A 71,768-nucleotide genomic window follows, 5' to 3' on the forward strand; every position below is an offset into this window, starting at 1 on the left:
CCGCGCTGAGGGAGAGGCATGCCTTTGTTCCCACCAGGCCAGCCAAAATTCCTGGAAGGATGCCACAAATCCCACATCCTCCAGCAGGCTGTTATTAAAATGCCAATAGGCTGGCCCCGGCCTCTCCGAAGAAAGAGAGGCCGTCACGGCCACCAAATGGTGGTTCGAGAGCGGGGCCGGCCGTACGGTGGAGGAGTGGGCCTGCAAAAGACAGCGAGAGAAATAGATGCGATCCAATCGGGAGTGGCTCGACCGTTGTTCCTCCACCCGGACAAAAGTGAAAGTAGCGTCATCGTCCAGGTGGTGGTCGCGCCAGACGTCCACCAGGGAGTGATGGACTATGATCCCCCTGAGGACATCTGCAGCAGCCGGGCTCAGCTCGATCCCTGTGCGGTCCCACTCCTCGAGGCTGCAGTTGAAGACTCCGCCCAGGACTAGGCATTCGCGAGGATCCAAAGTACCGAGGAAGGCAGACGCCTGCTGAAAGAAGCGCACTCTCACCGGGCTGGACACTGGGGCATAGACATTGACAAGATGCAACGTTTGCCCCTCCATCCGAACCCGGAGGTGCAGCAGGCAACCCAGCATGACCTCGGTAATACCCAGCACCTCGGGCAGTAGGTGCAGGGAGAACAGGGTCGCCACCCCGCCCTGACTGGCCGAAAGGTGGCTAAAGTAGACCCTGTCCCCGCACTCCAGCCGCCAGCTCGCTTCAGCGGCTGGATCCACATGGGTCTCCTGCAGGAAAATAATCGAATACTCCCCCTCCCGAAGGAAGGAGAGCACCTAGCACCTGCGAAGACCCGACCTACAGCCACGGATGTTCAAAGTGGCAAAGATGGACGGTGACATAAGGAGGGCTGGGGATGATCCTTGCGGTCTGGGGCGCTAGCGGCTCCCATCAGACCCCGCAGCAAACCGTGACCAACCCCGAAAGCCAGCAGGGCGTCACGGAAGCCGCGGGCCCGCTGGTAAGCCGCAGCATCCCGCTTCCTGGTACCTTTGCCCTCCCCCATAATGGCCCTCACGGTCTGGAGAACAAGATGGAAATCGCCCCAGTGCTGAAGAGCGAGATGCACTCTGTGGAGCCACGAATGTCCTCCAAGAAAGAACACATCTTGCTCCTCGGCGCGGCAGGGACCGGGGTCACGGACTCTGGGACATCCCTCGATTGGGCCCCCCTGCCAGCCCCGTGGCCCATTGAGACGGGCACGCAGGGATCAGAGCCCCACCGGGGCTCCCGTCCCTCCGGCACCGCACCACCCGATGCAGCACTCAGTCCTAGGAACAATGGCAGAGGGAGAACTGCAGCCCCTGATGGGCCAGAAGAGGGAAAAACAAAAACCGCCTCCTGGGGGCCCCCATAAAAAGAAAATGAGGCAACCCCGGGGACAGCAGCAACAGGAGGGGCGAGGGAAAAGAGATTAAGGGCAGGAACAAGGGCTGGAACTGGGTCAGGGACAGGGACAGAACACAGATCTAGGAGGGGAGCAGGGACAAAATCTAGGGCCTGAGTGGCAGAGCCTCCGGGGCATGGTGCCTTATGACCCGACATGGTAGTGAAAGGGGCAGCAAGGGAATGGGGCCCCTCCACAGCGCTAGGCTCAGGTGCCCCACTAAACGAGGCACCCACCATTACAGCGCTGGGGAGAGATGAAAGCAGCGGCCCCGCCTCATGGGGTAAGGCACCCATGGGCTCAGAGCCCAGCCGCTCGGCGTCGGCTGTCGCCACAATGTGCACGGCGGTGTCAGCCAGATTACCATCGCGGCCGGGCAGATGGACATGGCCCGGGGCGTTGCAGAGGCCAAAACGGGAGTAGCCATCTGAGGCGGAGGGAAGGTGAATGGGGGGGGGGCACCAGAGGGCAATCACCCTTACCAAGGTCTTCTAACAGGGGGGCATCCCCTCAGTGGTTGGGGTCAAGCCCAGGGCCTCGATCTCAGCAAAAATAGAAGCAAAGTCCTCACCCACCTCTACAGGTTCCCCCTCGACAGCAGCCGGGGCAGTAGCCATTGCAGCACCTACAGGGGGCACAGATGGCAACGGAGCAGCAGGGGTGCCATCCATAACCCCCTATTCGTGATGCCTCAGCAACTTCTTATGAGCTTCGTTGTCATGCACCAGAAACTAGGAGAAAGGAGGGAGTTAAAAACAGATGAAGAACAGAAACAGGGAGTGGAGACTGCAAGTTTCCATATGTCCAAACAAACTGTTCCTAGCACTTCTGGTACAAGAATGCGGGCCCACCTCTTATCTCGTTCTCTGCAGCTCAAGCAAGCATGTCCTCAGTTTTCACAGAGAGACAGGAATGGCCCAGCAACTACTGTTAGCCTAACTTTGGCTAAGCTGGCCAAACAATGTTCTATACTCCATATTTTTGGACCTAACACCTGGATGGTTAGATGGGCAGAGCAAACTGCTGGGCCAGGGAGCAGAGAACAGAGCCAGAAGGCAGGTGGAAAGGTGGAGGGGGCAGTGGTGGTGGCAATAGAGGAGCAGGTGGACTAGGGGGAGGGCTCCAGGCCAGTCCCCCAGCTCCCCACAGCAAAGGCACCTGTTACCGGCACAGGGGCCTGAGGACAGCAACAGTGGGGTTCATTGCCCGGTGTGCTTCGCGTCAATAAACATACCGGGGTGGAGAAACAATCAAAGTTTATTTGAGATCTCAAAGTGGTGCAAGGAGACAGGCAAGTCTCAAATCAAGCACACCAGCAAAAACAGTTTCTCTCTTCTTCATACATTTTACAACTAAGCCCCCCCTCTCTCCCCCTCTCTACTACCCTCCCTCTACTCCCCCTCCCCTCTCTACCGAAGGCATGTTTATACATTTAAGCAATTAAATCATTCTAGGGCTATAATCTAGCTTGTTAGTAACACTCCTCTAAACAGTTATTTGGTTCTGTTTACCCTTAGTTTATTACCCCTTCCCCAGCTAGAAACATGAAAACCTCATCATTATCGTTTGGTACCTAGTATGAGCAAGGTCGTAATTGCTAACTGGCTGTTTACACATTCCAATTCCTGTCCTTGGTTGTTAAGGTCGATCAGAGTTAAACATGGAAGGACAGAGTTTAAACATGGAAGAACTCTGGCTCAGGCAGGCCTAGTAACCCCAACAGTTCCCTCCTTTGAGAATACTCAAGCTTTTGGCTGAGTTTTCTCATATTCTGTAGACAAGATACGATTGAGTACCATGGAGCTGGGGTTCTCAATGAGGGAGAATGCTGGGATTTCTGGGGAACGGGGGGCACACAGCTTACGGAGGAGCAATTTAAAACAAGCAATCAGGAGGAGGGTGACCAGGCACAGTACCACACCTGTGAGGAGGAGACGCACAAGGCTATTTCCCAGTCCTCCCAGGTTGGGCAACCAACTCCAAAGGGAATCAAAAACTGTGGGTTCCCTTTCCTGAGCCTTCCACTGCTCAAAAGCCTGTTCGGCTGACAGGACGTGCTTGTTAATGTCCTGTGAGTTTTCTGGGACATAAGTACAACATTCACTCCCAATAAGGACACACACCCCGTCCTGGGAGGCTAAAACATAATCTAAGGCCTGTCTATTTTGCAGGGACAGCAACCGGAGCTGGTAAAGCTCTGAGTTAAGGCTTTTCTCTATGGCCAAGGTCTCATTGGCGAACTTGGTGAGAAACACAGAGAGCCTATGATAAAATTGAGCCAGTTGTCCTACCCCATAGGATGGGAGAAAGATCATACCCAATCTGTCTCCTTCTGTAATGGGCTCTGGGGTGGCATACAAAGATCTACGTTGCCTGGCGCGGCCAGGGGGCAGTTTAGGGAGGACACGAAGGGGCGGGGCAAGATATCCTAGATAGCAGCTTCCATACCACCGATGTGGTAGCCACTTATAGGCAGAGGTACCGCAAATATAAAAGGAGTGGCCACTCCTTACCAAGCCATTATAACCTCTACTCCACCTATTTACTTGTGTGTCATTAAACGATCCAAACCGGGCGGTAGAGTCGGATTTGCCGTTAACATAGACAGGGATGGAAACATCACTGTCAGAGGATAAATAATACTGACAGGTGCTATTCCCAGCAAACCAGGTGTGATTGCTGGACTTAAACTGTCGATAGCACGCCAACCCAGGGGCCACTGGCCGCAACCTAATAGGGGAAGGGATATATGTTGAGTTGGCCTGCGGCTTCCAGGGGTCGTCCCTTAATGCATACTGGACTCAATGGTACAGTTCTGTGACAAGGGGGTACCCGAGGCATTTTTCCCCCTACTGAACCATCCCCAACAGATATCTGACCAATTCTGGGGAACTACCCTCCAGGGTAACCCTGCAGCATGGTGTGGGATTTGGGAGCATACCCAGCAGTTGGAGAGGTTAAACTCTTGGGCAAAGCAAACCTTCAGGGATTCATATGTGTTTGTCTCTAAGTTAGTAGGGATTCCTTTCCATCCCGCATGTGCCTGGGGGGAAACGGGAGTTAACAAGAGGAGTGTCCCTATGGCAAAGAGCACCACTGTGGCAGACCCTGGATCTGAACTCATATAGGACAGGTGACCCTAGGGCCTAACAATCACAATTCCCCAAATACCCACAAAATAACAATTACCAATAGTAAGCAGATTAAAAACAAAAGGGACCAGGACACCAGGTTAGGCCGGTCCTGTGAAAACAAACACAACCAACGCTCAGAGGTCTCGCAGGGAGTGCGCTGTGACTGTCCAAAGAGATCACAGGGCATTCCCAGCAGACACTATTGTCGTCTGAATAACCGCTTAAGTCCCAAATCGTCGCTGGCAGTCTTCTCTGCAGGCTGGACGGTCCACCGTTCAGGAGCAGGCACTGCTTTCAGACAAGAGTGATGAATCCAGTTCTTGTGTCCCTCAACCTTTGCTGCTGTATGGGAGACCAGCAGGATGGTGTGGGGTCCCTTCCACTTCTCTTGGAGAGGCTCGTCCTTCCAGGTCCGGACGAGTACGGAATCGCCTGGCTGCAAGGAGTGGATCGGGGCATCCAGCGGGAGAGGTTGCAAATCTTTGGTATACCTGTGGAGAGAACAGAGAACAGCAGACAGAGAGCACATGTACTGAGATAAGAAGCCACACCCCATTTCCCACTCCCTTGCCAGAACCGGTGTACCATTCATAGGCCATGCCTTTCCAAACAATCTCGAAGGGACTGAGCCCTAACCTGCCCTTAGGGAGAGCGCGAATGCGGAGCAAAAACAGGGGGCAAAGCATCAGGCCACTTAAGGGAAGCCTCTTGGCAACCTTTGAGAGGTGCCGCTTAAGTGTCTGATTTGTACGCTCCACTACCCCACTGGCCTGCGGTCGCCATGGCGTGTGAAGCTTCCAGGGGATCTGTAGGGCATCCGATATCTTCTGAACGACTTGGGATGTGAAGTGTGGTCCGTTGTCAGATTCCATCCACTGGGGGAGCAATCTGAGCCTTACTCTGTGCTACTGGATATCCTCAAAGTCCAACAAAGTTCAGGAGGCTCACAGTGGCTTTAAGGCAAGAGGTTAGACCCACTGCAGCAATTAACAAGTCATCCACATATTGCAAGAGGAGGACTTTGTCCTCGTTGTCCCACTCCTCCAAGTCTCTAGCCAGGGCCTGGCTGAAAAGGGTGGGGGAATTTTAAAATCCCTGAGCCAGCACTGTCCAGCAAAGCTGCTTTCTAACCCTCCTTTTGTCCTCCCACTCGAAGGAGAAAATCTCCTGAGACTGGAGGTCAACCGGAATCGTGAAGAAAGCATCCTTTAAATCCAGGACTGAAAAATGGGTGTACTGCCCCCCTACAGAGGCCAACAATGTACACGGATTTGGAACAAGGGGGTGTAGAGTCTTAACCCGCTCATTAACTGCCCTCAGGTCCTGGACCAGCCAGTATGTGCCATTGGGCTTTTCTACAGGCAAGATAGGAGTGTTCCAAGCTGACTGGCATTCTCGAAGTACCCCGCACTTTAGGAACTGGTCTATAGTTTCCTGCAATCCCTCTCTGGCTTCCCTTTTGATCGGATACTGCTTGATTCGCACTGGACCTTTTCCTGGCAAGAGCTGAACAGTAATAGGAGTATGATGGGCTGCCTTTCCTGGGATCCCTGATCCCCATACCAGAGGAAAAACGAGCTTCTCCCACTGACTCTACTCTGGGGCTTGCATGGCTGAGGGTTCAATTGCAAGAGTCATTATCCAGGCATTCTCTGGAGGTAAGGTAAGGCTTATTTCATCTTGAGTGAAATGCAGGGTGGCACCTAAGCGACAAAGCAGATCCCATCCTAATAGTGGCGTTGGACAATCGGGGAGGTAAACCAGTTTGTGAGATAGAGTTCTGTTTCCCAAAGCACATTCCACTGGGGCATATACTGGGCACTTAGTTCCTTTCCCTGTGGCTCCCACCACAGTGAGGGAATCTGACACAGGCAGCTGAAGGGGTTGGTTTATAGCAGTTCATGCAGCTCCAGAGTGTATTAAAAAGTCTGTGTCTGAATCTCCCACCCGCATTTATACTCAGGGTTCCGGGGGCAGGATAGTCCATCTCCCCTGACACCCCTATTCTTGATCCTCCGCTGCCATCATAGGAGTACCTTCCCTTTCGGGGCACTCATTTTTCCAATGTCCCTCCTTTCGGCATATAGCACACTGGTTGCGACCCAGATGCCTTTCCTGTGAGCCAGGGCGCCCACATCCACGTCCTCTCATTCCCCGGCCCCTTCCACCTTCCTGAAATCTTCCCCTGCCACCAGCCTGTACTGCTGCAACCATCATTTTCACTTGCCTCTTTTCCTTTTCTCCCTCCCTAAGGCTGTAAGCCCTGTTTGCAGTTTCCAAAATCTGTGCCATTGTCATGCCCATCAAATCCTCCTTTTTCTGCAGTTTCCTTTTAATATCAGGGGCGGCACGGCTGGTAAAGATACCCTTTATAATTGCCCCAGTAGCCTGATCATCGGGGTTTGCATTAGTAGTTTGCCTGATGGTATCCCGAATACGCTGCAGAAAAGCAACCCGACTCTCTTTTGGCTCCTGTACTAGCTCATACAGCTTAGCCCAATTGTTATGTCAGACAGCTGAATGTCGGAGACCATGTAATAGGAGTTCCTTGTATACAGTGAGATGGGTGAGATCTGCCGGCACGTTGGGATTCCACCAGGGGTCTGCTGTAGGGACCTGAACTGCAGCAACAGGAACATTTGCTGCGTTGGCCTCATGTCTGAGCTGTGCCTCCTCTCGTGCCTTAGACACAACCTGATTACGCTCCGCCTCAGACAGCAGGGTCAGCATAAGGACATTACAGTCATCCCAGTCAGGCTTATGGCTAGCCAGACACCCTTCAAAGACCGAGATAAACTTGCTTGGATTTGTAGAGAATTCCCCTGCCCATGCCTTAAAAGCTGCTAGGTCCACTGGGTTAAAAGGCACATGCGTATAAACCTGCATTGTAGTGGCTGGGCGATTTTCTGCTCCAGGACGCGCTATCAGAGTCTCAGTAATCAATGGATAGAATCCCACCAAGGGGGCAATCTCTGGGACCTGAGGCACCCTATCTTTATACGGTGGGGGTATTGGAGCCGAAGGGACACCGACTCTGCCATTACAACCAGGGGAGGGTTCTGAGGACTAATAATAGTTACTACCGAACCCGTCAGAGTCAAATTACACTTTTGCAAAAGATCTGATCTCTTAACATAAACAACTGTACATACATATGTTAATTCCATTTACCCGTACGCTGACAAAACAAAAGCAATTGAAGGATCGTATTATAATTAAGTGATCCCTCCGGTGGCCACCTTTCCTGGTCCTCTAGCTGATATTGAGGCCAGTCTACTGTACAGAATCTTTTTAATTTACTTTTAATCAACGGATCCGATCCAAACACTTCCCAGTTCACCAGAATGCATTCTAAGGGCATACACCTTGCCCTGCCTGCAGTACTCCGTCCCTGCCCCATACTCTAGGGAGACACTGGGCGCCCCCAGGTCAAAACAGGTAAAGTCCCCACTGGACTGTTCCTACCTTATCCAAGGGTCCGGTTCTGCACCGTTGCCCTATCCACGGGAACGGTTCCCCACCGTCGCCCGCAGCTGCTTCTCCACTACTCGACCGCGTTGCATCGTTGTGCCCTCCGGGGTCGACCAAATCACGTCTCCGCCGAGGCCCCCGATGAAGTCACCGGTGAGCGCTCTAGGCGTCGTCATAATCCGTCGGCCGCCAGGAGGGATCCGGGCAAGGCAAAATTTCAGCCTCGAGCCCACCCAGGGACGCCAAGACTGTTGTCAGCACAGGGGCCCGAGGACAGCAACAGTGGGGTTCGTTGCCCGGTGTGCTTCGCGTCAATAAACATACCGGGGTGGAGAAACAAAGTTTATTTGAGATCTCAAAGTGGTGCAAGGAGACAGGCAAGTCTCAAATCAAGCACACCAGCAAAAACAGTTTCTCTCTTCTTTATACATTTTACAACTAAGCCCCCCCTCTCTCCCCCCTCTAATACCCCCCCTCTCTCCACTACCCCCCTCACCCCACCTCCCCTCTCTACCAAAGGCATGTTTATACATTTAAGCAATTAAATCATTCTAGGGCTATAAATCTAGCTTGTTAGTAACACTCCTCTAAACAGTTATTTGGTTCTGTTTACTCTTAGTTTATTACCCCTTCCCCAGCTAGAAACATGCAAACCTCATCATTATCGTTTGGTACCTGGTATGAGCAAGGTCGTAATTGCCAATTGGCTGTTTACACATTCCAATTGCTGTCCTTGGCTTTTGAGACCGATTAGAGTTAAACATGGAAGGACAGAGTTTAAACATGGAAGAACTCTGGCTCAGGCAGGCCTAGTAACCCCAACACACCTACCACCACAGAAACAAGGATGTAACAAATCCCCTCCACAAAACAAGGCCTTCTCTACTCCCTCCTCACCTCCAGCAGCAGTAACAGCTCCCCAGCAGCAGCAAGGGCAGCAGGAACCCAGCCAGGGGGCCCCCAAAAATGATGGAAAAAGTGGAGCCTCACACTCCCCTCTGAGGGGCACACCAGTAGGGTCCTCCCCACAGCAGCAGGGGCAACCAGCCAACAGAATGGCCTCAAAAGAGTGGAAAACAGGTATCTCAGCCCTCAGAACAAACAGGTCCCTTGTTCCCTCCCTGGGTAAGGTAACAGGGACAGTTCCAGAACAAGCAGGAACCAGTTAAGGCAGGCAGGTTAATTAGGACACCTGGAGCCAATTAAGAAGAAACTGCTAGAATCAATTAGGACAGACTGGCTAATCAGGGCACCTGAGTTAAAAAGGACCTCACTTCAGTTTGTAGCATGCATGCGAGGAGCAGGGAGCAAGAGGTACGAAGAGCTGAGAGTGAGAAGGCATATTGCTGGAGGATTGAAGAGTACAAGCATTATCAGAACCTAGGAGAAAGGTCCTGTGGTGAGGATAAAGAAGGTGTTGGGAGGAGGCCATGGGGAAGTAGCTCAGGGAGTTGTAGCTGTTGCGCAGCCATACCAGGAGGCACTCTAGACAGCTGCAGTCCACAGGGCTCTGGGCTGGAACCCGGAGTAGAGGGTGGGCCCGGGTTCCCCCCAAACCTCTCAACTCCTGATCAGACACAGGAGGAATTGTCCTGGACTGTGGCTTCTACCAGAGGGGAAGGTCTCTGGCCTGTTTCCTGATCCACATGGTAAATCTCTGAGGCGAACAAATCCGCCAATAAGCACAGGACCCACCAAGGTAGAGGAGGAACTTTGTCACAGAGGCAATAAAGAATAACTAAATGTTTAAGCAATGGCAGAAAGCAAGGATGGTGGGAAGTTATGAGGAATACAAGCTGGTAAAAAAGATAGCCAAAAGAGTGGTTGTGATGTTACTTAATTTAGGGTTCCCATCCTCTACCCTCCCTGGGCCCGGGATTCCAATGGCTCTCTACAGGTTAGCAGGACCTTTTCCCACTGAATGAGCCTTAAACATGTACATGTATGTATTAATTAATCAGCAGAATACACATGCCAAGCATCTAATGCTCACCACTCCCAATAAAGCAGCCAGACATCTTCTGATGGCCAGTCAGTGTCCTATCTCGTACGGGGCTCCAGCTTCTGCACAGTATGATTGTGCAGGGGTTAAGAGTTCTGGCAGCTTTGGTCTTGAGCTGTGTCCCAGAGTTAGGTTCCAACAGGCCTCTCATCTGACCTTCATTATAGAGTGAAAATGAGAGTCCTTATTTATACCTTAACCAATTATTTTAATTGAAGCGTAACTATACAATAATGTTAACCAGTCATAACACCTATTGGGCTAAAACAATATTCCTAGCAACAGCAAAACCTCATAATTTCTACTTATCAACAAAAGCAACTTTTTACAAGAAATGAACACAGACATCAAGTAAGAAACTTGCAGAAACTCAAGGTTAGCTGTCCATACTCCCCTCCATTCCCATCACCTGTGATTTTACTGAATCTATCCCTGTTAGTAATGCTGCAACTGATACGTCTCTATCTATCTAAGCAAAGGCCACATGGCGGCAAGTATAATAGGCTGGGGAAGGCTGTGCCTCCCCAAACAGCCCCTCCTGGCCCTGCCCTGAGGCTCCCTCCTGCTTGCCCTTGGCCCCAGCCCAGGGAGGCTGCTCCTCTTCCAGAGAGCCTGCTGGGACGCGGGGTAGGGAAACTGGGACTTGAAGTGCTCAAAGCTGGGGCTGCCCAGTGCTTGGGGGAGCCCTGGAGTTTGGGCTACACCGCCCAGTGCTCCAGGGCTAGGGGTGCTGGGGCCACGCAGCCCGGTACTCTGGGGCTGGGGGTGGGGCCGCCCACCAGCCTGCCCGGTGCTCCGGGGGCAGGGGAGAGTGTGCGCCACCCACTCTGCGCCACCCACCCTCCTGCCTAGGGTTGCCAGGTGTCTGGTTTTCGACTGGAACACCCAGTCAAAAAGGGACGCTGGCAGCTCCAGTAAGCACTGCTGACCAGGCCATTAAAAGTCTGGTTGGCGGCGCAGGCAGGCTCCCTACCTAGCTCTGTGCAACTCCTGAGAAGCTGCCGACATCTCCCTCTGGCTCCTAGGCGGAGGGACGGCCCCAGGGGCTTTGTGCACTGCCCTCGCCCCCAGGAACCACAGCCAATAGGAGCTGAGGGAGCAGCGCCTGCAGGCACGGGCAGTGTTCAGAGCCACGTGGTCACACTTCCATCTAGGAGCCGGAGAGAGATGTCGGCAGCTTCCCGTGAGCTGCCTGAGATAAGCACTGCCCGGAGTCCACAACCCGAATATCCTTCTGCCCCAGCCCTGAGCTCCCTTCTGCACCCCAAACCCCAACCCCACTCCAGAGACCATATCCCCAGACAGCGCCCTCACCCCCTCTTACATCCCAACCTCCTACCCCAGCCCAGAGCCCTCTCCTGCACCCCACACCTCTCATCTCCAGCCCCACCCCAAAGCCCTCACCCCCAGCTGGAGCTCTCACCCCCTATTGCACCCCAACCTCCTGCCCCAGCCTGGAGCTCTCTCCTGCACCCCTTATCTCCAGCCCCATCTCCAGCCCCACAGTTTCACACACTCTCCCCCCAACCAGTGAAAATGAGCAAGTGAGCAAGGGTGGGGGAGAGCGAGCAACTGAGGGAGTAGGGGTGGAGTGAGCTGGGGGGTGCGGCCTCAGAGAAGGGGCATGGCAAGGGTGTTCAGTTTTCTGCAAATAGAAAGTTGGCAACCCTACGCCTGCGCAGTGTTCTGAGGCTGCACCGCCCACCGAGCACTCCGGGGCTGGAGGTGCTTGGTTGGCTATGGGCTTGGGGGGAGAGAGGGCTGGCAGCCGTGCGGGGTCTCTGGACTTCGTCAGGAGAAAGGAGCGGGAGGGGCGGGGCCTCAGGTGGAAAGGGTGGGCCAGGCCAGAGGCTAGGCTCCCCGAGCCCATGGTTCACCCACCGCCAGGCAACACAGAATTCCCTTGACTCTAGTTTTTGATTCCAACTTATGGTGGCTGAGCATACAAGGTGGCTGCGATTTCTACTAAGTCCATACACAAGATGGATGTGCATCACGTCAAGTCCAGGCCTCTCATTACAGTGGAAGCTAAGGGTCAGGAATTTAAAGACTTTATATGCATGTGACGCTCTGTACCTCGGGGGGAACACCCAGCACCCCAATGTGCATCCTTGTAAAATGATTGTGTGGGATCCAATGCAAAGTTTGTCATGTCTTTGGAAGGCTCACGATGCACAGAGCATGGTTGTTATAGTGATGTTATAGTAATTGTTACAGTAATGTTATAGGTTATATTTTCATGTATACAGTTATGAAGCTGAAAATATATCCTCATGGCTTAAAGCAAGCCCAGGAAAATCTCTCCAAGAACAGAGAGGCAGTTCACACCTCATCAGGGCAGGTATGGGACAAACCCAGCCCAGCCTCACAGGAACAAAGGATGCTGGCCTAGGCAGCAAGAAAAGAATCTGTTAGACTCTCGAGTGAGTCACCCTCCTTCCTTTGGCCAGTTTGGAACTCTGATGAAGCAGGGGGGCAAAGACAAGAGGGAAGAAAGGACATGATAAAAGGGAGAGATGTTTGCCATGCTCTTCCTCTCTCTTCCACCTCCACCTACAGACACCACACCACCCAACTGAAGCGCTGATCAAAGGGGAGAGCCTGGCTGAAGAGCAACCAGTCAGACTGTGGTGAGAAGCATCTAAGTTTGTAAGGGCATTGAAAGTGTTAAGATCAGCTTAGAATGTGTTTTGCTTTTATTTCATTTGACCAAATCTGATTTGTTATGTTTTAACTTATAATCATTTAAAATCTGTCTTTATAGTTAATAAATCTGTTTGTTTGTTCTACCTGAAGCAGTGCGTTTAGTTTGAAGCGTGACAGAGACTCCCCTTTGGATAACAAGCCTGGTACATATCAATTTCTTTGTTAAATTGACGAACTCATATAAGCTTCCAGTGTCCAGCGGCCATAACTGGACACTGCAAGATGGAGGTTCTTAGGGTTGTGTCTGGGACCGGAGATATTGGCTAGTGTCATTTGGTTAAAAGTAGCTGGGAGTAGCTTACATGCCAGAGGCTGTGCATGAACAGCCCAGGAGTGGGGGTTCTCACAGCAGATCAGGGTAAGAGTGAAGGATTGGAGTGACCTGGCACATCACTGGTCCAGATAACACCAGAGGGGAATGTCACAATGCGGTACTACTAACAGCTGCAATTGTTTTATGTGAGCAGAGCTCACTAAAGGCCCCAGTTGTCTTGCCAGTGGCAAGCAGCGATGAGGCCTCAGAAGCAGTTCTGGTCATTTGAGCAGCAGGTAGAGCAAAAGCAGTAGCTGGACCCCGCCACAGCAGGCAGAGCAAAGTGGCAGTCAGATTCACTCACACAATTCACGGCTTCCAAACAGGAGGGCAGCAGAGCAAGCAGCAGCGTGAAAGCAGTTGTATGTACTGCAGTGGGAGAAGGGGAATTCATAGCAGTTTAGTTTACACTATGCCCCATTTACTGTGTCATGGAAAAAGTCACCCACGCATTATTTTGATCAGAGACTCAAGCCTGAGGCCCATTTATTGCAATACATACCAACGCGTTGGGGGTAGAGGTTACAAACCACTCCCCCAATCTGGAGTACAATTTGCCTTTTTAAAGCCGAAAACTGCAAACACGTTACACATAATTTATGAGGATAGGAGAGTTAGGGTCTTTCCGCCCTTCTCCGCAACCCCCAGGCAATTTCTCGGCATAGAGGGTTCATTTGGGTAGAGGGGTTCCTGGTGGTTTCCGATACTGGCACTACTTTGCCTCATTTGGGGTGCTTGTTGTGCAAATGTTCCCATCAGGGTGCAGTTTACGGGAAGGGAGTCATGCACTTGGAGAAAGGGGGGGGGGGTCTAGGGCAGTCCAACGGAGAGATATGATTAGTTAGTTTAATTAGTTACACTCTTGCTTATTGCTTCATACAAGCGGTTATTATATTTCGCCAGACACACAAGCGGTTATTATATTTCATTTACCATAAACGCACATGCTAATATTATTGCTGCTGGGCCTCCCCTCCTCTCATCATAACCCTTGAGTTTCTAGCAGAAACTGTGACGCCTAGTCTGGTTCAGGCTTGCGGCCTGTAAGGCAAGTCCAGGCCGCTCTCCCGATCAGTACAGGGGAGGCCTGCCAGGCCCATCCCTCCACAACTGCATATTCATTTTGATGATATAAATAGCAAGAAATGTTTCCCTCTTTCTGGATTTTGCTGTACAAAACAGATCCTATACTGAGTCTTGTGTATCGCTGATGTGTGGAGAAAACAGGAATTCCATATGGATTCTGGCTGACCTCTTCACTCTCTCTCTCTCACTACTTCTTCCCTTCCTGCCATTACTCATACTGTGTTCTTGTTAGGGAAACAGTGTACTTATTACTAATACCTTCTATTTCTTAAGAGCTGGTGAGTTATGTTAGCTACTGTGACAGGGTCAGGCCAGATGGCTACAGAAGAGTGTTCCTTTTGAGTATTGGGATGTGGGCGAGCACTAGCTCTCCCACTGCTGAAAGCCCCTCCTCCAGCCTAGGGAGGGGCTACTAAACCCAGAACCCAACTGAGTTCAGGGGACAACAAAGGCAACAACAGGAACAGGCATGGGGGTCAAAGGGCGAAAACTAAGGAACCGAAAGGGGACACCGAGCAAAGAACCCCGGACAGCGCCCACTGCTCCTCGAAAACATCAAGAGAGCCGGCAGCCGCTGCCCAGAGGAACTCTGCCCGGATATGTGAATGGATGAAAGAACAAAAAAATGGCCCCGCAGTCGCAGGTCCCACCCCCGCCAGCCTCCTCTCCCTGGTGTTACGAATGGCAACCTTGGCCATGGCTAGGAGGAGGTTGACGAGGTGGTCCCGCAACTTCGTGAGGCCTCGGATCGGGTGTGCGTAAAGAAATAAGTGCGGGGGAAAGTGCAGCCAGAACCTCAATAAGAGGTTCTGGAGGAGCTGGAAAAGGGTCTGCAGCCTGGCGCACTGAAGGTACGCGTGCGCCATGGTCTCCCTCACGCCACAGAAGGGACAGACTTCAGGGACAGTGGTAAACCGCGCCAAGTACATGCCCGGTTACAGGAGAGTGTTAGAAGGCAGATATATTAGTCCCAGATTAAGTAGATCCCTTTTCCCTGGGTAAGGTAATAGGGGCAGTTCCAGAACAAACAGGAACTTGCTGGAACCAATTAAGGCCGTATTGGCGAACCGGGAAGTGGCGGGCTCACCCGCCCACTACTAAAGGCCCCTCCCCCAGCCTAGCGGGAGGGACCACTGGACCCAGTACCAAATGATTACTTGGGACAACCAATAAAAAAAAACAGGGAGCGAGGTGACGGTCAAAGGTTCAAAAATCAGGGAACCGGATGGGGACACCGAGCAGAGAACCCCGGACAGCGCCCACTGCTCCTCGAAGGTGGCAAGGGAGCCAGCGGACGCTGCCCAGTGGAACTCCGCCCGGAGACGTGAGACCAAAGAGGTACGGAAGTAGGCCCCATAGTCGCAGAGCACCCCCTCGTCCAACATCCTCTCCCTGGTATTATAGATGGTGAGTTTGGCCAGGGCCAGGAAGAGGTTGACGAGGAGGTCTCGCGACTTAGTGGGGCCACGGATAGGGTGTGCATAAATAAACAAGTGAGGGGAAAAGTGCAGCCAGAACCTCAACAAGAGGTTCTGGAGGAGCTGGAAAAGGGGCTGCAGCCTGGCGCACTGAAGGTACGCGTGCGCCATGGTCTCCCTCATGCCACAGAAGGGACAGACTTCAGGGACAGTGGTAAACCGCGCCAAGTACATGCCTGGTTACAAGAGAGTGTTAGAAGGCAGATATATTAGTCCCAGATTAAGTAGATCCCTTTTCCCTGGGTAAGGTAGTAGGGGCAGTTCCAGAACAAACAGGAACTTGCTGGAACCAATTAAGGCAGGCAGGCTGTAACGATGCGGTTCCGGCGGGACTCAACTGAGAGTGCCAATTCAGGTCAAATCGCTTAAAACAGGGCAGTTACAGCCCAAGGCTGGAGTTTTTCCACCTCTAAGGCAAACCAAACCAGCCAGACAAAGAGAACTTTGGTCTCATCCCACTGGCTAACCACAAGTCACACAAGCAATTCCCTTAGACACTCCAGTTTCCCAGTATCACCATCAGTGCTACTTGTTATGGGGACAAATGGTTATGAAAACCAATACCCCAGTAAAAGAAAAAAGGTTCTCCTGATCCCAAAGGATCAAGCCCCAGACCCAGGTCAATATACAAATTAGATCTTACCCACAGATTACGCTGTTGCCAATTCTTTAGAATCTAAAATCTAAAGGTTTATTTATAAAAGGAAGAAGATATAGCTGAGAGCTAGAATTGGTTAAATGGAATCAATTACATACAGTAATGACAAAGTTCTTGGTTCAGGCTTGTAGCAGTGATAGAATAAACTGCGGGTTCAAATCAAGTCTCTGGCGTACATCCACAGCTGGGATGAGTCATTCAGTCCATTGTTCAGAGCTTCAGTTTGTAGCAAAGTCCCTCCAGAGGTAAGAAGCAGGATTGAAGACAAGATGGAAATGAGGCATCAGCCTTTTATAGTCTTTTCCAGGTGTAAGAACACCTCTTTGTCCTTACTGTGGAAAATTACAGCAAAATGGAGTCTGGAGTCACATGGGCCAGTCCCTGTGTAAGCGGGGGAATGGTCCCGCTATTGTGGGGAACTTTCCTGGCTTCTGCACTATCCCGGAAGTGGGCTAGCGAAAGGATCTGAGTCCTCACTCCCACTTCCTTTACCCAGAGGCCTCCCTGCCCTTGAGGACTCCCCTTCCACTCTCATGTCTGGCAGAGTCCTCGTAACCCCAACAAGGCTGGGCCCAGGATTCCTGGGGGGCTCGACCCCCAACCCTGCTGTGGTCACCCAGGACAGGGGCTAGGGTGTCCCCACTCCGGGGTACTCTCTCTGCACTGGGCACCTCCCTGATCCACTGATCATTTCATACAATTTAAAGCAAATACAAGTTGTTTAATTAACAATTAATTTTAAAAAAGAATAAGGAAAAATGGGAAAGGTTAAAGGAAAACATGTCACCCCGCTCTGTGGCAGGGAACATCACAAACAGTGTCTCTGGAACGTCAGGGCAATTCAGTCTGTTCCTTGTAGGTCCCAGGCTCCTTCTCAGGCCCTGGCTGTGCTGCAGAGACGCTGCGGGTCGGACACTTGCTCTGGCGGTGGCCACACGCTCTCAGGCTGTAGGTGGCAGGACCCTTTTTCCCAGCATCGCCTCTGCCCGGTCGGGGTTATGATCCCCCCTCCAAGTCTGGCCTGCAAGGCCTCTTGGCTGAGGTGTCTCCCTGTGCTGGGCCCACTGCCCAGGGTCCCCCTCGCTCTCCCCAGCTGCTCACCGCACTCGGCTCTGGACTGCTCCAGCCCCAGCTCCAGCCCCACTCGGCCTCAGCACGGCTGCTGCTGCTGCTCTGCCTCCAGCTCCCTGGGCTGCTTCTCTGGCCCCTCTGGCTCTGGTTGCTGCAGCTCTGCCCCCAGGACAGCTCTGCTCTGCAGGCTGCTTCTGTGACTCTGCTCCCAGCTCTGACCTGCTTCCTGGCTGCTTGTCTGGCTCCTCTGGCTCTGGTGGCTGCAGCTCTGCTCTCTCTGGGCTGTGCTCTGGCTTTGGGGCTGCAGCTCTGCTTCCAGCAGCTCAGCTCGGGCCCCTGCTCTCTCCTTAGCTCGGCCCCACTCTGTCTGACTCAGGCCATTCCAGCTCACACAGAGGACAGGACCCCCCCCCCCCCGGCCTCCTGACTCTCTGATTAGCTGCCCGCCCTGTCAATCAGGCTGATCTGGAGCATTGGCCTCTCCCCATTGCCCCTGGGGACTGTCAGTCTCAGGCTCCTGATTTGCCATCGACCCCTCCCCTTTTAGTGCTGGGAGCTAGCCAGCCAAAACACCCCCACTGAGTGTTAGTAAGGGGGTAACAGTCCCCTTACACCTGCATACTTTGCTGAGTTGCAAGGCATATTTGCCTTCTCTCAATGGGTCAATTGTATAGCTGATGATCCTTAATGGGCCATCAAGCAGGCTAGGCAGAGCTAACACCAACTTGTCTGGGATGTCTTCCAGAAGCATAGCAAAAGTTTGAAATACAGACAGTATAGAGCCAATATGCATAACTCCAACTACAAAATTGATACACACATATAGACTGCATAATTATAACCAGCAACCATAACCTTGTCTTAGACACCTCATTTGACCCCCTTTATGCAAGAGTTGGTGCAGCTACAGGACTTTGGTTGCAACCATGTTCTATATGGTCCCAGTTTAAATCAATAATGTGACACAGGCTAATTAGGATACCTGGAGCCAATTAAGAAGAAACTGCTAGAATCAATTAGGACAGGCTGGCTAATCAGGGCACCTGAGTTAAAAAGGACCTCACTTCAGTTTGTAGCATGCATGTGAGGAGCTGGGAGCAAGAGGCACTAGGAGCTGAGAGTGGGAAGGTGTATTGCTGGAGGATTGAAGGTACAAGCATTATCAGACACCAGGAGAAAGGTCCTGTGGTGAGGATAAAGAAGGTGTTGGGAGGAGGCCATGGGGAAGTAGCCCAGGGAGTTGTAGCGCAGCTGTTCCAGGAGGCACTCTAGACAGCTGCAGACCACAGGACCCTGGGCTGGAACCCGGAGTAGAGGGTGGGCCTGGGTTCCCCCCAAACCTCCCAACTCCTGATCAGACATAGGATGAATCGTTCTGGATTGTGGCTTCTACCAGAGGGTAAGGTTTCTGGGCTGTTCCCTGACCCACATGGTGAAAATCTGAGGCAAACAAATCTGCCAATAAGCGCAGGACCCACCAAGATAGAGGAGGAACTTTATCACACTACCTAGGGGGTCACTCAATTGGGGGAACTGCAAAGAATGGGGCAGACAATCCCCATAAAGCTGGTGGATATTCCAATATGTAGATTTACCAAGCCATGATTAAACAACTTCTTTATTACCTTACTGGTTACTCATAAGTCCAAACAACACAGTTCCCTTAAAGTGATCCAGGCTTCCATCCAGGTACCCACGTCAAATATGATGAAAATTTCTTTAGATCTTATTTCATTATATAAAAGAAAAGGTTCTACTAATCCCTAAGGATCAGACACATTACCTCCCAGGTTAACGAATGTTCAGATCTTACCCAAATACACGCTACAGCCAATTCTTATTAAAATCTAAAGGTTTATTTATAGAAAGAAAGAAAGGTAAGAGTTCAAATTGATTAAAGGAATCAATTACATACAGTTATGGCAAAGTTCTTGACTCAGGCTTGTAGCAGTGATGGAATAAATTGCTGGTTTACATCAAGTCTCTGGAATACAGCCACAGCTTGGATTGGTCATTCAGTCTATTGTTCAGAGCTTCGGTTTGTAGCAAATCTCCTCCAGAGGTAAGAAGCAGGATTGAAGACCAAATGGAGAAGATGCAGCTGCTTTTTATAGTCTCTTGGCATGCAGCCTGTGCTTCCTTTGTTTCAAACACAAGCTGCCCAGCACATGGCTTGGAAGTCTTGGAGTTCTTTCCATAGGCATGTCCCTGCATGCTTTGCTGAGTCATAAAGCTGTGCTCATGCCAAACTGTCTGGCGTGTCACCCAGAAGCATTGCACAAGTTTGAAATACAGACACACATACATATCTATAATTCATAATACAAAGGTGATACAAATATATAAACAAGATTTTCATATCCAGCAAATTATAACATCTTTGCAGATATCTTAGATGGCATATCTGGCTGATTACTTCGTGGGCATTACCCCAGGAGCAAACATTTGAAATCCAGGTATAGAGGCAATACTTATCACTTTAAATACAAAAATGACACATGCATACAGATAGCATAATCATAACCAGCAAAACATAACCCTTTTATAGACACCCACTAGACAACCTATGTACAATATTTGCTGCAAATATATAACAGTGGTTGCAAAAATGATTTATATGATCATATATTAATCAGATAACGTCACACTAACGAAACAGAAAAAGCACCTGTGAGCTCTGTCCTTTAAGAGCTTTTTCCTTGTTTAAAAATCAGACTCTAAACCAGTAGTTCCCAAACTGGGGTTTGCAAAATGTTTCAGGAGTTCTCAGAAAAAATTCTGTAATGGCGGACAGAGCTGTCACTAGGGACCCAGGGCTTGGGGGGCAGCAGCCAGGACCCAGCAGCGCGGGGCCAGCAGCCCGAGCACCGTGGCACACAGGGTGGCAGCAGGGACCCTGTCCCTGGCAGACGGGGCAGTTGGGTGGCATGAGGGGCAGAGTGGGAGGAGGAGCTGGGCTGTACATGGGGGGCCATCCAAGCTAATTTGTCCCTGTCCCCGCACCCTCCTGATGGTGGAAGAAAAAGTATTTGCACACCAAATCAGCCGGAACCAAGGTTATCATACTCAATGTAGTGGTAACGACTCTCAGTTAGTCCATGCTCAGTCATTCTCTGTAGCATGCCGTTTTGCTCCAATGAGACGTGAGTGAATCTTCTCATTTACTAGTTTGTTCATTTGTTAGCGTTCTCAGTGTGGGTTATTTTATTTTTTATTTGAACTGTTGTACACCCAGTATGGACATGTGGCTGAAAACGGAAAGTGTAAAGACACGAGAAAACAAACGTTTGATATCAGCTAGTGTTTTGTCAAGTCCAAAGTGTGGAAAATCTAAGTCAAATGATCATGATGGTACTGGAAAGTTGCTTATGAAGAAAAGAAAATATGACAATTATATAAAATATGGCTTTACATGCATTGGCGATTAAGAGTGTCCAAAACCACAGTGTGTAATTTTTGGTGATGTTCTAGCAAACAGCAGCCTCAAACCTTCTCTACTTCAGCGCCACTTAAAAACTTGGCACCCCGCACAACTTGACAAGCCTGTTGATTTTTTTTCAAGCGAAAATTAGCTGAGTGGAAAAGTGACATCACCAGTTTTGTATGCAAAGCAAGTACTGATAACGAAAATGCACTTGAATCATCATACCGAGGGAGCTACTGAGTAGCAAAAGCATCAGAAACCCATACCATAGCAAAGAGCTTAATTGGTCCATGTATAAAAGACATAGTTCATTGCATGCTCGGAGAAAAGGCTGCAAAAGGGATTGACGTAGTACCTTTGTCCAATAGTAGATTGTCACGAAAAATTAATGACATGTCAAGTAATGTAGCGACCACAATTGTATATAGAGTGAAAAATAGTCCATATTATGCTATACAGTTGGATGAATCAACTGATGTTGCTAATCTATCTATTTTGCTACTGTTTGTACATTATGTGAATGAAGGTACCTTTCGCTGGCCAGCCAAATCCCCCCCCCTTTCACTCAGGTTGGGTTTGCTTCCAGCTAGAGTCCTTGGGGTTTGTTCCCACCGCAGCAGTCACCAGGACCCCAACTTCCAGCTCCAGGATACATGTCTCTGTGCACCTCTTTCACTCCATTACAGCCAAGTCATGCTTCTGGGTTTTACTTGCTTTGTCTCTTAAGTCCAGGTTGGTGGGCAGCCTTTCCTTTTTCCAGGTCAGCCTTTTCCCAGGCAAATTGTACATCAATTTCCATTTGTCTTCCCTTGAGACCATCACTCGATGAGCTGGGATACCACAGAGAACACCCTCCTGCCAGAACAGGCACCCCTCCACTCCTGTCTTGCTAAATTAGACACCCCAGTCAGCTTCAGCACAGACAGAGGTTGGGCCACACCCATCTGCAGTTCACTGAAACTGAGATGCACTCAGCTTAGGGGCTTCTTAGTTAACAGAGACATTCCCAGCACCCATTGTTCAGTCTTTCTGGGCAATTTGCAACTTGTGTAGTTTTAGCTTCTTTTGATCTTCATTCATACTTATTTTGCTTCCTTTTCTGTCCCTACTTCCCTTTCCCGAAATAAGCAAACAGAAAATAACAAACCAGTAACCACTTTGTCTGTTCTCCAGCCACCACACTTAAAACTCACTTAAAATCACTACCAGTATCTCAAAGCAATCAGCTGTGCACAGATCCTGCCGACTACGCCACTGTGACGGGTTGGATCACAGAAACCCCCCTGGGAGCTGCCACCCGATGTGCAAAGACTACCCCTGCTTCTGTTTTCCCTGCCAGCTCAGGACTCCAGCACCCTGTCTTGCTGAGCCAGACACTCCCGTCTGGCTCCAGACACAGATCCAGGGTCAGAATCTCCTGTCTCAAAGCTGCAAGTTTACCTGAAAACAGCTCGCAGTAGTGTGCTTGTCTTTAGCACTCAGATGCCCAACTCCCAATGGGGTCTAAACCCAGATAAATCCGTTTTACCCTGCATAAAGCTTATGCAAGGCAAACTCATAAATTGTTCGCCCTCTATAACACTGATAGAGAGATATGCACAGTTGTTTGCTCCCCCAGGTATTAATACATACTCTGAGTGAATTACTAAATAGAAAGTGATTTTATTAAATACAGACAGTAGGATTTAAGTGGTTCAAAGTAGTAACAGACAGAACAAAGTAAGTCACCAAGCAAAATAAAATAAAATGCACAGATCTATGCCTAATCAAACTAAATACAGATAATCTCACCCTCAGAGATGCTTCAGTAAGTTTTTCTCAGACTGGACATCTTCCAGGCCTGGGCACAATTCTTTCCCCTGGTACAGCTCTTGTTGCAGCTCAGGTGGTAGCTAGGGGATTCTTCATGATGGCTCCTCCCTCTCTGTTCTCTTCCCCCCTTTATATATCTTTTGCATAAGGCGGGAACTCTTTGTCTCTCTGGGTTTCCACCCCCCCTCACTGGAAAAGCACCAGGTTAAAGATGGATTCCAGTTCAGGTGACATGATCACATGTCACTGCAAGACTTCATTACTCACTTGCCAGCACACACATATACAGGAAGACTCACAGGTAAATACAGCCATCTGCAAACAATGGGAGTCATCAAGATTCCAAACCATCATTAATGGTCCACACTTTACACAATTACAATAGGCCCTCAGAGTTACATTTTATATTTCTAGTTTTAGATACAAGAGTGGTACATTCATACAAATCAGATGATCACACTCAGTAGATTATAAGCTTTGTAATGATACCTTACAAGAGACCTTTTGCATGAAGCATATCCTAGTTACGTTACATTCACTTATTACCGTATTTTCTCTAAAACTATCTCAGTTACATTATATTGACTTATTATCAAGTTTTTATAAAACCATATAGACTGCACAACGTCACAGTATGATTGAAGATTTGTTGTTTTGCTGGAAAGAACGTACAACTGGAGAAGATATCTTCAATCGGACTAATGTATATTTTCAAGTCTTGTGGAAAATCGACCACACGATTGATTTTGATCAGACAGCCTGAGGCTCCTTTATTGATTGATTGAACATGAAAGCATGGGGGAGTCAGCCAAGGCAGCAGAACCCCCCCAATGGATAAAATACGAGAGCTTATATAGGATAAAGCCACAAAATTACATATACTTCCTTAAAATTTTACATCCATATAAGGGATGAAACAAAGCAAGCTTTCTCTTATTTTTCTTAGTTGTGCCTTTGCGGTTTGCTCTGCCACCTGGCAGCTATTAATCATAGACTGTTACAAACGGTTAGTTCTGCTTCTGTAGTTTCTGTCTACCTTTCTCCTTTTACCCCCCCGCCCTTCCTCCTTCCTCCAGGCCACACATACAGTTCACCTGACCATACATACCATTCACTTGACCAAAGTTTAGCCAAAGTTTAGGCCTTAGGCCATTTTCCTCCACGCAAGAAAAAGAAATAGATTGCCTCATTGCCTGTCAGGCATTTGCACTGATGGGGCCACATCAATGATGGGGAAGTATACTGGATTTGTAGCTCGAACAAAAAAGGTCTCTTGGACTCATTGCAGTACCCATAGGCAAGCCCTCGCAGCAAAACGCATGCCTGAGGGACTGAAGGAAGTGCTGGACAATGCAGTGAAAATGGTGAATTTCATAAAATCATGGCCAACAAATTCCAGAATATTTCATGTACTTTATGAAGAAATGGGTAGTGTAAACAACTGTCTATTGTCCCATATGTAAGCGGGGGAATGGTCCCACTATTGTGGGGAACTTTCCTGGCTTCTGCACTACCCCGGTGAAGTGGGCTGGCGAAAGGATCTGAGTCCTCACTCCCACTTCCTTTACCCAGAGGCCTCCCTGCCCTTGAGGACTCCCCTTCCACTCTCCTGTCTGGCAGAGTCCTCGTAAACCCCGACAAGGCTGGGCCCAGGATTCCTGGGGGGCTCGACCCCCAACCCTGCTGTGTTCACCCAGGACAGGGGCTAGGGTGTCCCCACTCCGGGGTACTCTCTTTGCACTGGGCACCTCCCTGACCCACGGATCGCTTCATACAATTTAAAGCAAATACAAGTTGTTTAATTAACAATTAATTTTAAAAAAGAATAAGGAAAAATGGGAAAGGTTAAAGGAAAATACGTCACCCTGCTCTGTGGCAGGGAACATCACAAACAGTGTCTCTGGAACGTCAGGGCAGTTCACTCTGTTCCTTGTAGGTCCCAGGCTCCTTCTCAGGCCCTGGCTGTGCTGCAGAGACGCTGCGGGTCGGACACTTGCTCTGGCGGTGGCCACACGCTCTCAGACTCTAGGTGGCAGGACCCTTCTGTTAGCCAAATGGGCTCGTTTCCCCCTGGAGCTGCCCAATTACCCCAAGGAGGCACGGGAGTCTAGAAGACGGCTTCAAGTTCTTTATTGATCAGTCAGCTGAGCGGGTGTCCCCCTCGACTCATGCCAGAGGGAGGAACACACCTTACAAGCACAACTGGGCTTCTTTTATACAGAGAGACAAACAACTTAGCATGTCTAAATTCTGCTAACCTATGCATTGTTTAAATTCAGTTCTAGTAGTAATCAGGATACATCTGTTTAGCTTCCCGTCCTTCACATTCCTTTCCCAGGGTCCGTCCAACCCCCTCCCCTTTTCCATATATCTTCTATACATCCTGTATACGTGCAGCTTCATGCATGGGAAACGACAGTGAGAACTGAGATAAGCATGTTTACTGGGATAACAAGCAGAAGCCGAGATAAGCATGTTTTTCGGTTTTTGGGCCTAACAAGATTCCCCCCTAAAAAGCATTTTGAGAGCCTTATGGCCCCCAATCCTCAGCCTTCACCGGCTGGTATAGGGCCATCATTTGTTGGTGTATAATTTGACTAGCCATTCGTCGGACTAATGCAACTACACAGGGAGCAAAGCAAGCTAGGGTTAATAGGGTTGTAATAAAGAGTACAAATTGAAGAAGGCCTTCTCGGAGCCATCCCAGTTGCGGTAACCAGGACGTGAACCAGTCCATATTCCACCCACCCCATGTTTGGACCGGGACATGGGCTAGCTTCCTCATTTCTTTTGTTAGCTGTTTTACCGCCTTTCCATTATCATCTATTTGTAAACAGCAATTAGATTAGTTTAATTTTGCACAGATTCCCCCTTCTTTTGCCAGCAAATAATCAAGAACTAGATGGTGCTGGTAGAGCACATTCCTCATCTGAGTGAACTGATCGGCCAAAAGATCAAGAGCTGCAGCCGTCTGATTAGTTATTATTTCTAAAATGGCTTGCAGCCTAATTATCCGATTCAAGTTGTAAATGGGCTCCCTTGCCCCTGATATTTAGAACAGTCATACAGATGACAATAAGGGTCCCAGCAATCAAACCCTGGGGATAGAGTCCAATCACACTTGCTTTCTCCCAAGTACACTCCCTCCCGCCTTGTCCGATTAAGGCAGAGAATACCCATTCCAGAAGAATACAGTCGCCAGGGGCTACTATCCTCAGTCCAAACCCCCGTTCCATCGTGGACTATACTCAAATTGCTGAGCCACCATTTGGGCTGTACCGGCTGGGCTACCCAAGGCCATTCATTTAATTCCCCTGGGCCTCCGCATACCCAACAGTTACTGAGGTTAATGGATTTTGCTATTGTCTCCCCCCAGCTGTAAAAACCTATTTTCCCAACCATAATAGTGGTGGAAGCACATAAACAAAGATATTAACAATAATTTCATTATCTTTTTCTAAACAGTCCCTTTAGTCCATCCAAGTACTGATACTCCCAGGTGGAGTCTTCACCTGTGCCACCCCGGGCGTCCGGAGCCGGGGCGGGCAGAGGGCTGGTGTCCTCTTCCGCTAGTTCAGTCTCCGGGTTAGGGTTCAGAAATCGCTTTACCCGCGTATGGTGTGTCCATTTGTCACTCCCAAGAACTTTGACTGCAGCTTGGCTGATGAGCAAGACAGTGTGCGGGCTGTCCCACCGTGGTGTAAGGGGGTCACGCTTCCACTTCTTGACGAGGACCTGATCACCGATCTGGAACGGGTACACGGGCTGGTCCAAGGGAAGGGCCTGAAAAGGCACCGCGTCGATGCAGCTGTAACAAAACAGATTGCAACCCAGAGACCTGTTTCCATAAGGAGTCCTTCCCCATTTCCCAGTTTACATCCTCCCGGAACCCCGGGATAAGGATTCGGGGAGGGAACCCAAAGACCAGTTCAAATGGTGAAAGCTTAAGACCCTTACGTGGGGCCCTTCGAATGCGGGTAAGGGCGAGTGGTAACGCATCAAGCCACTTTAAACTAGACTCTGTGCATAGTTTAGTGAGGGTATCCTTGAGAGTTCTATTCATTCTTTCCACCTGACCCAAGCTTTGCGGCCTCCAGGGTGTATGCAACTTCCATTGTATACCGAGTGCCTGGGACACCTGTTGCAAGACTTCAATACAGTCATGAGTGGGGCTGGTCTCATAGGAAACCCAAGGGTCAGGCAATAGGGTAGCTAGGTTGAGGGAGCTAACTGTCCTAAAGGTTAAGTTAGGGGCTAGCAAGGGCCCTACCTCATATCTGGTATGTCGACTGGGATTTAGATGCTTTTCCCCAGCGTCTGTCCCCAGTATTTGAGGCACCCCGTGGGGAACCACAACCTCAGTGTCCCCCCCCAGGGTCAACTTTTCAGCCTCCTGTACAAGAAGAGCGGTTGCTGCAACGGCCCATAAGCAGGCAGGCCACCCCTTGGTGACAGGGTCCAAGACCTTTGAATAGTATCCAATGGGTCGCCAGGTTGGTCCTGACCTTTGGCACAGGACTCCAGCTGCCGCCCCTCCTCTTTCATGAACGTATAGGGTGAATGGCTTCCAGGAATCTGGGAGGGCTAGAGCGGGAGGCTGAACCAAGGCTTCTTTAAGCTCTCGAAATGCTTTTTCCATTTCCCTGGTCCATTTCCAGTGGAGCAGACCTTCTTTAGTCAAAGACTCATATAGTGGTCTGGCTTTTCCCCCATAGTCAGGGATCCAGAGTCGACAGAAGCCAGTCAGTCCCAGAAAAGCCCTTAATTCTTGGGGGTTCCGGGGTTGAGGGCTGTTAAGTATAACCTGGATTCTTTCTTTACCCAAACTGCGACTCCCTTGGCAGAGGTGGTATCCAAGGAAGGTGACCCGCTGCTTAACCAACTGAGCTTTTTCCTTTGATACTTTATATCCCTGTACCCCAAGGGGATTGAGGAGCTCTACAGTTTGCTCCTTGCAGACTGTCTCTGTTCAGTACTCAAGAGCAGATCATCGCAGTACTGAACTATGTTACATGAAGGGTGTTTAGCCAGGAATGGGGCGAGGTCCCTTTTTAACTGGCTGCCAAAAATCTCGGGTGCACAGGTAAGTCCTTGTGGGACAACGGTCCAAAGGTATTGAGCTTTGTAGTGGGTATCTGGGTCCTCCCACTCAAAGGCAAACAGTCTCTGCTATTAACTTGTTAATTTGTCTTAGGTCCTGGACCAACCGATACTGCCCATTAGGCTTAGGCACCCCCATTATTGGAGTATTGTATGGGGACGTGTCTTCCTTTAACCACCCGCACTGCAAGAACTTTTGAATCAGGGGTTTTAACCCGATCCGAGTGGTTAGCTTAAGGGGGTATTGTCGAATTCGGACTGGGCTGCTTCCCTCCTTAAGGGAAATATGCACTGGTGTAGCATTCCTGGCTCGGGCCACGCCTCCTTCCTCCACCCAGACCTTGGGATTTACCCCCACACACACCCCCGCAGCTGGCTTCCATCACTTCCCTTACATTCCAGGGAATGATCTCTAGCATTTATGAGAGCCATCTGGTAATTAGAGGCTTGTTGCTTAGGGATTCTGACTTCCATTGTCCCGTTATCGAATGAGATCTCCGCCTGTAATTTAGTGAGGATATCTCGTCCGAGCAGCGCTATGGGGCAGGAGGGACTGCAAACAAACTGATGGGAAATTTGACGGTCCCCTATTTTTACTAGGAGAGGCAAAGTTTTTTTCCCAAAGCTGTAGTTTGTCCCTCTATCCCCTGGACTATGGCACGTCCCCGAGCTCTATCTCGGGGAGCCTTATTAAGGGGGAGCAAACTAAGAGTGGCCCCAGTATCAATAAGGGCTTCAATTGGGCGGCCCTCCACTTTAATTTTTACCGTGGGATCCAGGGTGGCAGCTTGTGCTGTCAGGAGGGGCCGCTGGGTCCCCCGACCCCCCTATGGGGAAGACTCCTCCCCTGAACGTCCTGTACTGTTGTAGAGGATGGGAAGGGACGGGGTTTTATCTTTACGTTCCTTTCCCATGGCCTGTCACCGGGGGCATTCATTCTTCCAGTGCCCCTCTTTCCTACAGATAGCGCACTGATTTCGACCCAGGCAGGGGCCACGCCCCTTCCCCGGAGGCCCTGGCCGTCCCTTAACTTTGTCCCCCCTTTCTTCATATCCTTTCCTTTGGGCCATGGCTAAAACGTGGGCCCCTTTCTTCCGAGAACGGGGGATTCTGTTGCTTCCAATTATATAGATCACTAGTGGTAAAGGGAACATATACCATAGTGAGATTACCCTCAGGGGCTACAGTTTCCTGCAGTGGACCTGGTGTGGTTAGACACCGGGGAGCTCAGAGAGATCGGAGGAGGCTCCCGTTTGGAAAAGTCCTGGTCGCTTGGCTCACCCCTTTCAGTTGAGCCATTATCCTCAGAGGAGGGGGTGGGGATTTCAATTGAGGATACCGGAGCCAGGAGGCCGGGATACAAAGGGGGAGGGGGCATAGGATTAGGGGCAGAGGGAATCACAGCCCGCAGACAAGATTTCTTAACAGGGAAACAGGGTTTCCTAACAGGGGCACGGGCCATTAAGGTTTTAATAGTTTGTGATCTACATTTTTGCAACCATGGGGGATGATTGGCCACAAGGTCCTGCCAAATATCTATATAGGGATATTGGTCCCAATGCCCATCCCAGGTCACAATGCTATGTACTGCTTGTACAACCCCTGGTTTGAGCGTCCCTCCCTCGGGCCATTCCACCCCGAATGTCATCCATTCAAGAGTACAGAATTTTACAAGCTTGTCTTTACATAATACAATTCCATAATTAGCCTGGCGTCTAAACGCCTTCCAGTTATCCAACATACATCCCAGGGGTGTCCAGGAGAAGGTGCTTTGTCCGGACCCCATTAAGCTTTACCCAGAGTTTTCCGAGACAGAGATATCAAGAGGGGAAGAGGTATAGATCTAGTTCTAACTCAGATATCCACTGGGTCACGAGGTTCGGCTGACCCCCCTTGCAATCAAGATATCCTGGTCACCGGGTTTCCCCTCGCAGGAGTCTTGGGGCTGCTGAAGTCAGCTTAAGCCTCAGACCTGTCAGCAGCACTCATTCATCTTTCACACAGATCCTTTAATCAGTTACAATCTCGGTTTCCAACACACCATTAAGAGGAGAAACAAGATTACCCCTCCTGTAAACAAGAGTAATCCCTGAGGTTGCTCCAAGTCCCAATAACTGTTAAAAACGGCCCATGGACTTGTGGAGTTAGTTACGTTACTCATTGGCTGTTATTTGCTTACCCTTTAACCAAAAACACAACCACAAGACATTTACAAAGCTACAATAATGTTAACATACCTTCCCGTATACAGGCTGCCTAGGGGATTTCCACTGTCCAACCCACACCTCGGGGGCGTTATTCCTCAAACCCAGGAGGTAAACGCACTTACCGCCCGAAGTGGCTGCGTCCGGCAGTCAGACTTCCCCTCCTTCTGAAGCCGTCTTGCTTCCGTGTCCTTCAGAGTTCTCTTCAGAGAGGACGCAGCCGCCCTAGCCGATTGTGACGATCCGAGGCCCGAGCAAAGCAACAGCTCGAGGTGGCCACTCCTCGGAATCGCCCTCGGCCGTCGGTCAGTGCCCTCTACAGGGAGAGAAGTCCTGGCGGAGTCGCCATTGTTAGCCAAATGGGCTCGTTTCCCCCTGGAGCTGCCCAATTACCCCAAGGAGGCACGGGAGTCTAGAAGACGGCTTCAAGTTCTTTATTGGTCAGTCAGCTGAGCGGGTGTCCCCCTCGACTCATGCCAGAGGGAGGAACACACCTTACAAGCACAACTGGGCTTCTTTTATACAGAGAGACAAACAACTTAGCATGTCTAAATTCTGCTAACCTATGCATTGTTTAAATTCAGTTCTAGTAGTAATCAGGATACATCTGTTTAGCTTCCCGTCCTTCACATTCCTTTCCCAAGGTCCGTCCAACCCCCTCCCCTTTTCCATATATCTTCTATACATCCTGTATACGTGCAGCTTCATGCATGGGAAACGACAGTGAGAACTGAGATAAGCATCTTTACTGGGATAACAAGCAGAAGCCGAGATAAGCATGTTTTTCGGTTTTTGGGCCTAACACTTCTTCCCAGCGTCGCCCCTGCCCGGTCGGGGTTATGATCCCCTCCAAGTCTGGCCTGCAGAGCCTCTTGGCTGAGGTGTCTCCCTGTGCTGGGCCCACTGCTCAGGGTCTCTCTCACTCTCCCCAGCTGCTCACCGCACCCAGCCCCTGACTGCTCCAACCCCAGCTCCAGCTCCGGCTCCACTCGGCCTCAGCACAGCTGCTGCTGCTGCTCTGCCTCCAGCTCCCTGGGCTGCTTGTCTAGCCCCTCTGGCTCCGGTTGCTGCAGCTCTGCCCCGAGGACAGGTCTGCTCTGCAGGCTGCTTCTGTGACTCTGCTCCCAGCTCTGACCTGCTTCCTGGCTGCTTGTCTAGCCCCTCTGGCTCCGGTTGCTGCAGCTCTCCTCCCAGGGCAGCTCTGCTCTCTGGGCTGTGCTCTGGCTTTGGGGCTGCAGCTCTGCTCCCAGCAGCTTAGCTCAGGCCCCTGCTCTCTCCTTAGCTCGGCCCCACTCTGTCTGACCCAGGCAATTCCAGTTCACACGGAGGACGGGACCCCCTGGCCTCCTGTCATGCTGATTAACCTGCCCGCCCTGTCAGTCAGGCTGATCTGGATCATTGGCCTCTCCCCATTGTTCCTGGGGACTGTCAGTCTCAGGCTCCTGATTTGCCATCGACCCTTCCCCTTTTAGTGCTGGGAGCTAGCAACCAAACACCCCCACTGAGTGTTAGTAAGGGGGCAACAGTCCCCTTACACATACCGAAGTTAGATGTCTCTCACGTGGCAAAATCCTTATGCGCTTGTTTGAGCTTAAAACAGAAATCCTTGTTTTTTTCAACAGCCACCCTTTCCACCTTGCCATCTGTATGGAAAATCATGTCTTGCTCCAGAGCCTAGCTCATTTAGCAGACATTTTCTCGAAGATTAATGACCTAAATTTATCTCCAAGGCCTCAATATAACAGTTTTCAGCGTGCAAGACCAAGTTGAATCCATGATAAAGAAGTCTCAGTTCTGGGAAAAGTGTTTGGAAAACAATCAAACTGAGTGTTTCATTACTCTTCATGACTTCCTGGCAGAACATAAACTTTGGTTGGATCAATGCACTAAAACCTATATAACTGCACAACTAAAAGGACTTTACACAACGTTCAGGGAATACTTTCCAGCTCTGTCAAGCGATACTGACTGGATTCAAAACCCCTTTGATGATACCACTTTCTCAACGCAGATATTGAGCACTGAGGAAAAAGAGAAATTGATTGAGATCTCTGGTGATTATGAACTGAAAAGGAGTTTCAGAAGTCTGTCACTGATCAACTTTTGGCTGAGTATCCCATGCTGGCAGAAAAAGCTACTATCATTTTGTTACCGTTTTCAACAACATACTTATGCGAGAAAGCATTTTACTCGTACCAGTACCAAATACAGAAACAGACTCAGTGCTAAACCAGACCTGAGACTCTTTCTTCAGTGGTTCCAGACTTCCAAGAGCTATGCAAATCAAAGCAAGTGCATCCATCACAATGAGGAGATTTAAACTTCAAGACTCCTTATGAGAAATGGAAAGGGAGGTGGATATTTTTTGCTGTTTCTAAAATTAAATAGATTGCTAGTGTTGTTTTTAAAATTATTATGAAAAACAAGTTTAAGCTGTGTTATAGTCATGTTTGGTTTGCCTGGACTGCTCATGACCCGAATGCTTGTGGGAGGAACTCTTTATTTGAGTTGGCTTCTTAAATACATACTTTGGAAGAGTGTTGCCATTTTCATAATGTAATAAAATTAATACTGCAATGATAAATAATAATGTAATAAATAGCGTGCAATAAACGTGTCATAAAAAAAACCAAATGATTTCCAAGATCACTGCTTCTATCATTTATGCTCAGGTAAGAGAGAAAATCCCTGGAAATATTCATTTTTAGGAGGGGGTTCATGAGATTTGATATTTTCATGAAAGGGGTTCGCGGGTTGTTAAAGTTTGGGAACCACTGCTGTATACTAAACCCCAAAACTTGTTTAAAACAGCTTAATGTTAAACAATAACAGGGTCATGCTAACACCTTTAACACTCCATCAAAATTAATACAAGAACTCCCTTGTTCAGGATTCTTCCCCTTCATGTCTGTGGTCTATGTATGGATCAAGCACAATCTGGCTCACAATAAGTAGAAAACAATTGAAATAACATTCAGTATAGCATTTAGAACTCAGAGAAATACACAAGCATCTGGGCAGCATTAGAAAGGCCCTGGGCATTATCTTTCACATTTTTTTCCTGTGTATTTTGAAGAAGGAAGTATTCTTGGAATTGGAAGATTCTAGTACAGTATAGACATGATCACATTGTGCAGGCCAAATCAATACAGTCATCAGTAATCTTTTCAAAACTTATTAGTTGTACAAGGCCAGATTCTGCCCTCAGTTGTACCCAGCCAACACCTCAGAAGTTGAGGAGGTTAAATAGGTGTAAATGAAGCCATAAGTAAAAAGATCAGGAGTACTTGTGGCACCTTAGAGACGTGCCCAAATGCTTTAAAGTGAGGACAGACTACAGTTTTGAATGGCATACAATGCAAGAAAAGAAGAGCTTTATTGCTCAGCAAGAAATCAAACTAGTTAATGACAGTTTGGAAGTATTGTAAGCAGCAGATAGGACTAAAAATGAGTATGCTATAGCCTATATAGTACAACTGTAGTATCCTATGTGAACAAGAAAAGAAGCATGATAACAATGGATATTAGTTCTTAGAAAAAACTGCTCCTCAGAACTGCACGTTCCAAGAAAAATAATGCATTGATAGATTTGCTGTGTCAGACTTTGTCTGTTTCAGGAAACTGCTGTAAAACAGTCCCTAAAGCCAAATGTAGTTATTATCTTCACCACTTTGAAAAAAACATTACATTGAAGAAATGTCTCAGAGGAACTTTTGATATCAACACTTCATTGTCACAGCCTAATTTGTATTTCTGCATTGAATTAGGAGTTAGGCAATATTTAATCTGCACTCCTTAAAATCCATTGGGATTAGACTCAAAACTCAGAGCCAAACCCACACTTAGCATTTTGGTTCTAAGCGAGAGCCAAAATCTAAAGAGGCCTGTTTTCCAGGACCGAGTGAGCTGGAAACCAAGCTGGTAGAAATTTTATGAGATCACTGTTCCAGATTTCTACCATTTGTAGGGTTGCCAACTGTCTAATCACACAAACCCAAACACCCTTGCCGTACTTCCTGCCCCCACCCTGCCTCTCCTCTGAGGCCCTGCCCCACTCACTCCATCCCCCCTCCCTCCGTTGCTCACTCTCCCCCATCCTCATTCACTTTCACCGGGCTGGGGCAGGAGGTTCGGGTGTGGGAGGGGGTGCAGGTTCTGGGCTGGGGCCGAGGGGTTTGGAGTAGGGGAAGGGGCTCCAAGCTGAGCCTGGGGCAGGAGATTGCAGTGCAGGAGGGAGTGTGGAGTGTAAGGTCTGGGAGGGAGTTTGGGTGTTGGAGGGGGCTCAGGGCTGGGGGGGCAAGGGATTGGGGTGTGGGAGGGGATGAAGGGTGCAGGCTCTGGGAGGGAGTTTGGGTGCTGGAGGGGCCTCAGGGCTGGGGCAGGGGATGTGTGAGGGAGTTTGGGGTGCTGGCTCTGGGAGGGGGCTCAGGGCTGGGACAGCAGGTTGGGGGGCAGGAGGGGGTGAAGGGTGTGGGATTTGGCCGGGATGCACTTACTTTGGGCGGCAGCACAGCGGGGCTAAGGCAGGCCCCCTGCCTGCCCTGGCCCTGCACTGCTCTTGGAAGCAGCCGGCACGTCCCTGTGGCCCCTTGTGGGAGGGCTCCACATGCTGCCCGCACCCACAAGTGCTGCCCCCGCAGCTTCCATTGGCTGCAGTTCCCAGCCAATGGGAGCTGCGGAGTCGGCACTCAGGGCACGGATGGAGACTCCCTGTCCCACCCCAGGAGCCGCAGGGACTTGCCGGCCGCTTCCAGGAGCAGTGCAGGGCCAGGGCAGGTAGGGAGCCTAAAATCTCCCAGTTTGGCTTCAGTAGCCTCCAGGAGATGGGGCCTGATTCCGGGAGATTCCCGGCGAAACCAGGAGGGTTGGCAACCCTAACCATTTGTAGACCAGCTCTTCCACCAACATAAAGCTGGCAAGACATCAGAATCAAATTGTCCATATTTAGATGCTGTATTTTTGTGCTTAAGGTTTTGATTTTTGGCACTTATTTTCCCCCTTTTTTTCATAAAGTGGATGGTCTGTTGGCCATGCTCCTGTTATATTACTCACCAACTAAAAGGCTGTGAATCGGGTCCTAAAACTGTTGCATAATCTTTGCGAAGTTTAACAGGCTACTCAAATTGCATTACTAATATTGATCTTGTTTTCCCCATGTGTTTTTCTTTTCGTACTTACTGGAAGAAAGTCTTATTTCTAGCAGTTGGCCCTTTGAGAAAAGTGTCTGGCACTAGCAAAACACTGGGGCATTTCTTTCCACCCTTTGGGTAGATCTAGAATAATTGGAATGTAGAAAAGGTTGCCTGTTTCGATCATGTCCAAACCCCATAGAGTCATCTTGCACAACTGCTATTTAGTTGGACTTTTGTGGCTGTGTGGGTGTAGGACTGCAGCAAGCACTCATGATTTCATCCTGTGAAAGGACTGCATCCACATCCAACTTTTTTTCTTTTATGGTCTGGCTCTCTGCCATATGTTCAGTGAATAAATTGGATGTGACTGAGCAATTTCTGAACCAAACTACTGCAGCGAAGGCATTAGCCAGCACAATAAGGTAAGCAAGAATAGGTTACAACAGGTTTCTACAAGTGCTTCACTTAAAAGGATTTTATCAGACAGCAAGTTTAGAAACTAAAAATGATTCTACAATTGGCTTTTAAATGATTTTAAGTGTCCTTTTCAATCTGAATTTCTTTCCCATTTTTAACCGGTGGATTTACTAAAGATTAACTAACTGCAAGATAATTCAGTTGATCAAGACTGTGCTTCAAGTTGGTATAGGTTCTATGTAATCTATTGTTTAACTGTAATATTTAAAGGCTTACATCAAACCCAAAGGAGTTACTGATCACCTTTGCCAAATATGACTTTTCAATTTGAGTATAAACTGCTCCTCAATCTCATTTAGTGAAAAATGCTTGTCCCTTCTCATGAAGAGATTTAGTTATGAACTTACCTTGGTTTTATATATAGACTGAAATAACATTTGGATCATGCTGTATTGGAAGTGAGTTCCAAGGCTTTTAAATTCTGCTTTAATATTCAGTATTATATGTTAGTTTATAATAGAAATAGTATCATTTTGTGTGTTGCGGAAATGGAAGCAGGGCAAAGGGGAACTCTAGGGGGGATAAGGAAAGCTGCATAATCTGGATCTGTCTTGTCCCCCTCCCTAGATGTACTCCTGCAGATGTGACTAATGCATCAGGCAAATTCTTCTAACACTCTCTTCTTCTGGGATGACTCCCTGTTGAAATCAGTCATGGGATCTGTTCAGATTTATTTGACTGCAAGATCAAACACTTCAGCAGCCCAAGTTAATCTTCTTTGCTCCCTTGATACTCAGTTTGTTTGTTCAAACAAACAAACAAACAAACAAAACAGCAGCAGTTGTTTTTTCCACTCCTGGAGCAAACAATGGACTCAGACTTCCCACCCTAAGCAGTATATAATTTTCTGGTTAAGGGAGTGTGTACATCATGGTCTCTCTGAGGGTGTTGGGGGAAAAGGGGGAGGGGAGGAAAGAAGGAGAAGAAAGAACAAAATAACAAGGGGGGGGGGGAGGAAAAGTGTGACAGAAAATAGAAGGCCAAAAAAATCACACAGGAAAAGAGACACAAAATAGATACAAAGGCTAATAAAAGCCAGGAGTAAGAGACAGAAAATAGAAAAATGGAGAGATGGTGATCACTGCAGGGGGATATCTTGGTGATAGTGGTGAGGAAGATGGGGTTGAGTGTGCCGGTCAGTCTGTCTCAAGGGGTGTGTGAGCAAGTCCAGTTTCAAAGTCCTTCTCACAATCAACAAGAGCATCTTTTACTTACAGTTGTTAAAATGTTTTGTTTTTTTGTTTTGTTTTTTTGTTTTTTGGGTTTTTTTGGGGGAAAAAGGGTTGGTTATTTATTCTACAGGGCCAACCAAAAGTGAAGCTCCATCACTGAAGCTTTCAGTTCCTCCAGATGTTTATTTAAACAAGGCTCACAACTCAATTAAACAAAAGTGCATGGATTCATAACAGTCCTTCAGTAATTAGGAGTAGTTTTTTCTCTTAGCAACAGCAGCAAATTTCCTAAGAGACTGTCCACTTCATATAGTTACTTTTGAAAATTAGTTGCAGGTGTGCTGTCTCCTCAGGGAATACCTCTGGGTCCTAGTTTCTCATCATAAAGTCAGATGCTACCTTCTTAGATAGGGAGGTTAGGAAATATAAGTATCATGAGTTTTTGCGTCCTGAATGGTATGGGCCACTATTACAGTGGGGCTCCAAACTAAGCTTGGGAGCCACAGTTCAAGTGTATTAAACAGTTGGAACTATTCTAAGGGTAAACTGACGTAAGTAGCTCCAGTATGTTAGTGACTAAGGAGTATTGTTTTTGTAAATTTCTTCATAAGCACAAGTTAGCAAGATTATTTGGAAAGTCAGATGCAATGCAAATTTTAATCAAATGCATAAATTATGTGGAATGGTTTAATAATTTGAAAATGGGGGTGAATGTTATTGGTCGGAAACATTGTTTTGCTCATATACGGCGTGTATGACAGTCAAACATTCCCAGGAAAGTTTTCAGCTCCTACTCCTTGCAGGCTAACACTGTATATCTATGTGAAAGTGGAAATATTATTGCTGTGAAGACAAAATAAACTATGTCTGGAACCCCACTTTAGAAATTAAGAGGGGGCAACCCAAGATAGCAGTAGTGTATTGTAACAAGTGTAAATGAGTGTTTAACTGTACTATAATATCCTACTGGCTTCCATGTGATCACTAACAATGACAGTGCATCGTATGTAATTAAGTCATTCCTCATATTTTCAGCTTTGAAAATTTTCAACTGCATTAATACAATTGAGTTAACTTAATCTGATTGAAAAGCCTCATAAATACATAGGCTAATATGTTTGAAACAGAGAGACAAGGTGGGTGAGGTAATATCTTTTATTTGACCAACTTTTGTTGGTCAAATAAAAGATAAGAACATAAGAATGGCCCTATTGGGTCAGACCAAAGGTCCATCTAGCCCAGTATGTTGTCTTCTGACAGTGGCCAGTGCCAGATGCCCCAGAGGGATTGAACAGAACAGGTAATCATTAAGTGATCAAGCCCGGTCGCCCATTCCCAGCTTCTCGCATACAGAGGCCAGGGACACCATTCCTGCTCATCCTGGCTAATAGCCATTAATGGACCTATCCTCCATGAATTTATCTAGTTCTTTTTTTAATCCTGCCCCAGCCTGTCTCCCGCACTCCAACTCCATCCCCGAGCCCGTCCCCCTCCTCCTGCCCCAGCCTGTCCTCTACACCCTAACTCCCTCCCAGAGCCTGTCCTTTGCACTCCAACTGCCTGTCCCAGCCCAAATCCCACACCCCAACTCCCTTCCAGAGCCCGCCCCCGCCCCTCCTCCTGCACCCCAACCCCGTGCCCCAGCCCGTCCCCCTGCACTCCAACTCCCTCCCAGAGCCTGTCCCCTGCACCCCAACTGCCTGCCCAGATCCCACCCCAACTCTGTATTACTCTCTCAATTACCCTCTCAATCTCAGTCTCAAAGAAAAATGGGAAAAAGAACTTAGCCTTATCATGACAACAGAAACATGGGAGAATATCTGGCATAATGTGAAAGATACTTCAAGTTCTTTATCCTTGCGATTCTTCCAGAACAAGATATTAAACAGGCACTACTAGACTTAAAACTTAAAGCTAAATTGGCTTAAAGCTAAATTGGCAACACATTGAATGTTGAGATGCAAACAGTCACAAGCCAATCTTTCACACAGCCTCTAGATCTGTCAAAAAAATGCATGTGTTCTGGAACACCATATTCAGTGCTCTCTCAAACTTTAACTGTTGCTATCTTTCCTTCTCCAAGCTTGTGTATTTTAGGGATGAATTGGTAATACCAGTTAACATTAAGAAGTTGCAGTAAATTTTTAGTGGCCAAAAGAGTTAATTTGAGAAAATGGAAATCTGCCATTCCTCTTTCAGACATAGACTGGCTTAACAAGCTCTCTATTGTTCCAGCAATGGAAAAAAATGACTTGATCTAATAGAAACGCTTGGGAAAAAATGAGGATGTCTGGTCACACATGACCCTACTGCATACTTTTGCAATTTAGTATATATTAGTCCCCGATACTCCTAGGGTATGTTCTCATTTTACCTATTTAGTCACTTTAATAATTGATACCCTGCACCACCACTATGGGTTCAGGGTTTGTTTTGTTTCAGGTTTTACAAATAATGAACATTGAATTTTGTTATTTGTATGGTATTTCATTTAGTTATATGTTTAATTTACATACAAACAATATCACCTCCTAATCTTGATCAATTGGGCCATCAGCCCTCACAGAGAGAGCACCAGACACAACACACCATTTGTGTTGTTGTAGCCTGTCCTTCAGCCACCCGCTGGCCAAGCTGTCAGTGGCACCGCACGCCTGATCGGCATAGCACACCACAGCCCAGAACCCCTGAGCTCAAGCGGTCTGCTAGTCTTGGCTTCCCAAGTAGCTGGGATTTCAGGCACGAGCCACCTCACCTAACACAAAAATATCAATAAAGTTTAAAAAATAGAGTTTGAAAGTTCATGGGGATGTGGCCACATTGGATCTTGCCCCAGTCTGTCTTGTGATGAGGGGTTGCTTTGGACTTCTTCTTTTCAAATATATCTATTTCAATTATAACACAGAATAAAGTGTACAGTGATCACTTGATATTATTTTGATTACAAATATTTGCATTGTAAAAATAAACAAAAGAGATAGTATTTTTCAGTTCACCTCATACAAGTACTGTAGTGCAATCTCTTTATCATGAATGTTGAACGTACAAATGTAGAATTATGTACAAAAAACCCTGCACTCAAAAATAAAACAATGTAAAAATTTGGAGCCCACAAGTCCACTCAGTCCTACTTCTTCTTCAGCCAATTGCTAAGAGAAACAAGTTTGTTTACATTTACAGGAGATAATGCTACCCACTTCTTAATTATGTCACCTGAAAGTGAGAACAGTTTGTGTGGCACTGTTGTAGCTGGTGTCGCAAGATATTTATGTGCCAGATGCGCTAAAGATTCATATGTCCCTTCATGCTTCAACCACCATTCCAGAGGACATGCGTCCATGCTGATGATAGGTTCTGCTCGATAATGATCCAAAACAATGTGGACCAATGCATGTTCATCTTCATCATCCTCTGAGTTAGCCTTGGTCTACACTACAGGGTTAGGTTGAATTTAGTCACGTTAGGTCGATTTTATAATGAATGCATCTACACAAGCAACCCCATTCTGTCGACCTAAAGGGCTCTTAAAATCGACTTCTGTACTCCTCCTTGGCGAGGGGCGTAGTGCTAAAATCGACCTTGCTGGGTTGAATTTGGGGTAGTGCGGACACAAATCGACGTTATTAGCCTCCGGGAGCTATCCCAGAGTGCTCCAATGTGACTGCTCTGGACAGCACTTTCCACTCTGATGCACTAGCCAGGTACACAGGAAAAGCCCCAGGAACTTTTGAATTTCATTTCCTGTTTGGTCAGCAGCACAGGTGACCATGCAGTCCCCCCAGAATTGCAAATGAGTTCCAGCATGGACCGAACGGGAGACACTGGATCTGATTGCTGTATGGGGAGAAGAATCTGTGCAGGCAGAACTCCGATCAAAAAGAAGAAATGCGAATATATATATGCCAAAATCACACAGGGCATGATGGACAGAGGCTACAACAAGGAGACACAGCAGTGCTGCGTGAAAGTCAAGGAGCTCAGGCACGCCTACCAAAAGACAAAGGAGGCAAACAGTCACTCTGGGTCAGAGCCCCATACATGCCGCTTCTATGATCAGCTGCATGGCATTCTAGGGGGGGACCCTACCACCACCCCACCACTGTTTGTGGACACCTGCAAGGGGGGAGTCTCACGCAACACAGAGGAGAATTTTGTGGATGAAGAGGAGGAGGAGGAGGAGGAGGAGAATGCGCAGCAGGCAAGCTGTGAATCCGTTCTCCCCGGCAGCCAGGACCTTTTCATCACCCTGGAGCCAATACCCTCCCAACGCGGGATCCCCGACCCTGAAGGCAGAGAAGGCACCTCTTGTGAGTGCACATTTGTAAGTACAGTACAGGATTTTAAAGCGATAGCGTTTAATATTTGCTTTGCCCTAAAGACTTGGGATGCATTCACAGCCAGTACAGCTACTGGAAAAGTCTGTTAACATGTCTGGGGATGGAGCGGGAATCCTCCAGGGACATCTCCATGAAGCTCTCCTGGAGGTACTCTGAAAGCCTTTGCAGAAGGTTTCCCGGGAGGGCTGACTTATTTCATCCTCCACGGTAGGACACTTTACCACGCCAAGCCAGTAGCAAGTAGTCTGGAATCATTGCAGCACAAAGCATGGCAGCAAATGGTCCTGGGTTTTGGTTGCATTCAAGCAACATTCGATCTATATCTTTCTGTGTTAGCCTCAGGAGAGTGATATCATTCATGGTCACCTGGTTGAAATAGGGGAATTTTTGTAAGGGAACAGTAAAAGGACCCCGTTCATGCTGGGCTGTTTGCGCTTGGCTAAAAGGGATCATCCCTGAGAATAGCTACACGACGGTGGGAGGGGGAGGTGTGTGCTGCACATCCACCCGAAAACTGCAGCATCTCCTTTTAAATGGCAAACCCAACCGGCATTGCTTGCTGTGGGAAAGGAGGGTGCTGCAGTTTGAAAACATTCCCACATGTTATGAAGATGTTAGAAGCAAAATCCGCATACCCTTTGGCTTACCATGGCTGCCTGGAAACTGAATTCTGTTGCCCAGTCGCGTGTGATGTGTCACTATACCGGCAGGCACTCAATATAAAAGGCAAAATGCAACCTTGTACCTAAAGCACATGTGCTGTCTGCTGTAAATTGCTTGATTCACTGTGAAAGAGTCTCTCTTTTGTTCTCAGAAATGTATCATCTTAAATTTTACTCTCCCTTTTTATCCCCCCACAGGTGCAAATGTTTCTATGCTCCCCCATCATCTCTGTCCCTGAGGTTATCGCAAATTAGAAGGTGAAAAAAACGCACTCGCAATTACATGTTTTCCGAGCTCATGCAGTCCTCCCGCACTGATAGGGCACAGCTGAAAGCATGGAGGCATTCAGTGGCAGAGTCCAGGAAATCATTAAGTGAGCGTGATGAGAAGAGGCAGGATGCAATGCTGAGGCTAATGGGGGAGCAAACTGACATGTTCTGGTGTCTGGTGGAGCTGCAGGAAAGCCAACAAGAGCACAGATTGCCGTTGCATCCACTGTACAACCGCGTGCCCTCCTCTCCAAGTTCCATATCCTCCTCACCCAGTCGCCCAAGAACATGGGGGAGGAGGCTCCGTGCACCCAGCCACTCCACTCCAGAGAATGGCCCAAGCAACATTCTATCAAATTTGCAGTGAAAGTGTTCTTAAAATGAACAACATGTGTTGGGTCATCATCCAAGACTATCACATGAAATATATGGCAGAATGCAGGTAAAAACAGTGTAGGAGACATACGATTCTCCCCCAAGGAGTTCAGTCACAAGTTAATTAATGCATTCTTTTTTTAACGAGCATCATCAGCATGGAAGTGTGTCCTCTGGAACGATGGCCAAATCATGAAGAGGCACATGAATCTTTAGCGCATCTGGCACATAAATATCTTGCGACACCAGCTACAACAGTGCCATGCGAATGCATGGTCTCACTTTCAGGTGACATTGTAATTAAGAAGTGGGCAGCATTATCTCCCGTTATTGTAAACAAACTTGTTTCTCTTAGCAATTGGCTGAACAAGAAGTAGGACTGAGTGGACTTGTAGGCTCTAAAGTTTTACACTTTTTTTTTGAATGCAGGTTTTTTGTACATAATTCTACATTTGTAAGTTTAACTTTCATGATAAAGAGATTGCACTACAGTACTTGTATGAGGTGAAATGAAAAATACTTTCTCTTATTTTTTACAGTGCAAATATTTGTAATAAAAAATAAATATAAAGTGAGCATTGTACACTTTGTATTCTGTGTTGTAATTGAAATCAATATATTTGAAAATGTAGAAAACATCCAAAAATATTTAAATAAATGGTATTCTATTATTGTTTAGCAGCGCAATTAATCACAATTAATTTTTTTAATCGCTTGACACCCTTACTATTGAGGTGATTATTTTAAACAGTGTTGTTAGTCACAAAAATGACACTCAGCAGACAGAGATGGCAGCATACAGCACAATCACTGTCACTTCCACTACTTAACTCTGAATAACTTTGTATATATTTTGGCCTTTCTGACAATTAAGATTGTTTTGGGTACAGGTCGAATGTCTCCTGTTCCCCAGGTAATGCCAAGGCTGGTTTGAAGACATGTTAATTTTCTGTTTTAGCCGGGGAGAGCCTATACTAACCAGCTTAACTGTATTTCAACATCATTGGAAAACACAGTGTTTGCTCTTAGACAAGGCTTTAGAAAATACAAGCAAGCAACAATTTACTGAATTTAACCTTCTTTATCTGAATTGTTAAGACTTGAAAAGTCAATATGGTAACAATCGTTGCAAAATAAAAACTTGTTCTAATCTGTAATGCAAAGTATTGTGATTGAACTATTTAGGACTAGAAGAGAGCTTCAAGACCGGTTACCAGGATTTTCCAGGGTCTCCAACAATGATATTGCGCTCAAGATTCCAAAAGCCTTCAGAGGTGAAGAATAGAAAACGACAAATGGGGTGCGGTAAAAATAAACAGAAAAAATCAACTGCATCTCGGATAGCAATGGACCAGGAAACTACACGTAAAAATCAAAACCTAAAGAAATCATCAAGTAAATATGAAGGTAAACTTTCCTTTACTATAACTAAAGCATGTGCCTGAGAGAGGTAATGTGCAAAGCAAAATTCAGGAGTGAACTCAGTAGTGAAATTTGGGCTGAATGGCATCAGGAAACAGGCTGAGGAGGACATTCAGCATAGAAATACATAAGAACGGCCATATTGGCTCAGACTATAGGTCCATCCAGCACAGTATCCTGTCTTCCAACAGTGGCCAATGCCAGGTGCCCCAAAGGGAATGAACAGAACAGGTAATCATCAAGTGATCCATCCCCTGTCGCCCATTCCCAGCTTCTGGTAACAGAGGCTAGGGACACCATCCCTGCTCATCCTGGCTAATAGCCATTGATGGATCTATCTCCAGGAATTTATCTAGTTCTTTTTTTAACCCTTTTATAGTCTTGGCCTTCACAACATCCTCTGTCAAAGAGTTCCACAGGTTGTGTAAAGAAATACTTCCTTTTGTTTGTTTTAAACCTGCTGCCTATTAATTTCATTTGGTGACCGCTAGTTCTTGTGTTATGAGAAGGAGTAAATAACACTTACTTATTTACTTTCTCCACACCAGTCATGATTTTATAGACCTCAATCATATCCTCCCTTAATCATCTCTTTTCCAAGCTGAAAGTCTTATTAATCTCTCTTCATATGGAAGCCATTCTATACCCCTAATAATTTTTGTTGCCTTTTTCTGAACCTTTTCCAATTCCAATATATCTTTTTTGAGATGCGTCGACCACATCTGCACACAGTGTTAAAGATGTGGGCATACCATGGATTTATATGGAGGCAATATAGTATTTTCTGTCTTATTATCTATCCCTTTCTTAATGATTCCCAACATTCTGTTTGCTTTTTTGACTGCCACTGCACATTGAGTGGATGTTTTCAGAGAACTATACACAATGACATCAAGATCTTTCTTGAGTGATAACAGCCAATTTAGACCCCATCATTTTATATATATAGTTGGGATTATGTTTTCCAATGTGTAATACTTTGCATTTATCAACACTGAATTTCATCTGCCATTTTGTTTCACAGTCACCCAGTTTTGAGAGATCCTTTCATAGCTCTTTGCAGTCTGCCTGGGACTTAACTATCTTGAGTAATTTTGTATCTGCAAATTTTGCCACCTCACTGTTTACCCCTTTTTCCAGATCATTTATGAATGTGTTGAATAGGACTTGTCCAGTACAGACCCCTGGGGGACACCACTATTTACCTCTCTCCATTCTGAAAACTGACCATGTATTTCTACCCTTTGTTTCCTATCTTTTAACCAGTTACCAATCCATTAGAGGACCTTCCCTCTTATTCCATGACATCTTACTTTGCTTAGGAGCCTTTGTTGAAGGACCCTGTCAAAGGCTTTCTGAAAATCTAAGTACACTATATCTACTGGCTCCCCCTTGTCTACATACTTGTTGACCCCCTCACAGAATTCTAGTAGATTGGGGCATGATTTCCCTTTACAAAACCCATGTTGACTCTTCCCCAACAAATTACATTCATCTGTGTCTGACAATTCTGTTCTTTACTATAGTATCAACCAGTTTGCCTGGTACTGAAGTCAGGCTTTCCGGCCTGTAATTGCCAGGATCATCTCTAGAGCCCTTTTTAAAAGTTGGCGTCACATTAGCTATCCTCCAGTCATTTGGTACAGATGCTGATTTAAATCATAGGTTACAGACTACAGTTAGTAGTTCTGCAATTTCACATTTGAATTCCTTCAGAACTCTTGTGTGAATTCCATCTGGTCCTGGTGATTTATTATTGTTTAGTTTATCAATTTGTGCCAAAACCTCCTCTAATGACACCTCAATCTGGGACAGTTCCTCAGATTTGTCACCTAAAAAGAATGGCTTGGGTTTGGGAATCTCCCTCACATCCTCAGCCATGAAGACTGATGCAAAGAATTTATTTAGTTTCTCCACAACCATCTTATTGTCCTTGAGTGCTCCTTTAGCATCTCGATTGTCCAGTAGCCCCACCGGTTGTTTAGCAGGGTTCCTGCTTCTGATGTACTTAAAAAAAAATTCTATTACTTTTTGAGTTCAAATTCTTTTTTTTTTTTGGCCTTCTTAATTATATTTTTACACTTAATTTGCCAGAGTTTATGCTCCTTTTTATTTTCCCCACTAGGATTTAACTTCCACTTTTTAAAAGGACACCTTCTTGCCTCTCACTGCTTCTTTTACTTTGTTTAGCCCTGGTTGCACATTTTTGGTTCTCTTACTATGTTTTTTAATTGGGGGTATACATTTAAGTTGAGCCTATATTATGGTGTCTTTAAAAAGTTTCCATGCAGCTTGCAGGGATTTCACTTTTGGTACTGTACCTTTTAATTTCTGTTTAACTAACCTCCTCATTTTGTGTGTAGTTCCCCTTTCTGAAATTAAATGCTACAGTGTTGGGCTGCTGAGGTGTCTTCCTCGCCACAGGGATGTTAAATTTAATTATATTATGGTCACTATTACCAAGCAGTACAGCTATATTCACCTCTTGGACCAGATCCTATTTAAGTATCTGGAGCAGCCTAAAAATGACAGGTTCCAGCAATGAACATTTCCCTACACATACCAAAACAAAGCTCACCACTAAAACAACAATCCTAAATGCACTTCTTGTCATATCAGTGTCCTGAGACCTGTCCCAGCACCAAAAGTAGAACTTGAAATGTCTAGAGCAGGTCAATTCCTCGTGGGAAGAGAAGTGAGGGAGGCAGGCACTCACCATATGCTTTCCTAGTCTGTTTATTCACTGTGTTTGTACTCAGTTCCTGTTTATCCTAAACAAAGAGGGTAGAAGCATCAGCAAAGGTTCCCAGAAACAATTGTACCTTCGAAACTCCAGCAAAAACAGAGGTTTCATTATAGTTACAGCCATGTATAATTGGAGTAATGCAGTGGTGAATTCGGCTCAGTATTCTCAACAGAATTAGTTAACTCCCATTGCATTTATGGATCCCCTGAAAGCTTCCTGTTTCTACCCTGTTCCTTCACTTGTCTCATGTCACGGCCAGAGCACTGAAAAATCAATGTTACTTTATGGTATTCATTTACTCTTCATCTTGTGCTGGCTCTGAAGTTACTAAGTTGGATAAAATTTAACATCCCCTTCCTGCTGTATTCTAAAGCATTAAGTCAAGTCCAAGAAGATGCTGCTCAATTCACCCCATCTCGTATTCAACGCCATGGTCCCCCTACACATTAGATATCTTTCTCCTGATGTCTCATGGCACTGAAGATCTATTCAGTATAAGGTATAATACAGGACAGGTGAGACAAGTGCCTCTGTCATGAAATGTCTGACTGTCTTGAGGCTGTGTTTAGTATAGACTTGGCAAGTATTGAGTAAACAAACTTCTTACTTTAGTAGAAGGTGAGAAAGTGCTAGCCACAGACCAACTGTAACATCAATAGAGCTCTAAGGTATGTACACAAACTCTTCACAGACCCCTACCCCTTTTTAATTTGGGTTTTAATATTGGAAACCTATTTTAAAACTACTTTCCCATTGATTAATTGGATTGGCCCCAGTATTTTCAATCAGTGCTTGCACTCTCCTTTTTGGACATTATTCTCATTTGTCTGATGTGCTGAGTATCAATTTACCCCCCCAAAAGAGGTATGACAAGAGAGACTGAAAGAAGTGTGCATGCTGGACTTTGTTTAGGAATAGCAATGAGGAGTCCTTGTGGCACCTTAGAGACTAACAAATTTATTTGGGCATAAGCTTTCGTGGGCTAGAGCCCAAGACTTCATCAGATGCATGAAGTGAAAAATACAGGAGCAGGTATAAATATATGAAAGGGGATTGCTTTACCAAGTGTGAGGTCAGTCTAATGAGCTAAATCAATTAACAGCAGGATACCAAGGGAGGAAAAATAACTTTTGAAGTGGTAAGAGAGTGGCCCATTACAGGCAGTTGACAAGAAGATGTGAGTAATAGTAGGGAGAAATTAGTAATGGGGAAATTAAGTTTAGATTTTGTAATGACCCAACCTGGGAGTGGTTGGATCATTACAAAACCTAAACTTAATTTCCCCATTACTAATTTCTCCCTACTAGAAATTAAAGATTAATCTTTAATTAAAGATTATGTCATATGATAAAATCTCCAGGAATTCATCCAACCAAAACTGGCAACTCTGGAGCAGAGGCAGAAGGGAGCATCTGCAAACAGTCCTGTATTCTGCCTCTGTGGGGTTACCGCCACAGAAACTTGTGTTCTGTGCTCTATGCCTCCTCCCCCTTTGCCTTGCAACCTGTATGCTGCAGGGCCAGACGTCTCCCAACATTATCTGGTTTAGCCTCCGGGATTGGAGTAGCTCCAATATCTCCAGTAGCCCCCAATGGCTGCAGGTGGTATTGTACCCTGAGGTACATCAGCCTTTCTGTACTGTTGTGTGACATTATTGGTGGGGCTTAGCCCCTACTGACAAGCTATTTCTGTCTTTTACTACCGTTAACTTTTACCCCCAATCGGGGCTATTGCAGATTATGTATTCCTTTCGCCACCCGATCTTAAACCGAACTTCACACCCCCTTGATAATCTGTACGTTATTCCCTGATCACCAGAAACTTCTATGCCTAAACTCTGTACCATACACTTTTTTTTAAAAAACATCATCTTAATAAAATGTTTCCTACAGGTGGTGAATTCAAAACTAAAGTTAGCATTGGGTTTGGTTTTGTCATTACAAAAGGCAAAAAAAGATGACTGAAGTTTAGCCAAACCCAAAAGCATAGCTGCCTGAGCCCATGCTGTTACATTCATGTTGCCTGTGGTTGTATTTTAAGACTTGTTTAGTTTTTCCACTTTGCAGGGGTTGCAATAGAAACATTCTCCTAGGTAACCTTTCTATTTTTCTGTGACCAGCAAAACTAACTGAAATTCATTTATGACTAGCATACCAACACTATGACAGAAAGAAATGTTACATACTGACAAGGGACTCAAAAACTCTGCGTTTTGATTTAGACGAGTATGGCCATCATAAAATATCAATTGAGGATTCACAAACCATTGAAGGTACAGTTTCTCTTTCTATATCAAAATAATATATATTGTCTTACAGGGCACTTTCATGTATTTCCATGTGCTCGCTTTCACTTACTCTGTATTATCAATCGGCATTAGAAACATTTGATCCCACTAGTATGATGCTTTGATAGTTACAGAACAAAAACAGTAACAGGCTTAAAGTAAGTACTGTATAATTTTAAATGAAAATCTTGTTTACTGGCCACTAGAGTAAAAGGCATGTTTGCATTCCAGTAGGTGGAAAGGGGGAGAAACAATCACTTGGGAAGAGAAATAAAAGGAGATAAAGAAACTGTGGGGTGCAGCCATATTTAACTCCTTCCTGACCTGTGTCTGGGCTTCTCTAATCAATGCACAAAAATGACACCCCAGCTAGCATTCAAAGACGAGCTGCTAGACATTTTGGGGGAGGAAACGGTAGAGGGAGAAAATACAAATAATGATGGAGTTGAGCAGCCACAATGTGTTGAAGGGAGTGAAAGCACTGGTTGCACTATGTGTGCCTCTAAACTGGAGCCATGCCGCCGCGCACAGCGCTCTGGGGGCCGGGGTTCCACGTGGAGTCAGACACACTCCCCCCCTCCCCTGGAGCCATGCCGCTGTGCACAGCGCTCTGGGGCTGGGGCTCCTCAGGGAGTCAGACATGCTCCCCCCTCCCCATGAGCCATGCTGCCGCACGTGCAGTGCTCTGGGGGCCGGGGCTGCACACTCCCGCGTGGCAGTATTTGGCTCCGTGGGGAGGCTAGGAGCCTCATCTCATGGTAAGGGGTCCAGGGCCAGGGGGGTTGGATAAGGGGTGGGATGTGGGGGGGTTAGGGAGCAGGGGGAATTGGATGGGGCATGGGAGTCCCAGGGTCTCTCAGGGGGCGGGGGGAGAGAGGGGGATAGGGGTCAGGGCAGTCAGGGGACAGGGAGCAAGGAGGGTCCTGGGGGGCAGTTAATGGGGGGGGGTCTCTGGAGGGGGTGGTCAGGGGACAAGGAGCTGGAGGGGTTGGATGAGTCAGGAGTTCTGGGGGCACTGTCAGAAGGCAGGGGTGTGGAGAGGGGCTGGGGGAGGCAGGGAGGGGGGGGGTTGTATGGGTCGTGAGCAGTTGGATAGGCATGGGAGTCCCAGGGGTCTGTCTGGGGGCGGGGGTGTGGATAAGGGTCGGGGCAGTCAGGGGACAGGTAGGGGGTAGGGTCCTAGGTGGGCAGTCAGCGGACAAGGAGCAAGGAGGCTTAGGTAGGGGGTGAGGTCCTGGGGGGCAGTTAGGGGCAGGGGTCCCAGGAGTGGGTAGTCAGGGGACAAGGAGCTGGGGGGTTGGGAGTTCTGAGGGGGGGAAGTCAGGGGGTGGGAAGTAGGAGGGAGTGGATGGGGCAGGACTAGGGCAGGGCTCCCTGGGTGCACACCCTAATGAAATGGGCTGTGCACGCCTATGAGACCTATACAGGTCAAGACACTTCAGACTGAGGGCCAGCACCTTACCTGGTGTCATTGAGCATAACTCCTCCCTCATGGGAGCTATGTCCATTTACTCCAGCTGAGGACCTGTATCTGATCCTACCTCTGAACAGCGGAAGGCCCCATTGTCAGGGATTTAGAGGCAGCTGAAGAAGAACATGATAGTCAAGATGTGCTGTCAAGGGATGCAAGGAGCTGGGGAGGGAGTCAGGCTCAGTGAATTGCTGAAGGTCCAACCTGACTGGGGACATTTGTGGATTTACAGCACTGAACTCCTGGACTCTTCTACAGATAGGGTTAGGGGAAGTATTCCAGGGAAACTCTGCAATTTGGAACTTGAGTTTCTACAGTAAGGAAATAAGCTGTGGAGAATGGGGCCCATAATTAGTTTTTAAATATGAATTTGAATGTATGTGTATGGGAGGGTTTCCCATTATCTGGTGAGCAATTTGTCAGATGATGGCCAGCAATCCCTGCGTAGTTAGGGTGAAGTTGTGTCTTCTAGCTACAGCTCCACAATGCCTACTAGAGCTGCACCACTCCAACAGAAGCTCTAAGAGGCATCAGAGTTCACAGGAAGCAGACCTGCTGCACCATGCTGGAGAAGGGAGCAGCATGTGCTCCCCTCCACACTGACCAGGTCAGTCATTGCAGAGAGAGAGCCATAGACTTTTGGAGGGGCTGGTGCAAAGATTGTAACTCTGAACAGCTGAAGGAGCACATTGTTTGCAATTCATAGACTCATAGACTTTAAGATCAGAAGGGACCATTATGATCATCTAGTCTGACCTCCCCCATGACGCAGGCCACAAAAGCTGACCCACCCACTTTCCCTTAACTCAGATGTTGAAGTCCCCAGATCGTGATTTAAAGACTACAGTCGCAGAGAATCCTCCAGCTAGCGACCCCTGCCCCATGCTGTGGAGGAAGGCGAAAAACCTCCAGGGCCTCTGCCAATCTACCCTGGAGGAAAATTCCTTCCCGACCCCAAATATGGCGATCAGTAGAACCCCGAGCATGCAGGCAAGATTCTCTAGCCAGATCCTCATTGACCACTGACACTATTTGCCAGCGATGGCACGTTATTGACTAATTGACTAAAATCCCATAATCCCATCAAACCATTCCTCCATAAACTTATCTAGCTTAATCTTAAAGCCAGAGAGGTCTTTCGCCCCCACTGTTTCCCTGGGAAGGCTGTTCCAAAACTTCACCCCTCTGATGGTTGGAAACCTGAGAGGGGAATGTAAGGTGGAGCACAAACTACCTTCCTACCATTATACACTCACATAAGAGTTAGTCACAATTTGGCCCCTTGTTAGTAACAGGACAGCCATTTACTGTTTACTTAGTTTTAGTCATGATCCCTTGTTACTAGACTGGTGCTTAAAAACTCAAATTAGTCTCACACTGCACTACTGACCTCTATCTTCAAGGATTTATTCTCTGTTATAAAAGACAATGAATAAATACAATTGTCATACTCTCCTACTCCCCAGTACAGATATCGGGACAAAGATGGTACACAACTCCATTTAGGGAGGCCTACACAGCATGTAGAGTATAGACACTGCATGCCCAGCTAGAACAGGCATAAACATCAGTGTAGATGGTGAGGCACTGCTTAAGCTAGTAGAGAAAGACCAGCACCCACACCCTACATGGCTGTCTACATGCCTAAGGAGTGCCTCCCACCTCTACATTATTTTTAGCAACATAGTGTCCTACTGCCTCCCTGCTGCTAGAGCCCTTCCCCACTGCAATGAAATGCTCCAGCAATGGAAAAAAGGCTCTGGCAAGGGGGAGGCAGTGAGAAAAGGCCAGCAGCTCCCTAGTGCTGAGCCTTTTCCCCACTGCTTTCTCCCTGCCAGAGCCTTTCACTGCTGCATGCAGATACACACTGCAGGGTGGGCACAGCCTGCCTTTCATTGTCGTGTGTATCTACACGTACCCTACAAGTTGCTGCAAGTGGCTGATAAGGCCATTGTAAGTATATATGAATGCAAAACAGTGATCAAGACTTAGAAGGAAATGACGCCTATTGCTGTTACTGCATATTCCAGGAAAACTGAATGTTGCGTTTTTGCAGAATACTTGTAAAATCATCTTAGTTTGCGGTATATGTATGTTTAATTGCAAAAATATTTTTTATATTTTAGATATTGCATGGTTAGACATATTCACAAGCAACAAACAGAATAATTGTGGTAAGATTTTGGTTACTGTGGCCCAGAGAGTAAAACTATATTTGTTTATGTCAGAGTTTGGTTTTGAAAAGGTTTTTGATGGACCTTTAAGGGAAGTTAGTAATGCAATAAGAAAGTGTTGCTAATCTTAGAGATTCCTGTCTATCTCAAGGTTTTCTATAATGCTCATCACTGTAGTATCAAAGCACCGCTAAGACTGATATTAATATTCAGAACATTAATAATATTTAGCATTTATATAGCATTATACAAATATTAGTTATCAAAAATGCTTGTTAGGTAGGGAAGTCTTATTAAACCCACTTTATAGATGGGCTTAGAGAGTTTGAATGATTTGTTTAATTCCAATGTTCAATGAGGCAGTGCTATATTTACAACAAGTTCTTGGCTTCCAAGCTCATGCTCAAGCTTCAGTAGGCCACTTCAAACATATTCAAAGGCGATATATAAATTAGACTCTCTACGATCTACTGACACCAGAATAACAATGTGTATGGGAATCTTAGGTGGTGTTTCAGACATTTGGGCAGCTGGAAGAAGGTGTAAAGTGAGGATCAAAGCAGGAGATGGCTTCCTTTAACTTACATCCTCCTTTCAGCTGTTTTTATTGCTATATTCCTCTCTTTTGGCTTGTTGGACTGTGAATTACAGTCTTATGGCTCCCTTATATGCAGATGCACTCACTGATGTGCAATTTGCACATCACTTCTGAATTTGGCCCATTGAGTGAAAGGGTATAACACAAGGATAAAGAACTTGAAATATCTTGCAAGTTACTTCAGATATCCTCCCAGATTTCAAATTAGTATAATTTACCTGCTGAGGCACAACTAAATGGTGTACTTTATACCTTCTTCTTGCAGACTTAGTCCATCTAAATGCCATTATCTTTATTTAGATTTACTTGCATATAAATAGACTGTGCTAGAATGTGCCCCACATTCTACCAAGGATTTTAGAGGGATTCCATGTAGTTAGAATACCCAGAAGGCTGACTCTGACCCCTTCCAGGGGTCTCCTACAGAGTGCACAACAGCCAGTCGGAGGTTCATTGGATGACGCAAAGGATGAATTTGGTCCATTAACTCCAATTGGTTTTTAAAGAGTACAAAGCTCTCCAGAACAACAACAAAAAAATCTCTTTAATTGCACTGTCTTGTAGAACTTGTAAAGGTATTCAGATACTATGGGGACAGACATATTCTAAACAGAAAAAATACTGCCTGACCTGGTTGGATTTAGCCATACTCTATTTACTATTGGAATTCCTTTTAAAGTAAGAACTTTATTATTTGTGGGACCCCTATTTGGTAATTCCTGCAGCTAGCCAATCAATAATCCTCATTTCAGTCTACCATTTCATATAAATTGGTAGAAGGTATTCTTGGTTCATATCCTTTCTGCTTCTGATCCTTATTTATCAGTTTTCCCAGTTTTTTAACCTAAACCTTGTGTTTGGTCTTGAGATGGCCAACAGAAATGGATATTTTTCACCTACTTCTGTTAGAATTAGTTAAAATTCGCACTGCCCTATTGTTTCCCTCGATTTTATGCTATAGAGAGAATGTCATTTCAAATAGGAGTCAATCCAACCATCCCATGAATATGACTCAGAATACATGGTGTACACATCATTCACTTTTAGGAGGAGGATTTAAAGCCATGGTTGTTATATAGTAGATCCCAAAGTACTTTACAAAGGTGGTCAATATCATGAGTGCTTAGGCATGTTGCTATTCTTGTGTCTATCAGTATGCAGTGAAAATTGAATATTGCCTCTTCAGAAGATTTTCGAGTTATGTTTCAATTCAGAAAAAAATGAGTCGGTATTTTAAATTTATACTTTAGCTCTGGTGGCCAGAAACAGCACTAAAAAACGTTGTAAAAATTTGGTGACCATGACCCAGCGATCAAAAAATAACTTTCTCCTATTGGGCAAGAATAAGAAACAACTGTATCTGAAGGTAAGAAGTAGTATATTTGCCCTTCATCTTTTCATCAAACTGTCTTTGCCTTTCTTCATCCTTTTTCAGTTTCACCCAAAATCTTTAGTGTCCCTTCCTGCTCCTGTTAAAGGAAAGTAGAGTTCAGCTGCTTGTGCTGAGCTCTGGTGTTTGGATGCTCACAGCCTCCTATCTCTTTCACTGCTACTCTTGGTAATGTATTTTAAATTTCAGAGCACACTTATGTGATATGGTGTGCTCTGAGATTTAGAATACAAAGTGCATATAAAGCATCGAGTAAGCTAGAAAGCAAATGTTAGTACTTCGTAGCACATCATTTGAGCCCAGTGTGGGAAGCTAGGTTGTAGCTTCCTTTAGAGAGGGAGAGATTGCTGCAACAGGAGGTGGTGTGCAGGAAGAGAAGGGAGGAAAAGAGGCATAAGGTACTCCATGTGAAAGAGGAGGGCTTGGAAGTGGAATTCTCTTCTCGGGATAAACTGGAGCTTCAATATACAGACAGGAATATTGATCTAAGAAAAGAAAAGAAACTTAAAACACTTTTAAACACTCTTACCCCGTGTAATTAGAATTTTGTTGTTGTTCTACATTGAGGGTTTGTCTAGATTAGGAAAAGCAATCAAGGTTTGGTTACCCTAGTGTTATAAGATAACAACTTTTACTTTGAATTAACTGGTTCTGATTGACTCCAGAAGGATGTCTAAAGATGGATCTCAACCAACTAAATTGAGGCAAAAAAAGTGTCAACCAGTATCTATGCTAGGGGAAACGGGATAGCTATCCCGGACTGCTTTTCCTACTGTAGGCAAACCCTGTGTCACTTCCTCATGTTAAATTTGAAAAACTTTGTTTTTTGTTTCTTTTTAATTTACAATTCACTTTCTATAGAACACATTTTGTGAGAGAATGAGTAAAGGCACTCCTATTAAAATACAGGAGAGCAAGTACTTACAAGGGATTTTCCTGATTCAGAGATTAAATGTCCACAAATTGCTTGTCTGAAATGGGTACCACATAATCTAGAAAGATTTGAACCCTGCACTACAACTGTTGTCACTGGTAAATGAACTGTTCTGAAGATCCAGATCATACCTCAGCATTCCCTGACATGGTTCATACATAGTTCCAGCTTTCAATGAATAGGTTTTAAGTTTCTCAAAACTGACAACATTAGAAAGTCCATGGGCCCTATTCTCCTCCAGAAGGATATGAACATTTTCCTTGAGCTCAATTGGCATAGATTAGGTCCCCATAGCTGTAACATACTATGGGAATATAATAAAAACATGATTCAGTCCCATCTATGCTGCAAGATGGAATTGTGTTTTGAACCAAGTTGAGGAACTATCTTATTGTAACTGGTCTCCACCCAGTTCATTTTGCAGTATAGGTGGTCACTAAGTCTCTTAAATTCTTTAAATTTCCCATAAGAGGGATTGGGATAGTTTTGTTTAGAATTAGTCAGGCATTGATGGTACAACCCATGGTTAATATAGATCAGAATAGGAAGGGAAACTCCAATTTTGGTGGCTGTCTTCACAGGTCTTGAATCCAAATGGTAAGGCACCACGGGGTCGTATGGTGGCAGGACGCAGCATGGAAGAGATTACAGGTGGCGCTCCTGACCCCAGTCAGGTATGTGGCCAGAAAGACAAATAAGTGTGCACACACCTATGCAATAGGTGGAACTGTGCAAGGGGCACAACCCTGATGCTTCGATCCCATTTGCTACAAATGGATATCATTTACATTTCACCAATAATTACCCATATTCCTATTCTTTTTGATTTTTAACATTAAGTGAAAGAGTAACGATGGCTTACCTGTGAATTGGTGGTCAACTTCTAGGAGTGCATCCATCAGTTCAGAGTCAACCTTTAGGCTTAGACTAGAACTTAGAAGATAGAGAAGTTTTCCCACAGTAATTCCAGAGCACTGGAGTTGGGCAAGCCCAGACATGAGAGCCAACAGAGACTTTCAGTACGAAAGCTAAAGTCCTTATTGCAAATACACATCACAGCTGGAACAGAAAGAAGAAAAGGACGGGGACTCTGGCCTGATGGATATATGCTTATGAGAAGACCAGCTTACAGGGAGGCAAAACTGTCCCATTCTCAAGAGCAGTGCATCTACTCATCCTGGGCTGGCTCCAGGGTTTTTGCCGCTCCAAGTGGCGGGGGAAAAAAAAAAAAAAAAAAGCTGCGATCGTGATCGGCAGCAGCTCCACCGCGCCGCTTTCTTCTTCGGCGGCAATTCGGCGGCGGGTCCTTCCCTCTGAGAGGGACCAAGGGACCCGTCGCCAAATTGCTGTTGAAGAGCCCGACTTGCTGCCCCAAGCACCTGCTTGCTGAGCTGGTGCCTGGAGCCGGCCCTGCACTCATCTGAAGTCAGAACTACTGGAATCTAACAAGCAGTAGACCCAGAAAAGGGAAGTTGACAGACACCAAACATAAACCAGAAATTCAGAATGAACTACTCCACTGCAGGACCTTAAGACTTAAATCTGTATCAGTAGAAGACTATGAAACAACATTGTAATATCTTGTGAATGTGAACAGACAATTGGGTGTCAGCTTACCACATTTCAGTGTAGAAAGTCTTGTTTTTAACTGGCCTGTAGGTAGACATGGATAATGGATATTTTGTGAACACACAAAAATACATTAGTTTGGTGGCTTTGGCATATTTTCTCTAAACAGACATCCTAATCCAGTGGAAAATGGAAGTTTCAGACAACTTAGTTTATTATCAAAAGCAGTTATATTATGGTAGCACCCAAAGGCACAATCAGGTTAACTTAATGGTCTTCAAATTTAAATTGACAAGGTGGGCTTTTATTGAACCAACTTCATTTGGCAGAAAAGACAAGCTTTTTGAGCTCCTTTTTCAGGTCTAGACAAATTTAAATGTCAGTCTCCACTTAAAGGCAGTAAGTTTCAGACTGGATGGGTTCAGGTATAGGACTGGTCCCAGAAAAGTTGGTCTGGAGAAATTGAAAAAGACCAAGATGGACAGCTGCCATTTCTAATACATGAAGGAGCATGTCTCCTAAGCCAGAAAGGAGTGATGATAACTTTGACTTGATCTCTCTTGATCTTTCTGGTAACCTAAGAAAACAGAGGAACTGCAGGAAAGGTTGGTTGTGTTTTGTTTATTTCCCCCCTTCTATTTTAAGATGTTCCTGGGAGCACTTTCTCTTTCTAGGACAGAAGTCCTAGTAAATAGTTTGCTTTGCATTTCTGGAACAAGTCTCTGAATCAGAGACAGAGTAAAAAGTGAAGTCCAAGGAGTAGAGGGTGAGGAAAATTTCCCTTTCTGAGGAGGACAAAGCTTTCAGAGGTCTGAAGTCTCTTTGACAATTTTAAGAGGTATCTACTACACTTTAATTTGCTTTTCCATTGGTGTAAATAAAGAAATGCCAGGTCAGGATGATCTTAGTCAGAGGGAACTGTTCCCAAGGGAACTACATGGGGTAAAACCAGGGCAGTTGGGATCTCGTGGTATGTAGTATAGGGCCAGCCAATTCCAGTGATACAGGGTGTCCAATCAGATATTAGACCCCAGCCTTGAGAGAATGGAGGGGATTTACAAAGATGGTCTTAAAGGAGTGGGGATGGGAAACCTGAGAGGACTCACTGGAACCAGAGCCTGGAATAGTCTGCCATCAGACTGTGTGTGATGGGTGGAGGGAGAAACTGTCAAGTCCATACCTGTGTGTTGCACTTTGTCTTGCTCCTTCTCTTCTCAGTGTTATGGTATCAAAAGCATTAAGGGAGGGGCGAGTCTGGCAGTGGTAGGTGTAGCATATGAGTCCCATCTGAGAAGGTGCACTCACTGATGCAGGTGGCATGGTCTTCACCTCTCTTAGAACTTTGGCCTGAAATTAGCAGCTGGAGGCAGTTCTTGAAGGCAGCAGAGGAATGAAGAGAAGTTAAGAAAAGAATAAGATGAAAAACAAAAAGGGTCTTGAGCAAAGAAATGGCCCTGAGGAAAAATGTTGCTGCTCTTAATAGTGGTAGAAGACTGCTTTAGGTGTTTGGGCCTACCCAGCTCCAGTGCCTTGGATACCTGGCAGGAAAGTTTTTCGCAGCTATCTCTGTATTGTCCTAAAGGTGAGCAGGCCTTCCATGAGGTTCAGACTCTGTACTGACAGACGCACTTCACCTGATAAAGGGAGACTATTACATTTTAAAAAAATGTAATAAGTCAGCAGCATCTCTATTTTAACTTTTCACAGCAGAGATTTTTTAGAAACACAGGCCTTACTATACATGCATCACTTTGTGTGTTTTTCATAGTTGACTAAACAAGAAAACCAGCTGTTCATCATGCATTACAACGAAGAAGATTCAGTAAGGTTTCAGTGTTATAAGGATCAGAACTACTACCTTCATGTGAACAAGGACTCCGTTGATCTATGCAAGATGAAAGAAACAGATGCTGATACAGGAAAAGACTTCTATTTCAAGGTGGCATATGTGTGATACATAGTTCCCCAGACCTTGCAATGACTCAAGTATGTACACAGCCCCTGAAATGAGCCAATACAAAATAGAAATGAAGGGAGATTGAGATCACGGGGGGATTAAGTTCCTTAGTTTTGTATCAAGTTTTTCTATAGCCTCTGTTTCATGATTCACTATTTTTGATGTCTAAGGGAGAGGTTATTTTGTGTTTTAAATATACTGTACCTGAGCGAAGTATGTAATTTAGAGGAGGGATGGCTAGCAGTGTTTTAGAAAAAAAAGCAATTGTTTGGTAACTTTTTTTTTTCCTTGACATTATATTTATACTTTAAAGGAGGCTGATTTAGGAAGTTGGGAACATAACAGCAGGGACCCAAAAATAGGAAGAGAGAATCACAGAAAATATAACACTTAATATTACATTTTGTAATAAGAAACTGTATTTCTTAAATGTCACACATAAATTCACCTGAAAAACCATGAAGGAGATTAATAATTATTCAGCAGCCACTACATGTACGTGAATGTGTGTGTACAATGTACTTACTTTACTGAGTCTTTGCTGCACCAGCTATTCTGCTCCCACCCTGGAGATCTGAAAAAAAGAGCATAAGGACAGAGGGCTAGTAGTTAAAGGCTAACAGCAAAGCTATTCCATCTTCTTTACCACCCCCCAAGTAAATCCATTTACCTTTCCAAGCTACTCCAGCCCCCATTCTTCATCTTTCCACCCCCACCAAAAAAACAGCTGCATGGCCTGAGAATCCCACTGCATTAGCAGGAAGAGGGCAGATTGGGCATCATGGAAGGATGTGCTCCCTGTGAACTTTGGTCTGATCAATTCCCAACTCGATCCTAGAGGGAAACACAATAGAGAGGAAATCTTTAGCTCAGATACAGAGCAAAGTACAAAACAGTACAAACAAAAATTGAAATAAGTGTCTGAATAAATGAATTCAAAGAATAAACTCAAGCTTCTTACCTTGGGCTTGCAGCAGGCCTTGTGCAGGACAGAGCCATCTGAAATAGGTAAAGGAACAAACCAGAAATATGAAGTAGTGGATCTAGACATCATGGCTCTGATTCTCCATTTCCCAGCACCTTACTTAGTTATTTACCCAGTGTAAAGTAGGTGTAAAACACTACCATTGATTTCATAACCGCTTAAACTCATTTTGCTCTGGTGTAAATGACTACACCACAGCAAACCAGGCTTTAAATATCAGACGTTACGCAACTGCTCCAGGATACTATACCTGGAACTGCAGGTTTGGTGAAACAATGCACAGGTCCCACAACATTTGCAGAGAATGTTCTGTGCGGATATATATACTGTGTGCACCTGAAGCAGGAAACCTAATGTGAACACTCAATCATACTAGGCCAAGTTGCAACCAAGCAATTCTCTAGTAGAAAAGGCTTCAAAGTTGTGCGAGACCATGCAAGAACAGAAACAGAACTTAATTTTCCCTCATAGCCATGCATAATGCTACTGCTGGGCTAACACCCTGTTATACTCTTTAAATAGAGAGAATGTGTGCCAAACCTGTGAAGAAACCAAAGAACTTTGCTGCTCAATAAACAATTAAGAGATTCTGACATAACCCCTTCGTTTTGACTAAAAATTCTTATGGATCCAGGTGTCTGATTAGACACCATTTAAATCAGTAAAAGACAGCCATTGACTTCAATGTGCATTGCACTGGGTCTTCATGATTTGAAATCTCCATGGGATGAAACACAGACTTGAGTGACTTTAATTGATAACTAGAACTATCTGTTATGTTGCACACCCATGAATTAAACTAAATGTCATTACACAACAGTATCTCACAATACATTTATTTTGAGAGAGACGGCAGGAGAACAAAGACCCTAATTCAGTTTGAATATTTGAAAAGTGCTTCCAAGTGCAGGTATTTTGGATTCATTCTGTGCCTCTAGACTCTAGAGCCTGTTGTGCCACTGATTAATATTAGCAATATGATGGTCCCATTCATGTACAAAACACTCCCTCTACTGGCTAAATTCCTGGAACTGCTACTTCACTGGTCTTAGGTGTTTCCAGTTGAAGTCACTGGAAAAATTCTTCCTAACTTCTATGGCCTTCGGATCAGGCCCATAGTAAAAGTTTGAATTGTGGTGCCACATGTGCAGTATGTAGTTATCTTGCACTTGGATTGTTTACATGCACAGCCTCATTTTTTCCACTCTCTCCTTCTATTTCAAATTAGGGCTGTCAAGCGATTAAAAAAAATTAAACAACAATAGAATACCATTATTAAATATTTTTGGTTGTTTACTACATTTTCAAATATGTTAATTTCAATTACAACACAGAATACAAAGTGTACAGTGCTCACTTTATATTTATTTTTATTACAAATATTTGCACTGTAAAACAAAAAAAAATATTTTTCAATTCACCTCATACAAGTGAATTGAAACAATAATGAAAGTTGAACTTACAAATGTAGAATTATATAAAAATAAAACAATGTAAAACTTTAGAGCCTACAAGTCCACTCAGTCCTACTTCTTGGTCAGCCAATCACTCAGACAAACAAGGTTGATTACCATTTGCAGGAGATAATGCTGCCTGCTTCGTGTTTACAATGTCACCTGAAAGTGAGAACAGGCGCTCGCATGGCACTGTTGTAGCTGGCGTTGCAAGATATTTACGTGCCAGATGCGCTAAAGATTCAGATGTCCCTTCATGCTTCAACCACCATTCCAGAGGACATGCTTCCATGCTGAAGATGGGTTCTGCTTGATAACAATCCAAAGCAGTGCAGACTGACATATGTTCATTTTCATCATCTAAGTCAGATGCCACCAGCAGAAGGTTGATTTTCTTTTTTGGTGGTTTGGGTTCTGTAATTTCTGCATCAGAGTGTTGCTCTTTTAAGGCTTCTCAAAGCATGTTCCACACCTTGTCCCTCTCAGATTTTGGATGGCATTTCAGATTCTTAAACCTTGGGTCGAGTGCTATAGCTATTTTTAGAAATCTTACATCGGTACCTTTGCATTTGGTCAAATTTGCTGTGAAAGTGTTCTTAAAACGAACATAGACTCTTTTGTTTATCATTTTTACAGTGCATATACTTGTAATAAAAAATAATAATATAAAGTGAGCACTGTACATTTTGTATTCTGTGATGTAATTGAAATCAATATTGAAAATGTAGAAAAACATCCAAAAATATTTAATAAATTTCATTTGGTATTCTATTGTTATATGTGCGATTAGTCACGATTAATTTTTTTGAGTTAATCGCATGAGTTAACTGCGATTAATTGACAGCCCTACTTCAAATATTTAACAAACTAAGGCTTTTTCTTTTTAAAAATCACATTTTATGTTTAAGGAAATAAGCAAGTATAAAACGCAGCATTGGTAGTTCCTGTAAGGATTTAGATAGATATTGGTTTTGGACATTGTAATTTCACTTATAACCTTCCAGAAAACACAGAGCAAATGGTAACTTCATTAACATAATCTGTAAACAGAATTCATAGTAATATAGGTGAATTGCTGAAATCTGATCTAATTTATGTATGCAAAAAGTGTGAACCAACACTTTCAAAAGTACTCAGTGATTCTGAGAGCCCAACTTGATTTACTGAGGGGCTGATTTTTCAGATGTGTTGAGGCAGAGCACATGTGCAAATCAAGCAGCTCAAGTTAGGCAACCAGAATTAGTGGGAACTTTTGAAAATTTAAGCCCTAACTTTTAACAGTATGAAAAATATATATTTTATGCATTCAATAGTTAAATAGAGTTGTAAAATTTCATATAGTTCTGAAAATATTATTGGTAGACCTGTAACAATGTGATATACATCACTTTACTTTGCATGTACTATTACAAACAGATATTTGGTATAAAGTTTTTCATCTAAATCAAATGTTTTTAATAAACTGGGCACTTTTCATAAGCGTATTGGAACTTCCTTAGGATTTATGGGGCCCTACACAGTATTATTAAACTGGAGCCCCTGTGCCCGACGGCAGCCTGGGCTCACAGCCCAGGCAGGTATGGGGAGGGAAGGGATGAGGCAGCAAAGGATACCAAGCCACCCGGCCCACCTTACAGTGGCGGAGAGTCACAGTGCCCTGTAGAGACCCCCGTAGCCTCTCCCTCACACAGAATGTGCGGCGCCGGCGCATTTGGCTCTGTGAATATGGCCCCTGCCTAAGGAAACTGCAGTGTGCACTGGGTGGGCGGGAGCCGACCTGCTCTTACCTGCTGTCATGGGTGGTGGGTGAAGCTGCCACTTGGGGAGGCTAGCTCCCCAGCCCACCAGTGGCCCCGCCCATACTCCACCCCTGCTCTGCCCCAGGCCCCGCACCCACTCTGCCCAGACCCCACCCTCTCTCAACTATCTTCCTGCTCTCTTCCCTCCCCGTCCCTGATCACCCCCTTCCAGCCAAATCCCTGAACCCAAATGAAGCAAATGACATTTGGAAAAAAAACAAAAAAACACTCTTCTGCAATTTCTTTCTAAAGAAAATGGAACATGTTTTCCACTGCATGCCAGAAGGTGAAGACTGGCCATGCAAAAGGTACCTAATTAAAAGCACTAAACTTTTGGAATAAAAAATGTCAATCACGGTTTTTTTGATATATCCTAAAGCTTGTCAGATATTTATTTGCAAAAACTTTGTAGTAAGGGCAAGTCAGCTGTCCTGCTGAATGCAACATTAAATATTATGGAATACATGATGCAGCTCTTCTCTGTTTTACATTTTCTTAATCAGTATTTCTAAGATGATTTTATATTTTAAATGTACTCTTAAACCTTCATAAAGTAATCATTCCAGATTACTACATATTTAAACTCACTAAAACAAAGATATTATTTTAAATTAATGAGTCACAGAGGTTTAGTGTGTTCATAACAATGATCATTGCTTTTAGAAAAAGGGAACTAATTTACTTTGTGTGAGCTCCATAACAATAGACATATTTATGAAATTTCACCAACTTTAAAAAATATGACAGGTTTCAGAGTAGCAGCCATGTTAGTCTGTATCCGCAAAAAGAACAGGACTCCTGTTCTTTTTTTGTACTCCTGTTCTTTTTTAAAAAAATTATGTTTCCAAAGATTTTAGGCATAACAAAGGATTTTACATCTTACTAAGGTACTGATTTTGCTAGAGGATTCTCTTAAAACAAGTTAATCAAATAGTCTGAAGTAAAGAAAGGGAAATTCCTTTGTCCAGCTATCTGGCAGGAAAGGGGTGTTGTCCCTTTAAGGGCTCTCTACAAGGATTTTTTAGAGATGTGATTCTATTATCTTCACCAACACACTAACGAAATATTTTTAAAGCAAATTTTAAACTAAGGTCCTGTAGACTAACCTGTTTCGAGTAAATATTACAGTAATGCACAACTGTTTTTGTCAGTAAATTCAAAAACTGACAGTATATACCTGGGGGTTGGCAAATGCCCGTTAAATGGTTTCATTACCACTTGAATAGCTCTTTAACAGTTTCAATGTTGTGCTAATAGGTCTGGCAGGCTGGAAGGCTTTTTCACTTTTAAGTTACAAGATCCTCTCCAGAGTAAAAAAACAACAAGGAGTCTGGTGGCACCTTAAAGACTAACAGATTTATTTGGAAAAAGAAGAACAGGAGTACTTGTGGCACCTTAGAGACTAACAAATTTATTAGAGCATAAGCTTTCGTGGACTACAGCCCACTTCTTCGGATGCATATAGAATGGAACATATAATGAGGAGATATATATATACACACATACAGAGAGCATAAACAGGTGGGAGTTGTCTTACCAACTCTGAGAGGCCAATTAATTAAGAGAGAAAAAAAAAAAACAAAAAAAAACTTTTGAAGTGATAATCAAGATAGCCCAGTACAGACAGTTTGATAAGAAGTGTGAGAGTACTTACAAGGGGAGATAGTCAACGTTTGTAATGGCTCAGCCATTCCCAGTCCTTATTCAAACCGGAGTTGATTGTGTCTAGTTTGCATATCAATTCTAGCTCTGCAGTCTCTCTTTGGAGTCTGTTTTTGAAGTTTTTCTGTTGTAATATAGCCACCCGCAGGTCTGTCACTGAATGACCAGACAGGTTAAAGTGTTCTCCCACTGGTTTTTGAGTATTTTGATTCCTGATGTCAGATTTGTGTCCATTAATTCTTTTGCGTAGAGACTGTCCGGTTTGGCCAATGTACATGGCAGAGGGGCATTGCTGGCACATGATGGCATATATCACATTGGTAGATGTGCAGGTGAACGAGCCCCTGATGGTATGGCTGATGTGATTAGGTCCTATGATGATGTCACTTGAATAGATATGTGGACAGAGTTGGCATCGGGGTTTGTTACAAGGATAGGTTCCTGGGTTAGTGGTTTTGTTCAGTGATGTGTGGTTGCTGGTGAGTATTTGCTTTAGGTTGGGGGGTTGTCTGTAAGCGAGGACAGGTCTGTCTCCCAAGATCTGTGAGAGTAAAGGATCATCTTTCAGGATAGGTTGTAGATCTCTGATGATGCGCTGGAGAGGTTTTAGTTGGGGGCTGAAGGTGACAGCTAGTGGTGTTCTGTTATTTTCTTTGTTGGGCCTGTCTTGTAGGAGGTGACTTCTGGGTACTCGCCTGGCTCTGTCAATCTGTTTTTTCACTTCAGCAGGTGGGTATTGTAGTTTTAAGAATGCTTGATAGAGATCTTGTAGGTGCTTGTCTCTATCCGAGGGATTGGAGCAAATGCGGTTATATCTTAGAGCTTGGCTGTAGACAATGGATCGTGTGGTGTGTCCTGGATGGAAGCTGGAGGCATGTAGGTAAGTGTAGCGGTCAGTAGGTTTCCGGTATAGGGTGGTATTGATGTGACCATCGCTTATTAGCACAGTAGTGTCCAGGAAATGGACCGCTTGTGTGGATTGATCTAGGCTGAGGTTGATGGTGGGATGGAAATTATTAAAATCATGGTGAAATTCCTCAAGGGCTTCTTTTCCATGGGTCCAGATGATGAAGATGTCATCAATGTAGCGCAAGTAGAGTAGGGGCGTTAGGGGACGAGAGCTAAGGAAGCGTTGTTCTAAGTCAGCCATAAAAATGTTGGCATATTGTGGGGCCATGCGGGTACCCATAGCAGTGCCGCTGACTTGAAGGTATATATTGTCCCCAAATGTGAAATAGTTGTGGGGTTTTTTTTTTGTTTGTTTGTTTGTTTCTCTTTGAAGTCTGTTTCTCAGAAACAGCAGAACTAAAATTCATTTGCAAATTCAACACCATTAATCTGGGCTTGAATAGGGACTGGGAGTGGCTGGCTCACTTCAGAAGCAGCTTTTCCTCTCCTGGAATTGACACCTCCTCATCTATTATTGGGAGTGGACTACATCCACCCTGATTGAATTGGCCCTGTCAACACTGGTTCTCCACTTGTGAAGTAACTCCCTGCTCTCCATGTGTCAGTATATAATGCCTGCATCTGTAACTTTCACTCTATGCATCCGAAGAAGTGAGGTTTTTACTCACGAAAGCTTATGGTCTAATAAATCTGTTAGTCTTTAAGGTGCCACCAGACTCCTTGTTGTTTTTGTAGATACAGACTAACACGGCTACCCCCTGATACTTGTCTCCAGAGTAAGAGTCACCAGGCTGCAGAAGTTAGCTGTGGGAGCCTGAAGGAAGGGTCAGAACAGGGATAAGAAGAGGCAGAAAGGTGGACACTAAGACCCAGGGGTGCTCCACATTTTCAGGTGCCCTATGCAGCTGTGTATGCCTAAGGACGGCTCTGTTTAAATGTCATGTAAACAAAGATGAGGTTTGTAATTTTATGTAAGCTGCTGTCTGGTATTCTGACCAAACTAGTAATTGACTTGTTCTTCTTGTTCGAGGCAGGCAGGGGCGGCTCTATGTATTTTGCCACCCCAAGCACGGCAGGCAGGCTGCCTTCAGCGGCATGCCTACGGGACGTCTGCCGGTCCCGCGGCTTCGGCATACCCGCCGCCGAATTGCTGTCGAAGCCGTGGGAGCGGCGGACCTCCTGCAGGCATGCCACCGAAGGCAGCCTGATTGCCGCCCTCGCGGCGACCCGCAGGCCGCCTCCCCCCTCCTGCTGCTTCCCGCCCCAGGCACGCACTTGGCGCGCTGATGCCTGGAGCTGCCCCTGGAGGCAGGAGACTAACAAGGCTGCTACTCTGAAACATGTTAGAGGCAATTAGTCATTATGATCTTTACAGTACACTTGTAACTAAAGCATACTGGAACCAAGAAAAAAAAAAAAGAAGTTAATTGGAAAAGTTGTTCTAAAGCCAAATCAACATTTACCATCAAGGTTTTAATTCTTACTTTGATAATTACTTTGTCAAAAGCAAAATAACTATGCCACTGAGAGAATGTCTCTTCCCAGTAACAGGCAGCAACTTCTGGAGATATCCTGATTTTTTCATTCATGGAGAGGAATGATGTAAGCCCACTCCACTATATCCATTCACCATAAAAAGATCACAGCAATGTGGTAGGGAATCACTCCATTCAAATCTCTGTTTAACTGGAAAGGATTAATGTGATCTAGTGTTTAGAGCAGGAGCCTGGCAGTCAGGTCTGCCAGATTCTGTTCCTTAGTCTGCCACTCAGGGCATCCCTACCCATACGCAAAGTACGCAGCTGCATAGGGTACCAGGAAATATGGGGCACCACATTTCCTGGTGCCCTGCGCAACTGCATGCTGCTCCAGCCCCTGCTCTGCCTCTTCCCATGGCCCCTGCCCCTGCTCCATCCCCACTCCACCCCTTCCCCAAAGCCCCCGCTCCACCCCAGCCCCAGCCCCCACTCCACCCCTGCTCTGCCCCAGCCCCGCCCCCACCCCCTTGAGGACTGCTGCAGGGGTCGGGCCCACACTCACTGGCGGCAATAAGTGCAGTGACCCGGCCCCAGCCTGCTCCGCTCCATTGGAGTGGGCTGGGGTCAGGGGGCTGCATAGGTGTTGAATCACCCAGGCAAGGTATTAAACTTAAACAGAACTTTATTTACAGTGGAAATCTCTTTACCAAGCTGTAACTGCATAGGGTTACCATATCTCATAAATAAAAAAAGAGGACCCTCCACGGGCCCTGGCCCCGCCCATTTCCCCACCCCTAGCCCCAACTCCGCCCCTTCCCCACCCTAACTCCACCCCCTCCTCCCTCCCACTCCCAGCCAGGGGGAAAGGGCTGCCCCAGTGCTACCAGCTTCACGGTTTCCTGGGCAGCCCCCAGACCCTGCGCCCCCAGCCGGCGCTTCCCCAGCGCAGCTGGAGCCTGGGAAGGGAAGTGCCCAGCCGGGGGCGCAGGGTCTGGAGGCTGCCCAGCAAACCGTGAAGCTGGTAGCGCTCGGGCTTTGGGCAGCCCCTATGCCTCCGGACCCTGCGCCCCCAGCCGGGCACTTCCCCTCCGGGGCTCCGGCGGCTCTGCATAACTTACACTGTATAAGTTACACAGAGCCGAAGAGGAGCAGAGCCCCCGCGGCTGGAGGCTCTGCTCCTCTTAGGCTCTGTTTAAGAGCCAGGCTGCCCGAGCGCTACCGGCTTCGGGCAGCCCCCGTGCCTCCAGACCCTGCGCCGCCGGAGCCCGGGAGGGGAAGTGCCCGGCTGGGGGCGCAGGGTCCGGAGGCACGGGGGCTGCCCAAAGCCGGTAGCTCTCGGGCAGCCCGGCTCTTAAACAGAGCCGAAGAGGAGCAGAGCCTCCAGCCGTGGCGGCTCTGCTCCTCCCCGACTCTTCAGCTCTGTTTAAGAGCCGGGCTGCCTGAACGATACCGGATTCGGGCAGCCCCCTGCCTCCAGACCCTGCGCCCCCAGCCGGGCACTTCCCCTCCCGGGCTCTGGCGGCGCAGGGTCTGGAGGCACGGGGGCTGCCCGAAGCCGGTAGCGCTCGGGCAGCCTGGCTCTTAAACAGAGCCGAAGAGTCGGGGAGGAGCAGAGCCGCCATTTTCCCGGACATGTTCGGCTTTTTGGCAATTCCCCCCGGACGGGGGTTTGACTGCCGAAAAGCCGGACATGTCCGGGAAAAAGAGGACGTATGGTAACCCTATAACTGCACACTCTAACTCTCACTCAGCCTCCTCAACTCCTCCCCCCGCTCCTTCCTGTTTCCTGTCCTTTCAGACTCCCAACAGCCAGTGCTCCCAGTTCTAATAATCACATGCAGCATCTAAACACTACAATAGGGCACCAAAATGGCTAGGGACGGCCCTGCTGCCACTGATTTCATGCACAAGTTTCTTCACCATTTTTTGCTTCGCTTTCAAAGTAGAGATTCTCAAATATTGCTGGTAAGTTATATCAAAACTTAAAAACCCTATTCAGCAAAGCTCTTAAAGCATATGCTTTGGGTGAGGGGGTGGGGACACCCTGACAACAGTGCCCCTCCTCCCCCCACCCCACCCCACCCCCTCTACATAGTAGACAGGATGCTCCCAGGAGCAGCTGGCTAGGGGCAGCTCCAAGGCAGGGGGCAGGAGCTGCAGGCCTGCAGACTCCAGCAGAGCAGCAGGGCAGGGCACCCCTGCTCCAGAGGCACCCTGTTTATAATGGTGCCCTGGGCTTTTGCCCAGTTGGCCTCTGCCTAAGGTTGGCCCTGCTCTTATAAGACTTCTGACACCCCGTACCTCTCAGATTTTGGAAGGCACTTCAGATTCTGAAATCTTGGGTCGAGTGCTGTAGCTATCTTTAGAAATCTCACATTGGTACCTTCTTTGTGTTTTGTCAGATCTGCAGTGAAAATGTTCTTAAAACAAACATGCTGAGCCATCATCCAAGACTGCTATAATATGAAATATATGACAGAATGCAGGTAAAACACAGAGCAGGAGACATACAAATCTCCCCCAAGGAGTTCAGTCACAAATTTAATTAACGCACTATTTTTTTTAACGAGTGTCATCAGCATGGAAGCATGTCCTCTGGAATGGTGGTCAAAGCATGAAGGGGCATATGAATGTTTAGCGTATCTGGCACGTAAATAACATGCAATGCAGGCTACAGAAGTACCATGCAAACATCTGTTCTCACTTTCAGGTGACATTGTAAATAAGAAGCGGGCAGCATTATCTCCATAAATGTAAACAAACTTGTTTCTCTTAGCAATTGGCTGCACAAGAAGTAGGACTGAGTGGATTTGTAGGCTCTAAAGTTTTACATTGCACTCAAAAACAAAACAGTTATATATTTAAAAAAAAAAAAAAATCTACATTTGTAAGTTGTGCTTTCACGATAAAGAAATTGCACTATGGTACTTGTATAAGATAATTGAAAAATACTGCCATATATACTTGATCATAAGCTGGTTCGTTTATAAGCCGACCCTCCCCCACCCACCCCCAAGATGGATAAGTAAAAATGGAAAAATTTTATGACTCATTCATAAGCCGACTCTATAATTTAGGGGTCACCAAACTTTGGCTCCTGGGCCATCAGGATAAGCCGCTGGTGGTCCGAGATGGTTTGTTTACCTCGAGCGTCCGCAGGCACGGAGGTAAACCTAAGTAAACAAAGTGTCCTGGCGCGCCAGATGATTACCCTTACAGGCTGGGACAGCAACTGGTGGGGAAATGTTTTTTGGGGGGGGGAGAAGCTGGGGGTCAGGGGAGTAACCCCTGTGACTACCCCCCACATGACTCCACCCCTAGCCCGGGACCCCCACACTCTCCCCATCCCATCCCTTCCCACCTTGTCTGGGGAGGGCCAGGGAAGGATGTTTCTGGCCTGGCTGGGGCTGCTCCGGCAGGCTGGGCAGTGCGGCCGCAGCATGTTCCACCAGGCTGGGCCAGGTGGCAAGCTGCACCGTGCTCTGGCAAGCCGGTGTGATGACACAAAAAGCTCCCTCTCCCAATTCTCTATGGTGGGTGCATGGAGCATGCTCACCCGAACTGAGCATGCCCAGTAACCTTCGCTTTTGCATGGCAGAAACTGCAACTAGTTGCAAAAGTGGAGGGCTGCTGTTTGTGTCACTACAAGCAGCATGGCCAGAAGTGGAGAGACTCTGGCCCTGCCTCTTCCCTTCTGGCTATGCTGCCTCTCCTTGCTCCTTCTGTTGGGGGGGGAGGGGCTGTGTCCCACCTCTCTCTCTATACCAATTCATAAACTGACCCCCTTCTCTGGTGCTTCCATTCGGCTTATGAACGAGTATATACAGTATTTCTTTTCTCATTTTTACAGTGCAAATATTTGTAATAAAAATAATATAAAGTGAGCAGTGTACATTTTGTATTCTGTATTGTAATTGAAATAAATATATTTGAAAATGTAGAAAAACATCCAAAATATTTAATAAATTTCAATTGGTATTCAATTGTTTAACAGTGCGATTAAAACTGTGATTAATTGCTATTAATTTTTTTAATTGTGATTAATTTTTTTGAGTTAATCACGTGTGTTAACTGTGATTAATCGACAGTCCTAGTTCATATTTCTAAAACATACAGAATATAACATAGCACATTCCATTGTATAAAGCACTGAATTCTGCACATCTGTGTGTAACACCTATTACAAAATCAGTTGTCAATATAAAAAATGACTAAATCATGTATTTATGAAAGAAAACAATGCACAGTAGAAATAAATTCTTCCAATAATGTTAAAAAAACATCATCTAATATACCTAGTGAAATAAATCAGGTAATACTGTACATGTGAGTTGTATATATGGTTACAGGGATAGTCAATATTATTAACAAATAGATTTTTCTTCATAGGTATCAAAATTCTGGCCCACTGGCTGGGTGCATTCTACTTGATCAATTAAAGATTGTATTGTAATTCAGCCCACCAGCAAGTGCCACAAACAACACTAGCACTTCAGTGCTTTGCATGTACCGGCTAGCTACAAAGTGAAAGTTACTAGGATTTTATTATTCTAGTCAGGTTCTCTAAATAGCGTGCTGTAAGGCAAATTCCGTTTTCACAGCAAATGCACTCAAGAACTGCTGAGGAAAACTGACTAAAAAGCTGGTTAATG

At 46.2% G+C, this 71,768-nt stretch overlaps 1 protein-coding gene and 2 long non-coding RNA genes across 3 annotated transcripts; 1 reads left to right on the plus strand and 2 right to left on the minus strand.

Moving 5' to 3' along the window:
• Nucleotides 1-2,803: 2,803 nt before the first annotated feature.
• Nucleotides 2,804-19,402, minus strand: LOC128838900 (uncharacterized). The gene is made up of 4 exons (XR_008445318.1): nt 19,232-19,402; nt 9,996-10,160; nt 7,997-8,306; nt 2,804-5,022 (listed from the first exon to the last, which is right to left on the minus strand). It is a non-coding gene; the product is annotated as an uncharacterized LOC128838900 (long non-coding RNA).
• A 5,264-nt stretch (nt 19,403-24,666) lies between these two features.
• On the minus strand, nt 24,667-30,790 carry LOC128839873 (uncharacterized). The gene is made up of 2 exons (XR_008445541.1): nt 29,982-30,790; nt 24,667-26,360 (listed from the first exon to the last, which is right to left on the minus strand). It is a non-coding gene; the product is annotated as an uncharacterized LOC128839873 (long non-coding RNA).
• Nucleotides 30,791-35,329: 4,539 nt separating this feature from the next.
• Nucleotides 35,330-63,445, plus strand: LOC128839802 (uncharacterized). The gene is made up of 7 exons (XM_054033082.1): nt 35,330-35,410; nt 43,467-43,688; nt 48,599-48,721; nt 52,334-52,381; nt 54,230-54,345; nt 55,885-55,977; nt 58,641-63,445. Exons 2-7 carry the CDS (start codon nt 43,520-43,522, stop codon nt 58,824-58,826), a joined length of 735 nt encoding a protein of 244 aa, XP_053889057.1. The 5' UTR covers nt 35,330-35,410; nt 43,467-43,519; the 3' UTR covers nt 58,827-63,445.
• Nucleotides 63,446-71,768: the final 8,323 nt, after the last annotated feature.

This window comes from Malaclemys terrapin, chromosome 6, assembly GCF_027887155.1.
Source record: "Malaclemys terrapin pileata isolate rMalTer1 chromosome 6, rMalTer1.hap1, whole genome shotgun sequence".
Taxonomy (NCBI): domain Eukaryota; kingdom Metazoa; phylum Chordata; order Testudines; family Emydidae; genus Malaclemys; species Malaclemys terrapin.

Excerpts from the sequence above, each read along its gene's own strand:
- LOC128839802 (XM_054033082.1), top strand. The coding sequence starts at position 43,520 with ATGATATTGCGCTCAAGATTCCAAAAGCCTTCAGAGGTGAAGAATAGA. Across the intron at positions 48,722-52,333 it reads GGATTCACAAACCATTGAAG|ATATTGCATGGTTAGACATA; the intron begins GTACAGTTTCTC and ends TTTATATTTTAG. Across the intron at positions 55,978-58,640 it reads GCGCTCCTGACCCCAGTCAG|TTGACTAAACAAGAAAACCA; the intron begins GTATGTGGCCAG and ends TGTTTTTCATAG.